This window comes from Miscanthus floridulus, chromosome 9 (genome assembly GCF_019320115.1).
Source record: "Miscanthus floridulus cultivar M001 chromosome 9, ASM1932011v1, whole genome shotgun sequence".
Classification (NCBI taxonomy): Eukaryota; Viridiplantae; Streptophyta; class Magnoliopsida; order Poales; family Poaceae; genus Miscanthus; species Miscanthus floridulus.
The window spans coordinates 6,571,878-6,643,755 of NC_089588.1; the positions used below are offsets into that span (position 1 = coordinate 6,571,878).

The following is a 71,878-nucleotide window of genomic DNA, read 5'->3' on the forward strand; positions in this document are numbered from 1 at the left end:
GTCCTGCAGCAAAATTTCCCTTTCAAAAAATAACCATCTTCTGGAAGTTTAGAGTGCTAGATGCTTGCTGCTGTTAACATGCTGAATGGATGCCAAAAGACAACTTTGAAAGGAACAAAATGACAAATGGATGGTGAATTTTGGTATTTTGTTGACGAAGTTCCGTTCTGTTGACACATGGTGGGAAATTTAGGATAGTATGAAAATACATGCTCGAAGTAATGTCACATCCTTCTGTTCAAATGATCTCTAGGGGAGTGATATTTGTATTGTTTCGTATTCAAAGCAAGTGTGTACATACGTCCTTGTTTGATTACGTGGATCAATCTGGCCTTTATTTAGGATAGTATGAAAATACATGCTCGATGTAATGTCACATCCTTGTATTCAAATGATCTCTAGGGGAGTGATATTTGCATTGTTTCGTATTCAAAGGAAGTGTGTACAGATGTCCTTGTTTGATGACGTGGATCAATCTGTGGCCTTCATGTTCCTTTTATCTTTGTGTCATTGTCGTACACTTTCACTATTTCATGTTATCTATTTTTGTTGCTAAATGTTTGCCTCATGCTTTATCTGAGTTAGACTCCATAGTTTGCACTTGTTATCTTCTTATCTTTAGTTTCTTATTATGCTTGTTTCTGTTGTATCACCCCGATGCGTTAGCACAACTGAAAAGTCACCGTGCACTACTACAGAATGGACTTGTTGTCCCGGGCGGTAACGGCCTTTAGTCCCGGTTACCGCACCGGGACAACGATCCTGGGACTAAAGGTGGAACCTTTAGTCCCGGGTCATCGAGCCGGGACTAAAGAGGGACCTTTAGTCCCGGTTGGTGTTACCAACCGGGACTAAAGGCCCTCCAGCCGAGCAAACCTGGCGCACCCTTTAGTCCCGGTTGGTAACCCCAACCGGGACTAAAGGTTCCTTTTCTTTTTCTTTTTTTTTGTTTAATTTGTTTTCAGTTCAGTTACACATATTTGTTTAATATATAATATGTTTTTATGTACGGATTCTACGCTGCTAATATAAATACACGCACGCATATAATTACATCTAATTCTCATCTCGAGCATTATTATATTCGAATAAAGTATGAAACTATATATATTATAGATATATATGTATATATACAACACTTTCATAATCTTGTTCTCGAAAATAACAATATCAATAAACATTTAATTTACATCATTAGTTCCTTAGATCAAAGTAGAACTCGCCGTTGGAATTTAGCACTTTTTCTAGAAGATATCATGCTATTGACTCTTGAACTGCTTTCAGATGGTCTTTTTGCATGACCCTTCGTTTCAACCATTCAGTCTTGTATTTGAAATAAAAGAAAAGGTATTAATACATATATATATATATTCATTTAAAAATAAATAAAAAAATGATATATACATACTCTGAGGACATCTTCAGGAGTTCTTCTTATGTATGCAGTGATAAATTCACAAACGTAGTATCCACATAAGTTATTACCTGGTTCCTGCCGCAAACACCACTGTACGAGAAGAAGATTATTCTCATCATCTCACACGTAAATTGAAGTACGATATAGTAATTAAACACGTGGGGAAGTATATATAGTACTACTTACTGGTATTTCAACTACATTAAGTGGTGCCTTGTAATCCTTACGGTGTTGCCGAATAAACTCTTTCCAAACCCTGTGCGACCAATAATGTACGATCATTAATAAATTATGGCAAAGTCTATTCAATAATAGTTGTGTGCGAGAGATCGAAATTACCCCTGGATAATGTCTATCATATCTTGGTATTGTGCTCGCTCTTTTCTCAATGAGTCCAAGATTACTAACTGACTTGAGTTTAACTCAATGACAATGAGTATCCAGTGAAACCTGCATTAGTTTATACACACACGTACATGCATATAAGTTGTATTGATATTACATAAAATGTGTAGACTACATTATTATTAACACTTACTCAAAGTTGTACGGGAAAAGTATTGTTATCTTGTCGTGCTGCTTCACGAAGAACTTCATGATATTCGTCTGTGCTTCAGATACCCAGTGGTCCTTGACAATAATATCGGTTTTGAATACGATATAAGGATCAATGAAGCCAACACTGGTGTCTTGTATTCTTTGGAGCTCTGACATCTGGAATCTGTATATAAATATAAGTTACATGTGAGGATAATTATATACACGTACGCATGGAAGTGAGTTTATTAAATAAAAGTAAGAATCACTTACAAACAAAAGGAGCTAATGATTGATTTGTCCAGAGCGTCCAAGTGGAATAGTTGATGCAATTCTTCGAAACTAATATGTAAGATGTCATCGCCACGGAAGTAATGATGGTCTCTAAATCTGACAAAGATCCACTGCTCACCCCTGCCACACGCCTACATGTACCACTTGTTGAGCAAGTACATTTGCGTACCCAATTCATTCAGAACCGCAGGGTTGTACAGACTTTTGCCATATTTATAAGTCTTTCAGATATCAACTTCCAGGTTCTGGATTAGAGCTTTGCCCGTCAATTGATCCAAGGTTAAACCAGTATCTTTAAAAAAGCATTAAGGGCTTGAACTGACACTTCTCCAGAGTTGTCTGGTCGATAGACTTCTATGTTGGAACCATATTCATTAGCAACAACAAGATTTTGCATTGGTTGCTTCTGTTGTCTGAGCTATGGGACATCCTTCCCTGATGCTCTTTTCCTTTTCTTATCTGCATCATGTGACTTCACGAGGGAGCGGTCATAGTCTGATAGTGGCGAAGGCTTACGAAGTTCAATCATCTTTTTCTTGTGAGCATCGACCTTCTGCCTCAGCACATCTCGTGGTATGTAAAAGTACGGCTTCTCCTTAAGCTTCGCTTGACTCTTGTTTTTGATATCTATAAAAAATCTTTTACTTTTTTGTCTTCTTCAGCTGCTATTTGCTCATCAGTCTTTTCAAGAAGTATTTCTTGAGAAATAACTCTTTTTCTCGGGATCTTCTTTGCCGCCGGGACCTTAGACGTCTTTGTAGTGCGTCGTTGTGGAGGGGGTGGGGGCGGTGTTGGAGACCGGCGTGGAGGCGATGAGGCCGGTGTTGGTGGAGACCGGCGTGGAGGCGTTGGAGATCGTTGTGGAGGTGGTGGGGCCAGTGTAGGAGTTGGAGATCGTTGTGGAGGCGATGGGGCCGGTGTAGGAGTTGGCGATCGTCGTGGGGATGAAGTCGTCTCGCCCCCCGCGACACTGTGATGAGATGGGGAATAAATGATTAGGCTAGGCTGGGGGAGACCCTGCTACAAAAACAAGTTGTGTGTCAATTATTTTTGAAGCCAATAGAAAATTAATGGAAAATAATATTTCATTCACTTTCATTCGTACCTAGGGTGAGGTAGGGGAAGCGGTGGCACCCCAGGAATGATGATGAAGCGTTTGCGCCATTGAATAAATGTCTTCTCTGCTTCTCCTAGTGTCTTCTCCCCATCACCGCCTTCAATGTCAAGAGGAACATTGCTGTAACCTTTGAGCACTCTATCGACCGAGACGCTAGCATATCCAGGTTGAATAACTGACCCATGGATTCTTGGTGTCTTCGTTCGGTCTATTGGAGATACAACCCCGACAGCCACCATGATTGATGCATTATTACCATCTGGAATGTGCAGCTCACATGTTGTTAGAGGCTCGGTAATGTCATCAACAGGGAAGCGCAACCCAGTGTCGTCTTGAATAACTGGCAGCTCCGTAGAAGCACAACTGCTTTTCATCTGACCAATGGGGCTAATGGTGACTTTCGGCGTTGATTGCGATTGCATTTGACTCATTGCTAGCTGCACATGCCTCTTGATTTCCTCCTGCATTCTTGCCTCAAGAGATTTTTCTCGTTCACGTGATTCAAGCAATGCTTGTCGTGACTCATCAACAAATTGCTCCAATACACGAATTCGTTCTGCCTCCTCATCCTTCTTTCTCTATCGGCTTCTGTAGGTATCCTTGTCTGCTAGGAATGCGTGTAGCCACGGAACTGCCCCATAGCCTCTTGTTCGACCACCGTGTTCGGGATTCTCTAGGGCATATGTCAATTCATCCTTCTCTCTGTTGGGCTTGAAAACACCACTATCAGCTTCTTCCCTAGCACGAGCTAGTCTCTGTGTTGCTCTCTCAATTTTTTGGCCGAAAATTAGCTTGCCAGTGTCTGGGTCTAGGCTTCCCCCATGAGCGTAGAACCAATTCTTCGCGCGTTGAGGTCAGTTCTTCTCTATTGTTTCAGGTATGCTTCCCTTGGCAGTAATCTCTGCTTCTAGGTTCTGCCACTTGGGAATAGCACTCCTATAACCACCTGATCCCATGCGATGATGGTATTGCTTCTGTCGGGCATTCTGCCGATTCCTCATCACACGTTCCTCACTGTCTTGAGATGTCTTGTATTCTACGAAGGCATCCCAATGGGACTCCAACTTGACAAACGCCTTAGCATTGAAATCCGGCATAGCATTCTTCAAGATAAACTTTTTATACAATGTCTTCTTCCAACTCTGGAACAATGTTGCCATCTTCTTCATTGTCCAATCCCTCACTAGCTCCTTCAAAGCATCATCTGCTTGTAATATGAAATGCTCAGTGATATCTCTCCAAGCTAGGTTCTTGTCATGATCAGATACAAAACTAACATTAGGAGCGGATATCTTCTGCTTCCATTCACGAGCACTAACTGGGATCCTATCCCTTACAATGAACCCACATTGATTGACATATGTCTGAGCATGTGGTCCCAATGGTTTGTCGGTGTCGGTGTCGAATTCTGATATTATGAAACGGCCCTCTAATGGCTTTTTTGGCCCTCGGACTTTCCTACTTTTGTCGGTGGTTGATGTAGATCCAGAGACCGGCTACATGAGTAGAAACACAATGATTAACAACAAATATACGTACGCATGCATCTATAAGAGATGATAGATAATCGAATATATACCTCGCTAGTATTTTCTTGCGCGACAATTTGTTGATCTTCAACCACCGGCATATTCAGGATATCCTCATAATCAGCAAAGTACTGACTCGTGTCATCTACATCCACATTGGTGCCGACGTTGATAATATCCGCCATTATGTCATCACTCAAGTTATCATCCGGAGCAGCCATTTGTATCTTCAAGATAACACATAGATAGAATTATTATGGTACATAACATAAGTACATGTGATAACACATATAGAATTACTAAATCCAATTAAATATAATAACACATAATATTTCATAAGGATAAACAATAATAAGGTATAGGCTTCGGAATCGAATCAAAAACACTTTCGATCCAAAAACATGGAAATAAGTACATATATATATATACACATAGAATGATACAATATATTTTTTCTCTCTCTCAACACATAGAAATAAGTGCATATGTCTATATCTCTAGATATGCATGTGATAACACATAGAATGTCTCTCTAGATACAATTTTCTCCCTCTCTCAACACATGAAAATAAGTACATGTATATATACATATAGAAATAATTAAGTACATATGTATACATATAGAATCTCTCTCTAGATATATATAGAGAGATAGAATATATAATTACTAAATCCAATTAAATAAATCTAACATGAAATTAGATAAACTAGTAATAGATAATACATTTTAATCTAACATATATCAAAAACTATAATAAAAAACTATCTAAAAAACTATCTAAATAAAATACTAATTAAATTTTAATACATTTAAATCTAACATATATTAAAAAACTATCTAAAAAATAACTAAAAAACTAACAATAAACTACTAATTAAAATTTAATACATTTTAATCTAACATACAGCCGAGACTTTGTAAAAAAATCTAAAAAACATGGCCGATCGAGAGCAGCAGATCACGAGAGTTCGACGGAGGGTACGGTGGGCGCGCGGGAAGCGTCGGCGACGGAGGGTGGGGTCGGGTGCGGCGGCGGAGACGGGATGCGGCGCGCGATGCGGGCCGAGAGAATGGCGCGGCCGGGCGGGGGTAGACGACGACAGCGACGCGGCAGAGACGAGCTCGACGACGGCGGATGGCGCGGCCGGGCGGGGCTGAGCGACGGAGGCGAGATCGAAGATGAACAGAACAGACGTTCGATATATATAGGCTGGGACCCTTTAGTCCCGGCTGGTAAGACCAACCAGGACTAAAGGTCCAACCCTTTAGTCCCGGTTGGTCTTACCAGCTGGGACTAAATGTCCTTTAGTCCTGGCTGGTGTTACCAGCCGGGACTAAAGGTATTTTTGGGCAGGCACCGAAATTGCCGCCCACCCTTTAGTCCCGATTCTTGGCCTGGGCCGGGACTGAAGGCCTGAAAATTTTGGCAACCCGCCAGCGTAATTGGAAAGACCTGGGATTTTGATTTTGTTTAATACTAGGTTAATCAATTAATTTCATAGCAACTTCAATACTTTGCAATATTTATTTTAAAAAATACTATTGATTAACTAATTATTTATTATAAATAGGAAAATTTTATAACCTAAAGTTTTTAATTTCTTTTATGAATATAGAATATAAATGTTACTAATACTAAGTATTTTGTTAATGCAAAAATATATTTGTAACTTAAAATTAATAAAACTAATATTATTCGATAGGAAATTTATTATCACATTATTGTAACGTCAATGTTTCAATTTTTTCTCGGTTTTTGACCAAAATTGACAGGAATTTTTTGTTGAACCTATAAAAATAAAGAAAATGTAGTATTTTTTGTTCTACAACTTTTTCAAGTGAAAAAATGCCTATATAAGGATTGTATATATTGATGAGCTTAACAAACTTGGTATTCAAAACTTTTCAATTTGAGACAATCTAGGGTTCCGAAAACTAGTTTGTAGGCGTCGAAATTTAAAAATCACAAATTTGAACCGTCCAAACTTTCTCAAATGGAAAGTTGACCAAAACAACAATTGTAGATCTTTTTGAGTTTAACAAACTTGGTATTCAAAACTTTTCAATTAGAAGTAATTTAGAGTTCATAATACTAGAGTCAAAGTGTTGTTTTTTCATTTGACCAAATTTGACTTGGTCAAACTTGCTCAAATCAGACACTAAATGACCTCAGATGAAAAAACTCTGAATACCAAGTTTGATCATCTCAGCAAGATCTACAATTTTTACATAGCTCATTTTCCCATTTGAGAAATTTTTGTCAAACACTAGTCATAACTTCTTGAATCTCATAGACTTTCTAAAACTATGTCACAAACTTGTGAAATTTGAACTACATTTTGTTCAAACTTTCTCAAATAAAAAAATGGCATATATAAGGATTGTAGATATTGATGAGCTTAACAAACTTGGTATTCAAAACTTTTCAATTTGAGATAATCTAGGGTCCTGAAAACTAGTTTGTAGGCATCGAAATTTAAAAATCACAAATTTGAACAGTCCAAACTTTCTCAAATGGAAAGTTGACCAAAACAACAATTGTAGATCTTTTTGAGTTTAACAAACTTGGTATTCAAAACTTTTCAATTTGAAGTCATTTAGAGTTAATAATGCTAGAGTCAAAGTGTTGTTTTTTATTTGACCAAATTTGACTTGGTCAAACTTGCTCAAATCAGACACTAAATGACCTCAGATGAAAAAACTCTGAATACCAAGTTTGATCATCTCAACAAGATCTACAATTGTTACATAGCTCATTTTCTCATTTGAGAAATTTTTGTCAAACACTAGTCAAAACTTCTTGAATCTCATATAGACTTTCTAAAACTATGTCACACACTTGTGAAATTTGAACTACATTTTGTTCAAGCTTTCTCAAATGAAAAAATGGCCTATATAAGGATTGTATATATTGATGAGCTTAACAAACTTGGTATTCAAAACTTTTCAATTTGAGACAATCTAGGGTCCCGAAAACTAGTTTGTAGGTGTCGAAATTTAAAAATCACAAAGTTGAACCGTCCAAACTTTCTCAAATGGAAAGTTGACCAAAACAACAATTGTAGATCTTTTTGAGTTTAACAAACTTGGTATTCAAAACTTTTCAATTTGAAGTTATTTAGAGTTCAAAAATATTCAAGAAAAGCAGGTCAATTAGCCATAATTATAAAATGCGTAAGAAACTCACATCGCGATCCGGGCACTTGTAGAAAACACGACCCTTGTTGGGTCCCTGTCTCTTGACTCGGTACTCCATCACAATCTTCTGCTTACACTTACCGCAGATAATGAGAGGGAGTTCTGGCCTAAGTCGTTTCGCAACCGAATGAGAGGCCGAGGATCCGGTACCAGTTGTCATCTACTTTCTATACTTATTTTTGCAAACTAGTGTAAATTTCATATTTTCTAAAATGATATATTTAAACAAAACTAGTACGGATTTCACATGTTTCAATAAATAACCATCCGTACTAGTTGACCTTGCTTACGTGATCATCTCGGCCAGTATTTCTCCACCGGACGGCACCGTACTTGGCCAAGGAAGAGCTCCGATTCTACAAAAAAGGGAACACGGTCTTCCACGACCGTTGCCGCTCTCCCTCATAGAATCAAAGTTCCTCCTCGACGTTCGTTACCGCTCGGCAGAGAACATGTTGGCCGAGCTGAACACGGTTCGCAAGTTCAACTAGTATGGATTTTCTATAATTTTCTAACTATTTACTAAGTTTTTCATTTCATGGAAAATTTAATTCTAAAAAAAGGCATGATTTCTAAGTAGTTCATTTCATGGAAAAAATAATTCTAAGTGACCCGCTCGATATCGGTGAGCTCACGGATGTTTAGGTTGCCGAGGATAGTAACATTTGTAGATGACATTTGTAGGTCTGAAGTTATCAAATATCCATTAAATTATAGCTCAAAAACACGTTTCAATAAATAACCATCCGTACTAGTTGACCTTGCTTACGTGATCAACTCGGCGAGCATTTCTCCACCGGACGGCACCGTACTTGGCCAAGGAAGAGCTCCGATTCTACGAGAAAGGGAACACGGTCTTCCACGACCGTTGCCGCTCTCCCTCGTAGAATCAAAGTTCCTCCTCGACGTTCGTTACCGCTCGGCAGAGAACATGTTGGCCGAGCTAAACACGGTTCGCAAGTTCAACTATTACGGATTTTCTATAATTTTCTAACTATTTACTAAGTTTTTCATTTCATGGAAAATTTAATTCTAAAAAAAGGCATGATTTCTAAGTAGTTCATTTCATGGAAAAAATAATTCTAAGTGACCTGCTCGATATCGGTGAGCTCGCGGATGTTTAGGTTGCCGAGGATAGTAACATTTGTAGATGACATTTGTAGGTCTGAAGTTATCAAATATCCATTAAATTATAGCTCAAAAACACGTTTCAATAAATAACCATCTGTACTAGTTGACCTTGCTTACGTGATCAACTCGGCGAGCATTTCTCCACCGGACGGCACCGTACTTGGCCAAGGAAGAGCTCCGATTCTACGAGAAAGGGAACACGGTCTTCCACGACCGTTGCCGCTCTCCCTGGTAGAATCAAAGCTCCTCCTTGACGTCCGTTACCGCTCGGCAGAGAACATGCTCGCCGACCTGAACACGGTCCGCAAGTTCAACTAGTACGGATTTTCTATAATTTTCTAACTATTTTCTAAGTTTTTCATTTCATGAAAAATTTAATTCTAAAAAATAAAAGGCATGATTTCTAAGTATTTCATTTCATGGAAAAAATAATTCTAAGTGACCTGCTCGATATCGGCGAGCTCGTGGGCGTTTAGGTTGCCGAGGATAGTAACATTTGTAGATGACATTTGTAGGTCTGAAGTTATCAAATATCCATCAAATTATAGCTCAAAAACATGTTTCAATAAATAACCATCCGTACTAGTTGACCTTGCTTACGTGATCATCTCGGCGAGCATTTCTCCACTGGACGGCACCGTACTTGGCCAAGGAAGAGCTCCGATTCTACGAGAAAGGGAACACGGTCTTCCACGACCGTTGCCGCTCTCCCTTATAGAATCAAAGCTCCTCGACGTCCGTTACCGCTCGGCAGAGAACATACTTGCCGAGCTGAACACGGTCCGCAAGTTCAACTAGTACGGATTTTCTACAATTTTCTAACAATTTTCTAAGTTTTTCATTTCATGAAAAAATTAATTCTAAGATCACGTAAGCCACCGGGGACGAGGATGGCGCGTGCTCCAACGAGGACGAGCGAGGCGTGATTTTGATGAACTAATTTAACTTTTGTTTATCCAAACATATATGCAAATCATCATGTGATTTTGAGCTAAAAATGACATATAAAATCATAATAAAGTCCAACATATAAAGTTACACATGCATCTACATCGCAAAATGAGATAAGCTACTGATAAAACATAAGAGGATTAAGTTTGTTACCTCCAAAATCGAAGAGCAACACCAATGAAGGGGGAGAGAGCAAGAACAACAGCAAGCTAAAGAACAGAGACAGTGAGTTTGAATGGAATGGCTCGGGCTCGGAGAGGAAGAAATGAGCTGAATTATAGGCCGGGATAATTAGTCCCGGTTAGGGGTCCAAACCGGGACTAAAGATTAATCTTTATTCCCGGGGCATCACCCAAACCGGGACTAAAAACTTTAGTCCCAGTTGGTATTGGTAAACCTTTAGTCCCGGTTGGTAATACCAGCCGGGACTAAAGATCCTTGCCCCGCGGACAACCGTTGGGCAGGGACCTTTAGTCCCGGTTGGTATTACCAACCGGGACTATGCCGAGGCTAATGTTAAATTGGGACATCGTTCTAAAGTCTGTTCTCTAGTAGTGGTAGCGTTAGCACGAGTATACTACTAGTCTTGAAAATGCATTTGTTACCACTACCATGCTGAATTTGACCCAAAAAAATACATAGGCTCTGATGGTTATGTGCTTTTTTTTTGCGCGCGCGCGTGTGGGGATCAATTTGAGGCAAGAGAAGCGCATGCCCCTCATTTGTTCAACCAAGTCTAAAAAGGAACCTCATTTTGCTGCACGCAGGATACGCACGCCATTGTAGTGAACGACAGCCCACTGTGCCTTTAAGCAGCTCAGCCCAGTAATAAACCTCCTAGCCCATGACAATATATGCCCATGAGTCAATAACCCACTATATCCAGGTCTAGCATGATTGCATGAAGTTACTAGGGCCCAGCGGGCCTGGCCCTGCCAACTCGCTCAGCTAACGATAACGTGCTGACTTCATCAGTTTGGACCATCCCGATATAGGCCCAGCTACTTAGGTTCACAAGTTCCCTAAAAAAATAGCTACTTTGGTTCACAAATACTACAATCCTACCACGTTCATATATGCTTTCATAATATATAATTTTATGTACTATATATTAAGATGGTATATATTTTACACGTTTCCTATAATCCAGATGCCTGAAATCAAGGACCAAGAGAGATCAAGAGACGAAGAGAAAGAACATGTATAGTGTTGGTTTCCTGGATGGTTAGATTAAGATCTAATGGACACTGTTCTTGCCTGAAAAAAACTTAAATATCAGGCACCTGAGAAATAGCAGCCCCCTATATTTTAATAAGAAAATGCACGTCAAAATTTCGACCGTGTTGATGTCCTAAACAACTTGTAAACTGTCTAGTGATATTTCTTCATCATGTCAGCTATTCACTTTGAACACAAGTGTCGTGTGTTTGACCTTAGAGGCACCAACAAGTATTTCAACGAAGCTTAGATGGAAAAAAAAAAAGAGTCTCAAGCATCGGTATTTTTACCATGCGCGTGGGCTGTGGCTAGTCTAAGAAAAGCTAGCATCTCCATCGGTTCGAGAAAAGAGATCTCCTTTAACTAAAACCTATCGTATAGAGGAATGAGGTAAAAAAAACTGCTCCATCAGATCCTCTTTTATATATTTTTCTCAACTAGAATCATGTCCGTGCGTTGCACGGAAATGAAATAATGTCACGATAATTTATGTTTTCAATGTTCACAACAATCCATTTTTACACAATTATCGTTGTTGACCAAGTATTCAAGTTTCCATATGAAATTGAAACAATCTTATTTCATAGTACCTTAACAACCGTGTTCATTATACTACTTATTCTACCATATCTTGTCCTGGCTATTTTGAAACGTAATTCTGTTGGAAGTATCGTCCTGCTTTTTAAGATTTTTATAATTTTTAGCATACGTATTTGGTAGTCTTTGTGACCGGATCGTATACGCTTTTTTATCACCGGGCAGCCAGGAACATAGCCGGATAGTATACGTATTTGGTAAGTCTTTGTGACTGGATCATATATATTTTCTGTATCACTAGGTAGATGATTACTTTAGAGTTTTTTTTAGGTGCAGAAGATTCCTCAAATGGAGAGGATCTGTCATTATTTTTTGTCAATCCCCTTTCCCCTTCATCCTGTCACTAACATATCGTGGCCGCACAAGATGGTGGAGTGGCTGGCGTCTCCGCCGTGAGCACGCGGGCCGCTGATAGCGCAAGCCGCAGCGTCGGACATGCGAGCGCGTGGGGCTGCGCGAGCCGCTATGGCGCCGGTGGGTCACCGCTCTGGCCGGCTGCGTCAACGAGCTGTCGTCGAGCAGGGTGAGTGCTCGAGCCGACCGCGACGCCGATCTGCCACTGCTCCGGGGTGGTGCTCGGGCCTGCCTCGCCTCTGAGCCGCTGTCCACCGCGTCGGGGTGACACCGAGAGGGAGGGAGAGTATGGAGAAGAAATGAGATGTGTCATTGATAGGTGGGTCCTATGTAAATAAACAGCCTAATCGTTGGTTGATTTCTGGGCTGATAAGTCCGGCTGGTGCTGGTTTGTTGTGAGAGAAAAACACTGTTGACTGAGTGATAAGCCCTGGCTGAAACTAACAAGCGAACAGGCTAAAAAAGGATGAAGGATTCTCAATCTGCTGCGGCAGTCCTCTCCTATAAGCTTCAATTGGTTTTCTCAATCGCTTATATGAGATTTTTAGAGAAGGAAGATACTCAATTTGATGGAGATGCTCTTAGGTTCACAAGTGACAATGTGACCATGTTCATATATTTTCTTAATATAACAATTTACTATTTAGTATGGTATATTCTATAATAACAAAAATTACAGGTCAAAACAATGTTACTTCAGAGACCATGTCAATGTCCTAATAATAAAGGACATGTATTTAGATTCAGAGTTACTACAGTGGAATTTAACTACACAAACTGCAATTACCATGCGAGCTACCTTGACTAAATTTCTCCGATGATCGCTGGCGGCTACGTGCTTGTTGTTAGTACCATGAACCACATGATCAGCATGAAGCCATGAACCCACCCATGGCGCGACGCCAGCCAGCCACCTCCATGACCTATACAGACCTAGCTAGCTAGCTAGCTCCTATTCCCGAGGCTACCCCTACGGATCTGATCTGGCCGTGGCGGCCGCCCCGCCGTGGGCACGCCATCGCCGCCCAGTCCCAGCTCCGCCGATATTCCCCCGGCAGACGGCCTCGCGTACGACTGCACCACCAGCACCGACGCCGTGGTCTGGAAGTCCCTCGACGAGAGCAGGTCCCCGATGGGCCCCAGCTCCGGGCACTCACTCCACTCCGCCATCCCCGCCGTGAGCGCCGGCAGGCCCGGCACCTTGCCCACCACGAAGAGGTCCTTCCCCAGCGCCTCCACCTCCCTGATCTGCGCCACCATCTCGCTGGCGTTGAACACGCCGCGCTCCCGGTACTCCACGCCCGCGCCGCCGCCGCCGCCGCCGCCGGCGCTGACGCTGTTGGCCCGGTCCAGGAACTCCCGCAGGATCCCGTCGTCGGCCTTGCGCTCCTTGAGCGCGTCGAACTCGGTGCCCGTGAAGCTGCCGCCCTTCTGTGCGAACCGGAGCAGCGTGAGGTCGACGGCCGGGTTGTACACCATGCGGATCGCCAGCGCCGCCACCTCGCGGTCGTCGCGCCCGCCGAAGAAGAGCGCCGCCACGCGGCACCCGGCGCCCGCCACGCCGCCCAGGCCGCGGTCGACGAGGATGCCCACGGTGCAGGGCGAGAAGCGCTGGATGCTCTGGTTCAGCGGCTGGATCGCCGGGTGGAACACCTCCATCCCGCCGTCCACCAACCGGTGCTTGTGGAACGGCAGCAAGATGAGGGCCGAGTGCCGCTCCTCGGCCGCGGACGTCACGTCGTCGTGCATCGTCGTGTACGGCGACACGGCCGCCATGGTGCGCGCCGACACGCCCGCCACGTTCTCCTCGTACGCCATGAAGGCGTGTGCGATGTGCTTGAACTGCAGCTCCACCTGGCTGCGCCGGTGCGCCGAGTGCTCGAACGACGACGACGGCGCCGACGCGTTGATCAGGAGCAGCGCCGACGACCGCCCCGCGAACTCGATCAGGTGCAGCGCCTGCACCGCCACGGGCGACCGGTCCGAGGGCGACGCCACGTCCAGCAGGGTGAGGAGCGCCGGCACGTCGCGGGGCATGTGCACGCACGCCAGCACGTGGAACTCCGCGTCCGGCTGCGGCCACGCGATGGTGCGCCGCTTGTAGAACACCAGCCGCCGTGCGGGCTTCACCACCAGCGCCAGCAGCGGTGTCACCAGCGCCGTGATCAGCGCCGACATGAACACCAGCACCGTGAACGACTGGTCGCTCATGATCCGCTTGTTCCTGCCGATGTTGAGGATGATGAGCTCGATGATCCCCTTGGTGTTGAGCAGCAGGCCGATGGAGGTGCCGTCGAGCAGCGGCATGCCGAACACGGCGGCGACGCCGACGGCGGCCGCCACCTTGAGGATGGCCGCGGCCAGCGCGGCCACCATCAGCAGCACCGCCGCCGGCGTGCTGGTGATCTTGGCGGTGTCCGTGCGGAGCCCGCTCATGGCGAAGAAGAGCGGCAGCAGCGTGCCCACCACGAAGTCCTCCACCTTCTCGACGATGGCGACGCCGACGGGGCCATTGGGCACGGCGAGGCCGAAGACGAAGGCGCCGAATATGGCGTGCGTGCCCCCGGAGTCGGCGACGAGCGCGGCGACGAGGACGCCGACGAGGACCCAGCACTCGTGCGCCTCGCTGACGACCTCGCCCTCGGCGACGCGGCGCGCCAGGCGGACGAGCATGGGGCGGACCACGAGGTAGCTGGCGCTGACGATGAGCACGCCCGACACGAGCGTCCAGAGGCACGGGACAATGCCGTAGCGGACGTGCGCGAGCGCCGTGGCGATGGTGAGCCCGGCCCACGCGAAGGTGTCGTTGATGAGCGACGCCGAGATGGAGAGCTGGCCCACGTCGGTGCCGGCGAGCTTGAGCTCCGCGATGTTGCGCGCGAGCACGGAGAAGGCGGTGGAGCAGAAGGTGGCGCCGAGGAAGACGGGGAAGGAGAGGCGGTTGAGGAACTGCTGTCCGGCCTTGGCGGCCGTCGTCGTTCCGCCGCCGTCCTCGTCCCCGGCGCTGGAGAGCGCGACGTAGCCCGTGACGGCGCCGACGAGGAAGGGCGGGAGCGCGGAGGCGGCGGCGAACCAGAAGCTGCGGAAGCCCGCGCGGAGGACGGTGTGGAGCTCGATCTCGACGCCGATGGTGAAGGTGTAGTAGACGAGGCCGATGAGGGACATGGACTCGAGGATGAAGATGCTGCGGACGGGGAAGGCGATGTCGGAGAAGTGCGGGACGCGGCCCAGCACGGAGGGCCCCAGGAGGAAGCCCCCCAGGATCTCGGCGATGTAGCGCGGGAGGCGGAGCGGCGCCAGCAGCAGCGCCACGGCGCGGGTGGTGGCGGTGACGAGGATGATCTGGAAGAGGAGCAGCGGGAGGGAGAAGTCCAGCGGGTTGTCCCCCGTCCAGATGCCTGTCATGGTGATCTTCCTCGGGTCGAAGCAGAAGAGGTCCGACCGGCCCGCCGACATCGTGTGGTTCCACAGCTCCGCCAGCGGGTCGGCCACCGCCGTCGCCGCCATCCTCCGCCGGCCGTTCGGTGCGCTCGTCGGCCGGTCGATCGATTGTTAGCTCGTCCGTCGATCGCCGCCGGCGATGATGGCTGATGTGATCGACGGTCAGTCACTGGTGGACGTGGACGTACGCGCCGGGGATGGGGGCGAAGCGTGTGTGGGGTGCCGAGTGATCCATGGGAGCGAGGACGGAGCTGCTATTCCTGGCCGGCCGGAACTCTGCTTGCATTGCATTGCATTTGCATGCACTCTTGCATTGGTTTGTGGCTGTGAGCTCGACCTCCACGTGGTGGTATGTAGGGCCTGGATTTTACCACGAATTTTGCAGCTTCATTCATGGATTTGCTAGAGCTGTGGGTATTTATAGCTCTAGATAGAAAACATTTTGCTTATCAGTTAGATTATATTAGATATATTTGAATTACTTTCATTTATTTAATCTACAAACTACGGATTTCACCTGCATCTCCAAAGTGGAGTTGTGGCAAATAGGATGTGACATGGGAAAATCGGCCTCTCATCGTTTTTTTAGATAGTAGAGTAACAATATCAGGCTTTAAGGCTTTTATTAGAGGTGCAGTAAGTTGTGCTTCAACGTGTTGTTGTTTTTTACTCAAACCTTGAGTGATTCAACATTACGTTGTGTTCATTCATTTCTTTTTTTTTTTTTTGAAAAAAAAAACTTACTATATCCTAACATTTTTCTAGTAGACATGTTAAATCAGCATTTTGTAATTTGTATGCGACATTTTGTACCGGCCGGTTGACTATCCAGAGCACACCATTACAAAATTATGGTCCAAGCACTTTTGTTTGTGTTTTATTCTGACCCTACTTTTTTTGTCTTGTATATTGCACTAGCTAGGATCTTCTGTGTTTTCTCAGGAAAAAAAGGTCATTTAGCAGATGGGCTCTTAGGCCAGTTTCAGTGGGGATTTCATGGCCCTGTTACCAATGTATCTATATTTTGGAAATAGTGCAGAAGTCTACTCCCATGAAACTCTTATCATCTCTCTCTTCATCAATATGGTGCCATATCAGCCTATTTAATGTCCATGAAACTCTGATGAAACTCCATTGAGACTGGTCTTAGGTTATATCATCCGATTCTCGCATTTCGAAGCCCAATCAGGATCTGCCTCGTTTTCTTCCTGTCCATATGGGTGGGTGCAAATTAAAGCCTTGTCCAGTTAATCTAAATCGAGGGATCCGAAAAGATTAAGAGGGATTTTGACTTAGATTTGTCAAAATGCACTCGTATTCATCTCAATCCACGTATGTTAGAGTAAATTTGTGTGAAAACTAGTCATTTTTATACCTCAATACATGTGTTTTGGGTGAATACATCCAAACAAGCCCTTAGGCCTTAGGCCTTGCACTACTGGAAACCGGCAATTTTGCCGAGTGCCTGCGGCACTCGGCAAAGCCCGAAATACACTCGGTAAAGGCTTTGCCGAGTGCCGCACTCGGCAAAGAGCAGTCGGCAAAGAACCCGCCGACAAAGGTTTCTTTGCCGAGTGCCACATATCGGGCACTCGGTAAAGCCTTTGTCGAGTGTCACGTCAGCACTCGGCAAAAAAACCGACGTCAAATCTGACGGCCTCTTTGCCGAGTGCCACCTCAGCGGCACTCGGCAAAGAATTTTCCTTTTTTTTGAAAATTCTTTGCCGAGTGCCATACTCTTGCACTCGGCAAAGAAATTTTTTCTTTTAAAAAAAATCTTTGCCGAGTGTCATGGCTCTGGCACTCTGCAAAGCTGGGAAACTGGGTCTCTGGTTCCCAGGTTTGCTGAGTGCCATGGTCATGGCACTTGGCAAAGCCCTCTTTGCCGAGTGTGGCACTCGGCAAAGAGGGGGAAAATGCTATTTTTTGTTTTTTGCTTTCCATCAGCGCAAACAAAGAAATCACATATATATCAACACATAGCATAGGATATATCACATACACATCCATATTCCATCACATACACATCCATAACCCATCACATACACATCCACCATCCATAATACATCACATACAAATCCATTGTCCATAATCCATCATACATTCGCATCATCCATGACAATATCCATCACCATATATATATGTCTCTAGTAGTAGTCCAACATAAGGCTAAGTCTAACTGAAGTTCATGCAACATGAAAAGAAACAAATAAACGGTACCTATTGCCAGCCTCCCCACCCGGAGTGTGAACTACCACCTTGAGGAGGGCCAGTTGTCCACCCGGCCTATGGAGAAGGGCCACCTTGAGGAGTCGGGTTCGAATCCGCTGACTATTGCTGCACAAAGGAGAAGCGAATTCATGAGTATCTACAGGAGGGCCGCACAAGCTAAAGTAATAAACAACCATATATACTCACCGGAGTCCCTATAGAAGGAGGAGCCACAACTGGAGCGAGCAGCGACTGGGGCACGACCACACTTGGCAAGGTCTGAAGGCTCGCCATGAAGCTGAACATGTCCTGCAACCTCTGTGTCTCGGCCGCCCTCTAGGCTTGTACAGCCTCCATCTCTAGCCGATGGGCCTCCGCCTGGGCTGCCTGCTGGGCCTCCAACCTCTGCAAGTCGGCCTGCAACATTCCACCCGCAATGTTTAAACAATGCAAAGGCAAGGTAGATGTGTAAAAGCAATGAACGACGAATAAAATAGTACTAACCTAGAGTTCCGCCATCTGCTACTGTGAGCTCTGCTGCCGAGAGCGTATGGGGAGGGAGGAGCGAGTGCTCCTTGCTCGAATGTCGGCGAGGATGGGAACAGAGGCGGAGTCGACTGTGCTGTCCGCCATCCAGTACCGACCGTGCTGCTTCCCTCCTTCCAGCCTCATCAGGAGGTCTGTGTCCAGGGGCTGGGTGGTCGGATCGAAGTCCTCCCCATGGCGCTCGTGGGCCGCCGAGGTGTACTCGCTAAGCTTGATGTGGACGCTCGCGCTGGTGTACGCCTTGGGCCCATCCACCGGGTTGTAGGTGACTTCCGGGGCCGTTGCCTTGCCCTTGTGTGCCAGGGCATACGCCATGAACTCGTTGCATTCCTGGCCTTGGTGTGCCTGGGACTACGAGGAAAACACAAAGATGATTACAAGTAATGAGAATTGAGTGTTATAATAAATAAATAAAGATAAAAACACAAAGAAGATTACCCATGTCTGGGCGTACGCGCTGAGGCTCCGGTTGCCTTGGTGGTGTGGCGCCCCACCCATCTGCAGGTGGCGGTCTCGATGGATGTTGTGCTTCTCCGTCCACTCCTCCAAGAGCCACCTATCCACAATGGCCTCCCAGCAGAGGCGGTGCCTGGTGCACCAATCAGGACATTGTTGCATGCCATCAAGTTATTGATATGTCAGAAGATGAAATGAAGCCTACCTATTCTTCATGGAAGGAGTCAGTATTAATGTTTCGTACTTACCAAGAGGTACTACTCCTTGGTGAGCGTCCTGGTCCTGGCATCGGCCTTCCTCACCACCTGACCAAGGACATTGGCGCTATAGTTGATGATGCACTAGAGCCGCATCTCGTAGTACAGGTCCGAGAGTCGGGACCTACAGACCTTGTCCTACACTCGTGCCGCCCGATCCTCAAACCCTTCGTCGCACCTGAAGAAGTCCTGCATATAGACATCATGTATCATTTCATTATTTCAATAACGACAAATGAATGCGTAGTATTGACCTATTTAGTGCGATGAAGACTCACCCAGAACTCGGCCTTGATCCGCGCCGCAACGTTGCCGAACTCGCTGTCCTCGGCGATGTAGAAGTGGTCCCACGTCCAGGGCGGCGAAGTCACCGAGGCGTAGGTGACCATGCCAGGGTAGTGCTGCCAAATCAGAAGGCCCAGGGTGCCATTGATGTGCCAGCCCATTTCGGACACAACTTCCCAGTTGCTGCAAGAGTCATTAAGAAGAATTGTGGAGATGCAGTTTGATTTTCAACATGTCATATGAAATAGTAGTGAAATAATACTTACTTGTCGCCGCTGGGTCGAATCACCGGGCGTCGGTGAAGTGGGATCGACCGCACCGGGAGCTGCGAGGGCCCACGCAAGTAGACTCCTGATGAGGTAGAGCCAGAGGCAGTGCTAGTGGAAGCCCCTGGTGTCGCTATCGTCGCCTCCCCGTGGTCCGACGAGTCAGAGGAAGTGCCACCCCCTCCTATGTGCAGGCCCACCGCCTGGTCGTCCTCGTCCACCGACGGGGTGGCAGCCGGCTGCACCCTCGTCCTCGGACGGCCACGGGGGCGGCCGCTCCTCGTCCTCCTCGTCGGCGGCTACAGCAAGGGGTCCTCCTCAACGTAGGGTGGTGAGCGCTCCCTCATGTAGAGGGAGTTGACCCCCCGACGGGCCTGCCTTTCGCCCGACATTTTGTCGAGTGCCTACAATTTCAAAGAGTAAACCAATTAGCACAGTTAAATTACAAGTACTTATAAAGAGATGCAAAATGAACGAAACATAATTGCAATAATAATAATAATAATAATATAGTATTACATGAATTAGAAATATTCTTCACGATTGGCAGCGGCTGGATCATAGGTGTCGTCATCACTATCAATATTGTCGAGTAAATTGGGCTCATCTCCATCGTTGTCATCATTGTCATCGCCTAACTGTAATCGCTCAAGCATTTGTAAGTCCTTAACATTTTGCACCTCTTCTCCGTCGTCCTCATCTCCATCGTCCTGATCAATGTCATTGTCTACTTCCATGCACATCAACGAAAACATGTCTATGTCAAACCTCCCTTCTAGCCCCTCTGGTTGATAGAACTCCCGTGTGTTTGGGTCAAAGTTGTAATCCTCATCGTTTGGGACAGGCAGTTTACCGTGCGGTGATACCAACTGCACAAGGTACCAACCGATAAGATTGGGGTCTTTTTGGCACGCCCATGGGAGATAATAAACTTGCGTGGCCTGTTGAGCCACAATATAGACATCCTCTCCTTGATAGATAGAATCCTGTCGAATTTCGACTTGTCCAATCTCAGGGGATGTTCTCATGACATTAGGATCGAACCAATGGCATTTGAATATGACTTGATTAGGAGCTTTGCGACACTCAAAATTGAGCTCGTATATTTCTTCTACTATGCCGTAGTAGTCGCGCTCATCGGTGCTGGGCGTACGAACTCTAGTATTCGTGGTTTTCTGATTGGGCCGACTCCGCTCATAGTTTCTTGTGTGAAAGCGATAGCCATTCATATCATAAACGGTGAATGACTTGACCTTGTAGGAGAAGCCTTTGGCGAGCCCTTTCAACTTAGCATCCATTTCTGCATCCTTGCGGGCCTGCAAGGTGAGGCCGGATAGATCGTTACATTACTCGCTCGTAGGAGCAAAGTGGGATGTCAAAGATTGAACGAGGTAAATTGGACGGTACCTTCGTATCGAACCAAGATATGAAATTGGGCACACCATCTTTGAGAAGACTATCTTCTTCTTAAGGGGAAGGAGCCCTATTCCCTCTCCAGTATTTTTTCAGAAATTCCCTAAAAACAAGAGATAAGGGGGTTCGATAGATGGAGGATAGTGACAAGGGCGTATGTAACAAGCTCATTGAGAACTTACTGCACATAAGGCTTCACTTCGTCAAGGTTCAACAACACATACAGCATGATAGTGCACCACTCATCATGCCGCAAGGTCTTGGTGCCCGATGCGCTTGCCTTTCCGAGTTGCCCTTTGAAAAGGCTGAGGTTCGATGAACTCTCGTCCATGTTGTAATGAGGGGGACGATTGTGCATGCTGGGAAGGCCATCCTTATAGTATGCTGTTGTGAAGTTTGACACCTCCTCCAGAATGAATGCCTCTGCCATAGAAGCCTCAATTTTGGCTTTATTTCTACACTTTTTTCGAAGAATCTTTAGATATCTCTCAATTGTATAGCACCAACGGCCCTGCACGGGCCCCCCCATTCGTGCCTCGTACCGTAGGTGCAAAATCAGATGCTGCATCACCAGGAAGAAGCTGGGTGGGAAGATCTTCTCCAACTTGCAGAGCAACATAGGTGCCACTTTTTCCAAGTCATCAATCACGCCCCGAGATAACTCCTTAGCACAAAGCTGGTGGAAGAAATAGCTCAACTCTGCCAGCACGCGCCACACATGCTCAGGGATGTATCCCCAGGTCATCGCAGGAAGGAGCCGCTCAATCCATATGTGGTAGTCATGACTCTTCATCCCTAAGACTCGCATAGTTGACAAGTTCACTCCCCTACTCAAATTCACCGTATGCCCATCAGGGAACATTAACGTCTGGATCCACTGTAGTACTTCCTTCCTTTGGTCCTTTTTCAAGACAAAATCGACCGGAGTCCTTCTCCATTTCTTGCCGGGCGCGGGAGGCTTCATCACTTGCTTTGGCCTATCGCACATCGGTGCTAGGTCCAGTCTAGCCTTAACGTTGTCCTTTGACTTATCAGGAATGTCCATGAGTGTTGCAAAAAGCGCCTCGGTGATATTCTTTTCTATGTGCATTACATCAATGTTGTGTGGAACAAGAAGGCCATTGAAATAGGGGAGCCTAGTCAAGCCTGATTTATGAGTCCACTGGTGTTCCTCACCATATCCAATAAAACCACCTTTCTCTTTATCATCTTTGAGAGCCTCTATCTCAGCACGGACCTCGGCACCGGTCATCATCTGAGGTGCAGGGTCGGTGACTTAAACCCCTTTCCTGAAGTTCTTGACATCTCGTCTGAATGGATGGTCAAGAGGGAGGAATTGACGATGTTGGTCAAACGAAGAAAACTTGCCACCCCTCTTCCGCCAAGTGAACCTCACAGCTGTCTTGCATATTGGGCATGGGAACTTTCCGTGAACACACCACGCATAGAATATGCCATACGCCAGGAAGTCATGCAGGGAGTAGTGGTACCACACATGCATTGTGAAGTTCTTCTTTGTAGCTCGGTCGTATGTCAGTACCCCCTTTTCCCAAGCAAGGATCAATTCATCAATGAGAGGCTCCATGAACAAACCCATCTTGTTCCTCGGGTGTCCAGGAATTATCAGTGACAAGAATACATTCTTGGGTTGAAACATGATGTCGGGGGGGGGGGGAGATTGAGGGGGATCACGAACACGGGCCAACAAGTGTACGGGGCCGCCAGCAATCCATAGGGGTTGAACCCATCTGTTGCCAACGCTACACGTACATTCCGAACCTCCTCAGCTTTACCATGATGTATGCCATCGAAATGGGTCCATGCATTGACATCCGATGGGTGTACCATCTTGTCAGCATTGTATCTTTTGCCATGTTTGTGCCATGTCATCTGTTTCGCGGACTCCTCTGTCATGTACAGCCGTTGGATCCTCAGTACGATAGGAAGGTACCGTAGGACCTTTGTGGGGATACCAAGCTGTTCCTTCTTGCCATCACTAGTGTCGACCTCTAGATACCTAGAGGATTTGCACTTTGGACAGTGCATTGCTTTCTCATGATCTTTCCTAAATAGGACGCAACCATTCGGACAAGCATGGATGTGCTCATACGACATCTTAAGGGCACGAAGAAGTTTCTATGACTCGTACAAGTTCTTCGGCAGAATGTGACCCTCCGGAAGTAGGGATCCAACAACTGCCAACATACCATCGAAGTTGTCTCGACTCATGCTACACTGCGACTTGAACGCCATTAGGCGTCCAATGGCATCCAGTTGCGAAATCATTGTCTTTTCGTGAAGGGGCTTCTGTGCCGAAGATAGCATATCGTAGTACGCCTTTGCGGATTCCTCTGGCTCGTCCTCTAATCCTTCACCGAACCGTGCCTCCTAAAAGTCATACATCCAGTCTGCTACCCCCGTATCTCCATCAAAAGCCTTGAGGCGTGGTCTCACCACCTCCTCTCTAATACGATCGGCTTCACCATGGTGGATCCAGCAGGTATAGTTTGGCGTGAATCCATACTTACAAAGATCTTCCCCCACGTTCTTCCTATTCTTTCTTACACGGTTGTCACATTTGTTGCAGGGACACGGCATCTGACTCGACCCTCTAGCAGCCTCGCCAAATGAATGATCCAAGAAAGCATTGGTCTTAGTCATCCATTCTGGGGTCATACTTGCGTGGCCCGTGTACATCCAATCACGGTTCTCCATCCTCTGGCATATAAGCGAGTAATATAACCAGCAATTGCATATGCACGGCGTTCCTACCATCTAATAGGTGAGGATAGGTCCTAATCCCACTCGCGGATGCGTAGATGAGGTCAGTTTCAACGCTCTGCTCCTATCCGAGATAGAATTTCGACAGCACCTCCCCGCTGTTCTCCCGATACACGTCCTGCAAGGGAGAGTATGTATCCGGAGAACAACAGGGAGGTGATGCCGAAAGTCTATCTCGGATCGAAGCGAACCATGGAAACTAACCTCATCTACGCATCTGCGGGCTGTCCAAAATACGTGGACAATCCGAAAGAGATACGGTCGTAGATATGCAAAGATCTGCATACCTCCGACCGTATCTCTTTCGAACGGGAGACGCCTAACTAGGCTACGTGACCATATAAAACATGCATGCAAAGGAGGAGGGGGTTATACCTAGGGTGGCGGTGGAGTCAGGCTAGCGGGGCAGTGGCGTGTCGGGGCAGTGGCGTGGCGATACGGTGCAGGCAGACTAGCAGCGCCGACAAAGACGATCAGGGTCGCCGAGTCCCTCCCACGGGTCCTTCTCCTACATAAAAAGGCAATAGGTTAGAATCCATTGAAAATTTTGGCAGCACCTCCCCTGCACGGGGAGGTTTCCAAAACCTGCAAGAAACGTAGGCGCGATGGCCAACAACCACATATATACCAAACATAGGCACGAAGGCCAACAAACATGTATATACCAAGACAAGCCATGTACTTTAGTTCTCTTTCCATGCAGATGAAAGTATCGAAGTAGTACAACAAAAAGTACTACTACCACTACAACTACTACCAACACTACTACTACTACTAACACTACTACTATCACTACTTACTACTAACAATACTACTAACACTACTAACTACTAACTACTACTACTTACTAACTACTACTAACACTACTAAGTACTACTACTAACTACTACAGGTGTAGAGCATACCTTCACGACGAGAATGGCAGCGACGAGGGTCGACGACGACGGCGAGGACGACCGCAGCGGCGTGAGGGTCAACGGGCCTAGGTCGGCACCTTCCTTCTCCTCTCCTTCTCCTTCTCCTCCTCTCTTCTCCCCTTCTCCTCTCTTCTCCCCTGCCTCCTCCTCCTCTCTTCTGCAGTGGCGCGGTGGCCGGGCCAGGGTGGACGTGGTGGGGTGGCGCGCGATGGCCCGGGCGGGCCAGGGTGGCGCGATGGAGGTGGCTGGGGCGGCGCGGTGGCCGGGCCGGGGTGGCGCGGTGGCCGGGCGGGGGTGGCGCGGTGGGCGGGGCGGCGCGGGGTGGCGCGGTGGCCGGGCCGGGGTGGCGCAGTGGCCGGCGCGGGGAGGCGCGGTGGCCGGCGGCGGCGGCTGAGGGAGAGAGGTGAGAGGGAGAGAGGAATGAGAGAGCGAGACAGAGAGCGCGCCGGCCGGGCGCGGTTGAAGGAAACGGCGGCTTTGCCGAGTGCCAGATCGGCGGCACTCGGCAAAATCAATTTTCTTCGTCGAGTGTCGTGACCTGGCACTCGGCGAAGTTTTAATAAAATTTCTGCAGCTCTTTGCCAAGTGCCAACTGGGCGGCACTCGGCAAAGAATTTACTTTGCCGAGTGCCAACCCTAGGCACTCGGCAAAATATTTTTTTTGTTTTTTACCACCAATTTTTTTTGAAGCTTTAGTACAGTACCACAAACAACATGTTTAAATTTGGGACATTTTCATTGCCTTTTGGCATATTTTTATAGTTTATTTTGTTTTGTTGAATTTTTCCAGAAAATGTAAGTTTGAACTGCAAGTGCATCGAATAATGGATTACATTCGTTCAAAAAAATGTTATCCTTGTTTCTTAGTATAAATTTAGGCTAAATCCAGGAACTGTCTCGAAATTTCGATCAACGTGCTCACAGGGCAACGCCGCCAACCTGCGTGGGAGTGGTTTTTTAATTGTATAAAATGCGAACGAATTCCGAAAATCATGAAACTTGTCGAGTTGTCGCCGTATCGTATGCGTATGCCGTGAAAAAAATTTGAAAAAGTTTCGAGCACATTGTCACGTACGATGTTGTTCCTGGATTTAGCCTAAATTTACACTAAGAAACAAGGATAATATTTTTTGAACGAATGTAATCCATTATTCGATGCACCTGCAGTTCAAACTTACATTTTCTGAAAAAATTCAACAAAATAAAATAAACTATAAAAATATGTCAAAAGGCAATGAAAATGTCCCAAATTTAAACATGTTGTTTGTGGTAGTGTACTAAAGCTTCAAAAAAATTGGTGGCAAAAAACAAAAAAAAAACAATATTTTGCCGAGTGCTTAGGGTTGGCACTCGGCAAAGTAAATTCTTTGCCGAGTGCCAAACGGGGGGCACTCGGCAAAGAGGACGCCGCTGGATGCCGTTAAGCCCTACCAATTTTTGCCGAGTGTCTGCCTTTGCCGAGTGCCAGGCACTCGGCAAAGGCCTCTTTGCCGAGTGTCATATTTTCCGAGTGCGGCGCTTGGCAAAGCAGGTCTTTACCGAGTGCTCGAAATTTGGCACTCGGCAAAGATTTTTGCACTCGGCAAATCATGTGTTTCCCGTAGTGTTGTTAAGATGCACTCGTATTCACCTCAATCATTTGTGTTAGAGTGGATTAGAGTGAAAATTAAACTAAGTTGCACTCCAATCCACTTCTACATATATGGATTGAGGAGAATACAAGTGTAGCCAAACAAACTCTTATAGGGGATTTAATTTCATTCAATCTCCTCCAATTCTCTCGGTGTGGAGATTAACCGAACAAGCCCTATGATGGTAATATATAATTGGTAAATAACCTGCTATGTGTGGGTTCAAAAATATAATATATCTAGTACCTTAGTAGTAGTTGCAGTAGATAGATCTATCTACGCGGTATTATAGTGTAAAAATCATCGGCTTGTTGTTACCATCTCATATCTTATCTTTGCCCAACTGCTAATTCCTATGTTATTTTACAGGGGTGGATCTAGCATCAGGGCAAGGTGGGTTCCAGCGGAGCCTCTTTTGAGCCTCCACTACAAATTGGTATCTATGAACCATAACAAAGAAATACATAAAAGACAATGGAAAAGCCACTTATAACTTATTTCTCAAGATCCGCCACTATTTATCGGCCTGATGTTATATTCACTCCTTTCTACCAGAGATTCTTATGGGATTTTACTATCGGACGCACAACATTGCATTAATAGATTTGTCGATTCCATGACCAAAGAAACATGCATGGTTCTCATATAATTGGGTAAGGACAGGGATCGCGAGTTCGCGACCCCATCCCCGCGCAGCGACTGATGCAGCCGTGCGGCGATTGAGCCTCTCGCGACCAACTGCATGCGGCGACTGAGCCTCAGTTCATGCGACCGACCAGCAGCGACTGAAGCCCCACTGTACCTTGCACGTAAAACAAAACAAATATTTTCTTTGAATTGGGGTAACTTTTGAATTGTGTATTCGTTTTTAATTTCGTCTACACCGATACGTTTTACGTGACGAGACGAATAAAACTAGGCCTCACTTGTCTATGTTTCAAAGAATTTTATTTTAGTAGCAAAAATGTGCTATGAGATGAGATTTATGAAAAGAGTTACTACAATGTAATAGTAAACTTGTTACTCCAAAAATATATTAAAGTTTTTACATTGTATGCACAAGCTCGGGGCGCCAAAAAATCAAAAGAAGTTACTACTATATAAACCTAAAGTTGCTACTCCAAAAATATACTAAAGTTATTACATAGTATACACAAACTGGGGGATCAAAAAATATCAAAAGGAGTTACTACCATGTAATACTATAGTTGTATAACTTGGGGGCAAATTATTGCAACAAACCAAAAAATAGAAGTTGTTGCACAAGCAGGGAGCAAATTCTTTTGTGGCAACTTATGTGTGCAATGGCTACACTTTTGTGATAACTTATATATTGTAGGTGAGGCAACTAATCTGCAGGATTTAGGAAGACATTTGAACACCGAAAACTGAAACTAAAAAAAAAACTTGACTGAAAACTGAAACTAAAAAAAAGGAAAAAAAAGACTAAAAACCTTAAAATAGAAACTAAAAATACAGCAATCAAAATGATAAATGAAATATAAATGAAATTGACAACCACAAAAAAACTAAAATTGGAAGCGAGATGCACGTGCAAGCAGGCCACGTCGCGTACGCATGCAAGCAGGCCAGGCCGCGCCAAATAGCTTTTGCGATTGGGTAAACCAGCTAGCTTAATCGTATTCAGTTCATGCTGTGCTTGTGGGCTTCACATGGGCTGCTTGCCTGATTGTCTGCTATTACACTCTCGGCCCATATGTATGGACGGAATACCGATGTGGGCCTTCTCCAGTGACGAAGAGCCGCTTGGGCTCTTGGGTCTTGGCCTTCTCGTGGAACGCGACGCTTGCCCTGCGCTCCACCTCCACCTCCACCTCCACCGCTCGCCGCAGCTTATTCACTGACGCCAGCGTCACCTGCTCCGCTTCCCCATCGGCGGTCTGCTGCGCCCTCCCAGTCCCAGTCCCAGTCCCAGGCACGCGGGTGCGGCCGTGGCCGGCGGTGAGGCGAGGCTGTTCGTTCGCGGTGCGTTCTCTTCTGGCCCTCTCTGCTTTCCGCCCGCTGTATTTTTTCGGAAATGCTGCTGCAGATAGCGGACGCCTGCGTGTTAACTGCCCCTCTGTTTCCGTCGATTCAGGCGGCCTTGCTTGATCTCTGCGAGGATCCGACTCCACTGGTGCTTCTGGATTTCTCAAGCTTGTTTCGTTCGAGGGTAAGCGACGGGGGTATCCCACGTCTACGCTCATGTGTCTGCACTTATATGCAACCTCCGTTCCTCTACCACGCAATCAGTTCGTCACCAAGTCCTAGCGCGCCATTTACTTTGTTGTGGTGCTGCGTAGCATTACACTAGGAAGAGAGGGAGGGGATCCGTGTAGGCGACTATGCAGCTAACAAAGAGGAAAGGGGAACCGAGAAGTGTTCCCAATCTGCCAATCCCTTTTTGCGCAAAGTTGGATGCTCTCAGGATAGAAGGCATGGGTTGTGATCGAATACCCCTTTATTCGGCTCTTAGCAGTATGGGCGAATTTCATTAAGCATCTATTTTAGTTTCTCAAAAGCCACAGATGATAAGGAATGGCAGCTCAACTACTTGTCCTGGAAGGAAAAGCAGATGGCTACTTAAGTAAGAAGCATTTTGAGTGGTATGGTGTACGATTCACAGCTTGTTCCAAGTAAGAAGACGCCAAATTATATAGTAGGTCGCTAGACCGACCTAATCCAACATACCTGCTACCGAAAACAACATCATTCCTCTGTCATCTCCCTAATATGCCGATTCAGTTGTCACTGTCCTAAATAGATATCATGTGTGGCTGTTATAATTCTGGCTTTTTAAAGGAACTTCTCTTACTACAAGAAAATGATACCACTGTTGTCTTGTAGACCTGCACATAGACTTTGTTCAGTAAAAAGATGATAAATATCTATATGACCTACAGCCTGTGAATTCAAGGTTCCTCTCATGACTCTTGACGCCCGCACACCCCTTGCTCAGTTGCTGCATGTTTTCAAGCCTCAAACAAATGGGCACCAGGATATTCTTTTTGAAAGTTGCTAGTATTGTTGTTCTCTACTTGTATCCACAAAAGCTTGACTTTCTCCTCCAAAACTTATTTCACATTAACACCAGCTCTAACGAAAAGTGGGCACAATCACAAGTTGGCAAACCGTCTAACATGGAGTAAAGTATCTTAAGATAGTGACATCGTTGAAACTGAATTTTCGTCTCTCTTTTTTTTAATCATTTTCGTTTTGAAGCAGACAAGTCCTTCTCTGTCCTCCGTCACATGCTTTATGATGCCCCTACATATTCTTCATACTTACTATTCTCAAGAACTCTGTTCCGACGACCTCTTTTCCTCACTTTCCCCTTCTCCCTCAAGAAGGCTGTCTCCAGTTCATCACCCTCCTATTCCTTCGTACACAGGCCATCATCAGACAAGAGGGAGAATCAGCAGGGAGTGACAAGAAGATGCTGAAGAAACTGCTGCCAAAGACTAAAAGCAAGAAGAAGGAGTCTGCCTCCTCTGCCATACCCACGCTGGATCGGCTCCATGAGGTCTTTCATCCCCTTTATACCTAATTCATTGTTTATCTTCCCCGTTCCTGGTTTTAACTGTTGCTGCGCTTGTGATCCTTCAATAGTGATATATCAGCTGCAGTACTATTATTTTGTTCAAAAGCGGCAGTACTATTACATATTACTCCTTTTCTGCCAAGATAGGACTGGATTCGAGGGTGCAGTTCATGGAGGTTTAATATGTTCTGATCAAGAATACTTTTTTTTTTTAAGTGGAAACTGGTCACCTCTAAAATATAAAGAGTTCTTATTTCTTAGAATGGGCTCTCTCCCCCCTTCTTAAGAGTATGCCAGAAGAACTCTCTTGTTTTTCCTTCTATTTGTACTCTTTTGCTTTTAACACAACATTGTGGAAGTATATGTTAAAACCAATGTCATAAAACAGTCTATCCATCTTCAGCTGACTGCTGTAACGTAATCATGTGTATTTCTGAATTGAATGGATTTCCATAAGATAAGAGTGGAATAAAACAAGAGATGATTCGGAGTCCTCATGTTGAAAAAGAGAGAGGAAGAGGTCCTTCTTGGCATAAGCTGCCAGCCTGTCCTGAATGCTTGACCTTTAGGCAGGATGGTCAGTTAAATTCGATATGGTCAGCCCTTCAATTCTATTGTTCAGCACTCATCTATTTTTTAAGGACACAATAAAGTATAGCATTCGATGCTGACATTGTGGATTATTTGTTCTGTGATCATGCCCCTCGGTCTACATCATCAGCTATTGCCAACAGATCAGCAATTTATATCTGCAGTACCTAGATATTAACTTGCTACCTTAGATTTACCTTTCACATTGGTGTGTTTTTTGTACCGTTCATGTGTGCAGACTCTAGAAATGCTGGAGAAGAAAGAGCGTTTCCTACAGAAGAAATGTTCTGCTGAAATCGAAAAGGCTAAGGATTATACAAAATTGAAGAACAAGAATGGTAATGAACGTTGCTCCAGAGCAAACACATCTGCTATTTTTATGTTTTGTTACAATCTTATGATAATTCGTCATTCTTAATTGTTAAATATGCAAATTTTGCTTGCTTATCATTAATCTTTGAAAATTTTGCCACCAAAAGGCTTATCTAGGTACAGATTAGTGATATTGAATGTCTAGACAACATTATAGATTATATTGTGTTCTCACTGTGCTTGGAACATAGAAGGATTCTTCCTAAGCTTGTGATGCTTTTCATCTTTTATTTTATAGCTCTTTAGCTTTTTTTCCCCTCTCGAACAATAGCTCTTAAGCTTGTATGTGAAATTCCTTCTCTGTTTGTTTCAGCTGCTATTCAGTGTCTAAAGAAAAAGAAACTGTACGAGACACAAATTGAGCAGCTATCAAATTTTCAGTTGCGAGTTCATGACCAGGTAAAGGAAAAAACATATGCACACAATGTCGAACTTGATTCACGCATCCCGGGGCTTGTAAAAATGGTGCGATAAATTGATTGTAAGTTGTTTATGTAGATCATAATGCTTGAAAGCGCCAAGGCAACTACCGACACAGTTGATGCTTTGCGCTCCGGATCATCTGCTGTCAAAGCTATTCAACAATCAGTGTAAGGTTCCATCTGCCCTACGATGGCTTATACTAACACGTAACATCTGAAGATGTTGCCGTTCTCTACATTTTCTTTTATAATGCAATGAAAACCCCCATTCTTGATTAAATATTTCCTGCCCTTCTGTTGTTGGGCTTGTGCACCTTCTGAATCTAACACAACTCATGTATTGATAGCTCTCATGTAGACTATTACTACTATATTAATATTAATTAAAATTGCATTAACCGCCACTTGGGCAAACTGTTTGTGGCAATTCTTCTTGTGCAGGAATATTGACGACATTGAGAGCGCCATTGAAGAGGCGAATGAACAGACAGAGAACATGCGGGAGATACAGCAGGCGCTCGCGACGCCAGTTGGCGCTTCTGCTGATTTCGACGAGGTACTGTATGACTTCCCCTCCCTTTAAACTGGGTACAAGCTCATAGCATCCAGAGTTCCAGACCCCAGTCATCAACTTGAAGTGCACCCACTGTATGCATAGTCGATCCCGGCCTGCATGGAACCCATTTATTTCTCTCTAACTAGTTTCCGGACAAAAACAAAACAGGACGAGCTGGAAGCGGAGCTGGAGGAGCTGGAGGAGGAAGATATCGAGGACGAGCTGCCTGAGCCGCCGGCGAGGCAGTCCGTGGCACCCGTGGAACAGTCGGCGAGAGCGAAAGCGGAAGCGGCGCCCGCTCCTAAACAGGGCAGTGATCTGAGCGAGCTGACCAGACTTCAGGCAGAGATGGCGCTCTAGCTGTAGGCATAGACTGACGACATCTGTAGAGGCTGGCAGCATCGCGAGCTCGGTCGTTTCGCACTCACCGGTACAGATGTTTTGCTGTAAATTCACGCTGTTGTAGAAGACACGAGCCCTGCTTTGCAGGTAGCAGCGTTGTGGTGGGCGTGTTTGAGCTGGCTGAAGTTTGTTTCCCTGGACGGCGGCCTGGGACATGCCCATGGGCTGCAGGCGGCCGTGTTTGTTACCCTGGACGCCTTGGAGGCCTGGGCTGCGCGGTGCTTAAAGCACCCTCAAGCCTGCAGCACGGGAAACAAAACGGTTTCGTTTCTCGCGGGCTCGGCCGCGTGCAATCCCTCCGCTGGCTCCCGCTGTCCATTTCCGTTGGCGGCCTTTGGCTTTGGTGGGCTCACATGCCAAGTGAAATTTCCGTCTCTCTTTTTATACCACCGCCGCGCCGCTAGGGTTTGCTCTCCCTCACTCGCTCTCAGTCCTCTCCACCACTCTCTCCACTCCCCGTTTCCCTCCTCGTCTCGAGCTCTTGGTGGTTGGTGGTGGTGGCTGCGAGGTCGTAGGCGGCTCTGGCTCTCGAGCGCGGTGCTTCTCCCTCGTCTGACTGGCCGGTGGTGACGTGGTCCGAGGCTTTCTTCTTCTTCCTCGCCGCCGGTTTGCTGCTCCCTTAAGACTGCTGTTGGTGGCCGTGTTTGTTTCCATGGACGTTGCAGGCGAGTGTGGTGGACGGTGCTTGGCTGCCGTCTGCTCGTCGTCGTCTTTTCCGCTTCTTCTTCCCTGCCTCCGACCCTCGTCTTCAGATCCCCTTCTCGACGCTCAAAGCAAGGTGAAATCTCGGCCTTTCTCCTTTTGTTGCGCTCTGGGCTTAATGCGGTGCTCGCTTTACTATCTGTTTCGTTGGATTTTGGGCTGCCTCGAAGCAAAATGATGAAAATGGCTACATCTGTGACTGCTTGTACACAATCCATGACTTCTGGTGCTAGATCTGTGATTCTAATGTGTCAATTCCTGAGCTAGGGTTTACTGTAGCACCATAGCTGAGATTGTGTACTATTGGTGCTCATTGTTCATACATGTTGTTGTAGCACCATCTTGCCGATGATTCTGGCTCCTCGATTTTTACTACATGTGTAATGTTCGATTTACCACTGCAGCTTAGATGAGGTGTTGTCCTAAGGTTTTGTGCATATTTTCTATGATGTTTTCGGTGCTTTTGGATTTACATATGAGTCGACGATGTATGCTCCTATCCTTTTGGAGGCATGTGGCAACATATGCAGCCAAGGATAATGGGTCTGTGTCCACTTGTTATGTTATGCTGAACATGCAACACTTTTAGAGGTCAATATTGCAAACCCAGAAACATGATGTTTCAATTCAATACTTGTTGTAGATGGATGCTGATGCTAGCAGATCCCACCTGGCCTCTCAGGCTGCTGCACTTGTTGTTGTGATTGTAGGTTACCTATCATCTAGGCTTAAGAGGAAGAGGTATGAGGAGGAACCAACAGTGTATGGTCCCTAGACTAGAGGCAGATGAACACAGACAAAAGAACTTGCAACTCATATATAACTCAACTGACTCTGGGTGCCTGACAATGCTTAGGATGACTAGAGCTCCTTTTTTACCAACTATGCAAACTATTTAGACAAAGAGGGCTGCTTCAAGATACTTTAAACTCATCTGTGGAGGAACAAGTGTCCATGTTCCTCCATGTAGTTGGGCATAATCAAAGGTTTAGGGTGGTACATCAGAACTTTAGGAGGTCCATTGAGACTGTTAGCATACATTTCTATCGGGTGCTCTATATATGATGTTTTGTACATGATGATGCACTGATGTTGTGGTGCATCCTATGGGCTTGTGAACTTTGTGCATCATTTGATGGCCTAGGGGCTGTCTAATTCTAGACATGTGTTAGTAACTATAATGCATGGCAATGTTTACTTCATATGCTCTGTGATGATTTATTCTCATTATTGGTAACTGTAATGTTGGTTCCTTCTTTTTTTTTCACTAGATTTGCTGAATCATTTGCTTGACTTTTTGTTGGTTGTTTTTAGCCAGTGAGGATCAAGTACCTATGTACATGAGGTGGCACTCTTCTTTGTGGTTGTAGTTGGTTTGTATCTTTGTTTATCTTTTGTTGTTACTTTGGTACTTGATTTTCTGCTGATATTTTAGTTTTCCCATTCTTGCTGTTACTTTCTTTTAGCTTTTGTCATTCGTGCCATCTATGATTGTATACTCACATTGTTTTACTTTTAACATTTGAGGCCACAACATTTTATTTGCCTATCATGTCATTCTTTTGCCATTTACTGATTTAGGCCTGTGATGAACATACAACTATATTATATAAGATGGCACTAGAGAACCCACTGTTTTTGTTCCTTGATTTGTTCTTCTAACTTCGGGCTCATATGTGAGAAAGGTCCAGGGAAACAAACACGTCCTACAGTTCATCTAATTTGCCGATGGTTTGTGTATTGTGGTTCTAAGTTGAACTCTTGTAATTCATGTTAGATTCGTATTTATGGGGTGACTGAACATGTTTAGTAAGCCTGTGTGTCATCTATGATAATGTAATGTGTTGCTTAATGCTAAAATTGTGCTATCAGTTCTCTTTTTGTTCATTTCTTACTTGGAATGCTTCCTAGCTAACAACAGTGCATGAAATGTTGTCCAGACAAACAAACACCATTCCCAGCTAGTAGTTGGGAGTTAGTTGGGCTATCAACTCAGCTGTCCAGGGAAACGAGTGTGATGAGATCACTGAGAATATGAATGGCTGTTGTCCTCGCGCCGGTGTTCGATGATGCCAGGCCGTGGATGAACGAAGATGTTCCAGACCAGTGACGGCCTAACCCTCTAGATGCAGGGGAAGCGGTCAATGCCGCCGGCCGAGCTGGCAACGCCCGTGGACATCTGTCCCGAACCGGGAGAGATGCTTTGACTTTGCCGGCTGCCGCCCTGGCCCCGGATCTTGTTCCATTATTCAAAGCTCCGCCGTATCCAGCAGGTGACACTGACACGTGTAATCCTTGGACCGTGTGCATGGAGCCGGTTAGCCGAGACCGAAGGGAACAGGCACCGGGCAGGCATATACGGACGGGACGGTAGAGGAGATGCCAGTGAAGCTACGGATGCATCTTTCAGCAAAATTCGCTTCCAAGAGATGCTAGTAGCAGATGCGATCGTGTGTGCATCTATCCCAATAACATCATCATTAAATTATGCATGTGATAGATGCATCGCTCCTAGTCGAAGTCGTTCATTTCGATGCATCGCTCCTAGTCGAAGTCGTTCATTTCGATGGTCTTTTGGCTGTGGCTTATCATAAATGATCGTAAATTTTTAGTCGGAATAGTATTTTTCTCTCACACAGATCAGCCAGCAGTACTTCTTCACGAACCAGCAACGAAACAAACCAGCCAACCGAACAGGCTATATATACAACTACTCTCTCCGTTCTAAATTATAATTCATTTGACTTTTTAATCCTAAGTTTGACTGCTCGTCTTATTTAAAAAATTTGTGCAAACATAATCAAATTTAAGTTATTCTTGAAGAAAATTTGTTATTAAGCAAGCCACAACAAAAAGTGATATTTTACACAAATTTTTAAATAAGATGAGTGATCAAATTTGAGGTAAAAAAAAGTCAAATGAACTGTAATTTAGAACGGATTTCATCTTCATCTAAACACGTCGCGGCATACGCGTTATTCTACTGTATAAAGTTGCCATCATGTTCTAAAAACACTTGAAAATAATTTTGTGAGCGTATTTTGGTCATTTTTTTAATTAATAATAATTATTTAAAAAGAGGACCGAACCTTTGGTGACCTGGATAAAAAGTTTGACGTGTAGCAAGAAGAGGTCGGTACGATGGACGGCCAGTATTCAACACAGTATCGATCACTGACAAGTGGGGCATGTTCCTAGCCCACCGCGACTGACATGTTGGTCCCACACGGCAGCCAGAGCTGGAACGGTGTACAATTCCGCTACGCTCACTCCCGAACGCAACGGAACGGGGACCCCACTCTCTTGCTTGTTTTGTTTCCCTCTTTGCCCCGGAGGCTCGGAGGCACCACCAGAGCATTCGTCGTCCTCCCCCGCCTCGCCGCCACCACCGCCGTCCTCTCCCCGCCTTCCCCTCCTCCTCCTCCTCCTCCCCCTCGCATGGCGACAGCCCCTCGTCCCTAGCCCTAGATCCAGCCATCCCTCGCTCACGAACAACCAACCCCTCCCTCCCTCCCTCCCCATCTCCGCCCGTGCCCCCCATGGACGCGGGGAATGGCTGCAGCGCGCGGGCGCTGTCGGCGTACGTGATCGGCGGCATCGTGCTGGGTGCCTCGGTGCTCGCGCTCCACCTCGCGGGCGGGCCCGCCGCCATCCCGCCCCTGCCCCTGCCGCCGCCCCTCGGCGCGCTCCGCCGCCGCGCCCGCCGCCCCGTGCGCGTCTACATGGACGGGTGCTTCGACATGATGCACTACGGCCACTGCAACGCGCTGCGCCAGGCGCGCGCGCTCGGGGACGAGCTCGTCGTCGGCGTCATCAGCGACGACGAGATCAAGGCCAACAAGGGACCACCCGTCACGCCGCTCCACGAGAGGTCCTGTCCCCTGTGTCGATGGTCTTTTTTCCGTTTCATTCTCATCTTTTTTATTAATAATATCTGATCTCATGATGTGACGCGAAACGTAATTCTAGACTTGTAGCATACGGTTGTGTTAGCACAGGTTACTGGGAGTGACGTTTTATTTCCCGTAGCTACCTGCCCATGACCTCACTTTTAGCAGTAATTCATCAGTTGAGTGCTATTTGGGAATTTCATATTCCTCCTGGGGAATCCATTGTTTGTTCTTGCTGGCCTATAAGAGTTACTGTGCAGTGGTCTGCTCCAAATTCTTTGATCTCAACCGGGTTCAAAAACAATTCTTGCATGAATCCAATTCTGCAATCTACACATAAAGAGAACAGTCCAGAGGGTTTTATTTATGTGTTCTTTTTTGTAGTTATTAGTTTAATTTCATCCACAAATTGAGTGAAGGCCTTTAGGGCATAGCACCAGAGTGTTTTATTTATGTGTTTCTGTTGTCAACCGGATTCAGCCTGTTCGCTTATTGGTTTCAGCCAGGGCTTATCAGCCAGCCAACGGTGTTTTTCTCTCACAACAAACCAGCACCAGCCGGGCTTATCAGCCCAGAAACCAACCAGCGAACAGGCTGAATATAAAGGGGCAGGTTACTTTGTTGTTTGACACATTCTGCATATGCAAATAATCCTCGAATGGTTGTTTTTATATTTCATCTGAACTTTATATTGTGTTATTCCTTTACGTGTGACCTGGCTGTACAGAGATTTATGCCTGTGCTTCTCTGTGTCAGGGAGTTACTCCCTAACTTATATATGTTGTTTAGCACAATATGAAAGTTGAGTTTTATTTATGTTTTCTTTGGTAGTTATTAGTAATAGGTTTCTTTGGTAGTTATTAGTAATAGGTTCATCCGAAAATTGAGTTAAGACCTTAAGGGTAATAGCACTAGTGTTTATGTTGTCGCTTTCATAAAGGAGGCAGGTTACTTTGTTTGACACTTTCTGCATATTATGCAAATCATCCTCGAATGATCGTTTATTTTATTTCGTCTCAACTTTTATATTGTGTCATTCCTTTACGTGTGACCTGGCTGTACAGAATTTTATGCCTCTGTTTCTCTGTGTCAAGAAGTATCAAGTCTGTTACTCCCTGACTCCTATAGTCCTATATGTTGTTTAGCAAGATTCTGATAATTTTTTTTCTGATAATACAGAATGATAATGGTCCGTGCTGTGAAATGGGTAGATGATATCATTCCAGATGCACCTTATGCCATAACTGAAGAATTCATGAACAAGCTATTCAATGAGTACAACATAGACTACATTATCCATGGTGATGATCCTTGTTTGCTACCAGATGGTACTGATGCATATGCTCTTGCCAAAAAGGCTGGTCGATACAAGCAGATTAAGAGAACCGAGGGAGTGTCGACAACAGATATTGTTGGTACTAATTTCGCTTTAGTTTTTCTTTTCAGCTTTCGATTTTAAAAGTCTGCTTTGCTGATGATCATATTGAATTTTGAAATGGGGATTATTTAGGTACTAGTTTTCAGTTGCTAGTTATTTTTTGTTCAAATATCATAGCCGCCCTTTGATGTTGCAATTAATTCTAGATCTACTAAAAACTTCTTTTGGCAACTACTGTACTGTTCAAAAGATTTCCTCAGCTGATTTGTTCATTAGGAAACCATTGTGAACCAAGTATCATCTTAAGAAATGTTTAAGGGATGACCATTCCACTATTGTTCTTGTTCCCAAGACTGCACGCACAATGAAGCTTCTGCTGTACCCATTTCTAGTTTAGAGCTTCAAGTTATTCAACTTCTTGGGGACAGTGAATTATTCATTTCTAGGGAATACAATTTATATGGTGATGAAAATGCTTTATTCTCATGCTGACTGAGTATTGCTTCATGATAGGACGGATGCTTCTTTGTGTTAGAGAGAGATCATCTGATGCCCATAATCACTCTTCACTACAAAGGCAGTTCAGTAGCGGACATGGTCAGAAAGTTGATGATACTGGATCTGGAACTGGAACAAGAGTATCTCATTTTCTTCCCACATCTAGGCGAATAGTTCAGTTCTCAAATAGCAGGGTATGACTTCTGCTGATCTGCAGCTTCACATACAATAATATATCACTTCTTGGACTGTTCACAGACATTTTGAGACCAATTCTTGGATCGTCACTGACTATAGACATTCCCAATGCAGGGTCCAGGTCCAGATTCTCGGATAGTTTACATAGATGGCGCTTTTGATCTGTTCCATGCTGGACATGTCGAGGTAAATGTGAATTCCTTTCCACATGCCCACCCACCTGAAAATGGGGAAAGAAAGAAAGAAATCCTCACATCTGTGTCAGCTAAGTCTGTTTAGGACACAAATGCCCCTGCTGGCTGTACTTCTGTTTTTGCAAGGAGAAAACTAAAATTAACCCTGCATGATTCATATATTCTTCTGTTTATAGTTTCTTTCCATGTAGATATTACGACTTGCTCGAGAACTTGGAGATTTCTTGCTTGTGGGGATTCACACAGATCAGACCATAAGGTAATATGATGATTGCATCTCTATTCTCCTCTATGCTTAAGTTAGTTCAGTTCTGCAGTAGTCCTTGTTTATAGTCAGAGTTCATTTCTGTTGAAGCATTATATCTGTAATGCATAACATTCAGCCTACTTTTCTTTTGGTGTTTACTATTTTTTGGCAGTTCAACTCGAGGACGACACCGCCCAATCATGAATCTCCACGAGCGAAGTTTGAATGTTTTGGCTTGTCGTTATGTTGATGAGGTGATCATTGGTGCTCCATGGGACGTTTCAAAAGACATGGTGAGTTATCTGTTATCCTCTCACCATGGAACCAACTAATTTAGTTATAGAACGCATGATGAAATGTTTGTAGTTGGCTGGTTGCTCCTTGTACACAGCACTCTTAAGTCTTAACACAATAGACAATACATTGACCGTAAGATCTGTAACATGGAATTTACGCTATGCCATTGAAAATCCTAGTCCAGATTATCTTAGTATAGATAAAAATAAGGCTGGCATGCTCTTATCCATGGATTGATACAGAAGAAATAAGCCTTGCATGGTATGCTCACATCCATATTTTAGTTTGGATATAAGCTAGGTCTGAGGCTTTGAGATTTTCTTAACTGAGCCTCAGACATATTTAAATAGTTGGTTGACTTCTAAATCAGATTTCAAATAGGTGTAGACCCATTAGCGCTACCTGTTCCATTTTGGATGCTATTTACATTAGACAGAAATGACCAGAGAGTAGAGACTGGACCCAATTTTGATAGAAGCAGGAATCAAGTTCTTACAATCGTCTTAATCTCAAATACTCATAACCTGAATAAGATGTAAAAAGAAAAGGACCAGGGCCCATACCCGTGGCCTAAGAAAATGAAAAAAATGGCTCCGTTGGCTACAAGCCCCCTCAGCAGGCACTGTAGCAGCAGCAGCTGAACAGGCCCATTAAAATTTGAATAGCCGGGAAATATAGAGATGGCACCTGCACAAAACAATATACCTTGCAGAGTGATTATGGGCAATATTATTGCTACTTCACTACAAAAGAAGAGCCAAAAAATGGAGTTAATAAAGAGCAAGTCCTATAGGTTTTCCACTATTTTGTTCCTCATCTCTCCAACTGAGGACCTTGGTCTTCATCTGAGAAACTGAGCAGCTCGTAAAACACCATGGGGTGTGCTTGCTTCTGATTACTTCGGCTGTTTTGGCTGTGCTGGCTGCGCTGCACAGCAAAATTGCTCGCTGCCTACAGGTGCTGCACGTACTAGTTATCTACCAGGCTGCAGTATGCACTGTTCTGGCTGCAGCAGCCAACAACTGCTGCAGCCAGCACAGCGGATCAGGTTCATGGTTAGTAGGTCTCTGCAAAGCTATCAGTGACTTAGTTTCTGTCCCAGCCAAATGTTCCCTTAGTATATTGCCATCAGTGTCCTCAGTTTAGCCACACTGGTTGCATAAAGCACCAATTAGGAGGCGTATAAAAAGGGCGTACCCAGTGCAGAGAGCTCCCGCTCTGTGCGGAGTCTGGGGAAGGGTGTCAGTGGCAAGCCTTACCCTCGCCTGTGCAATGCGAGGAGACCGCGACTCGAACCCGGGACCTTCCGGTCACAGGCGGTAAGACTCTACCGCTTGCACCAGGCCCGCCCTTCAATTAGGAGGCGTATGCTATTTAGATATTTTAAGGTTAATAATTGAGCCCTCTTGTATTGATAGAGGCCAGGTTAATGACTATGTGATGCAAATTATTGTTATGACCAGTATGTTTGTGTCCTGAACTCTCCAGCTTCCTTTTGTCGTGTGCAGATTACCACATTCAATATTTCGTTAGTTGTTCATGGAACTATTGCTGAAAACATGGACTTTACAGAGGTAATTGAGTTTTATTTATAAGAACCATTTCTCTACTTTATCAACACACAAATGTTGCAACATTGATAACTGATTGTTCCTAATGCATTTTTTAGGATGATTCAAACCCATATGCTGTCCCAAAGGCTATGGGCATTTACCGTCGGCTGGAGAGTCCCTTGGATATCACTACAAGTACTATCATCAGGAGGATTGTTGCTAACCACGAAGCTTACCAGGTAATTACTGCGATCAGATGGTTATGAGTCCTTTGTATGCAGTATGCAGCATGTTGTACAGTACATATTCACAGTTACGACGCATCAGTCGATTTTGTCGTCTACATATCAATGATGTGCATATGGGAGCTGTTGTTTGCTGATATTGTGCTGATGCATTACTGCTTGAGCAAAGGCAGCCTTGCATGTCAGCATGTGTCATTAAATAATGTCTGTTTTCTTGGGACCAATCTTGGCAATGTGTTCTTTGGTGTGGGGCTGTTGTCGTTTCATTTATTCTGGTCCATGGATCTGGTGCTGTCTGTATTCACTTTTGCTGTGTCCATGTGCCATTTTGCAGAAGCGGAATGAGAAGAAGGAAGCCAGTGAGAAGAAGTACTACGAGAGTAAAAGCTTTGTCAACGGGGAGTGAAGTTACGAGTAGCAGAACTTGCATGAAGAATGTTGCCTAGATCATTTTAGATCCCAGCCTTTAGCAACGGCAACAGTTGGTTGATCTACAGCTGTACCTTTTTCTTCAGTATCTTTGATGTTCCGCTGACATAGCTTAGGAAGCATCAGGCGCGACATTGAGGAATGAGTCTAGGAGCATTTCCATCATTCCCCCAGTGTCTCGCCAATTTTCCACCGCTGTATTGTATATGCGCCTTCCAGCTGTTGTTTCCAGCTGAGTTGCATTTGAGATCTATAGGCTTTCCGCCCCCCCCCCCCCCCCCCCCATGAAATTGTGCGCTACAGTATGAAAACCCTGAATGTTAGCGTGATTAACTATTTGCTGCTGGTGTTTCTTTCCCATCTGCACTGTAATGCGCATCTTATGGCACTGGCAGCAGTCCTTTTCTTGAAAATCAGGTTGGGTTCCTTACGCTGTGTTGTTGAACTGAATGAACATATGGACTGTTCGTTGTCGGCGATGGCAAAAGCGACCGATGGTACACCTGGTTGGCTGGCTGGCTGGATGGATGGATGAACCGAACGTGGGTTGGTGACACGTTGGGATCTGATGATACGATACGGATCTGTGAATTAACTGAATTCTGACAAATGGTTGCTGCCAATCTGCTGGGCCTGCTGCTTGCTTGCTACGCGTTGTCGCGGATGGAAAGAGATGTGCTACCTGTGATCTGCATCCAGCAGGCAAGGGGCACACATCTGGTGCTGGGGCTGCCTGTGCTTGCTCTCTTGCGAGCAACCTTTACTGTGTCTGGTCCACTGGCTGATTGGCTTGCCAACAAACGTTGGTTTCGCTTTGATCTTGGATTAGGACACTTGTCGTCTCCTGGTTTCTGGGTGCTGTTCATCGTCTGACTGACTCATGCGTGGCTACGGTTGGTTACATGTTTTTTTTGACGTTGTACGGTTGGTTAGATGTGCTCCATTGTTTCTTCTGTTTGGGTAATCGTTTGTCGTTTCCCTTGGGAAGGTACAGGATGCAATTCGTAAGAAAACTTGCAGCTTTGCACCTTACTTTTCCGTGCTATCTACGTGTACAATATGTCACGAAGCCAATTCTGAAACTGTTCGTGTCATCTTCGACAGTTCACATCCGTATGCATCCTTGATTTGCTCTCAGATGAACAAAAGGCCACAATTAGTGGTACTAATGGACAGAAGAGTAGAAGGGGGAGAGATTTTCGTGATGGATTGATGGATGCTGGGACATTACGATTCAAGGTGTGGGACAAGACGAAGGCCCCACTGCTAGCTCTGACGCGTCACCGATCCTCTCACACGTCGGCATGAGAACGTGTTTGTTGTGTGTGATTTTGACATGAGATTTACCTTTTGTGGTTGCTGGTGGGCCAGGCTCTGCACATGATATAAGATCCTCAACCATGCATTAACAAATTTTTTTCTTCATTTCCTGTGCCTCCTAAATTGTTTTCCCAATAATTCAACTATTATTTTGCCAATGCTAAATTGTTTTTCTCGTGGGCTCGGGCTATCCAAGCTAAATAGGATATCTTGCATGCCCTTCTACCTGAATTTTGTCTTCGGTGTGGGTGTCCACTTCAAGGAAGTAAAAGGTGTTCAATTTTCTACATTCACTCCTTCAAAATGTCATTGAACGTGCTTTCAGAGTTACGAAGCAAAAGTGACGTACACAGAGGCTATGCTAAGTTTTTCTACTCGTACTCAGAAGCATATATCATTCTTGTTTGGATGACGTTGCACAATTTTATTCGTGATACTAAGTTACATGATAAGGAGTTTGGTAGATGTGATGTTGATGAGGAGTATCTACCAAAAGCACCATGTGCAACGGCACAAACACATGGAGATGAGAGTCTATAGGGGCGGAGAATGATGAGGATACCACCATGAATACCATTCGCAGACTGATGATTTAGTTAGTGTGAGAGAAAGATAGCTATGCTGTCGTAGATTTAGTGAACAACTTAGGGTTTTACATTAGAGTGACACAGTTGCTTGGCTTCAGCCACCTGACGCATGCGCTTGGCCTCAAGTGAGGGTTGTTCCACCTTATATAGGGGGTGTTTGGTTTCCTGGACTAAATTTTAGTCCATGTCACATCAGACGTTCGGATGCTATTTAGGAGAACTAAATATGAGTTAATTATAAAACTAATTACACAGATGGAGACTAATTTATGAGACGAATTTATTAAGCCTAATTAATCCACCATTAGCACATATTTACTGTAGCACAACATTGTCAAATCACGGACTAATTAGGCTTAAAAAATTCGTCTCGCAAATTAGCCACAATCTGTGCAATTAGTTATTTTTTCGTCTATATTTAATACTTCATGCATGTGTCCAAACATCCGATGGGACAGGGACTAAAATTTTCCTATAGGAACCAAACACCCCCATATTATGCTCCACCTGTCCATCGTCAATAATTTTTGACGTGAGACTAAACCTAACATATTTCACCGAGCAGCTAGAATGACTGTATCGAGGATCACACCCTTTTTACTCACCTTCTCTACTCTTTCCCAGCATTCATAGATAAAGTGGTTGCTATGGCATGCTCACCAAAGATGAGGAATGAAAAACACTAGCAATCTGACCACTCACATATTTTAGGTGTCTAATTTTTGTGGTTATTCAGGCAACGTGTATTTTTTTTTCATTTTTAGCTATAGAAAATGTAAATTATTTAAGTTGTCCTATTAACTGTAATAGTTGATTGTTTGTTTTTTTTTGCTGTTTCGATAACAGTCAATCAAAGGTTCTGTGCCTGACGCTTGCATGTGCTATGCTTTGCCCATCATGCGTGCTAGGTGCGGGACCGAACTGATGAACATATGAGGAAAAACACAAACAGAGGAGTTCAGCTTTTGTCCTGTCGTAGCTGAGCGTGCGTGCCCCTGGATGAAAAATATCGAGTTCGTTTGTCATGTAATCCGTGCTTTTTAGCTTATTTTTTTAATTAAAATAATATTTTTTTTTTCACAACAAATCAGTCGGAACAATGTTTCAGTTTATTTTTTCAGCGAATCGAACGCGGCCAAACAGACGAGTTCAGTTGATGTTCATGTCAAGAACATGAAGCAGCCGTGTTCATCCTCGAACTACTTGAGTACAACCACGCTAATGACATGGCATGACATGACAACAAGGTGAGTTTTGCAGATCGATGCGTGGCCTAATAATGTGATGAGCCTGCATGCACGGGGCTCTCCTGTCTCTGATCAACTGCTGAGACCTTCAATTCGCAACTGTCACTGCGTTGCCGGGTGCAGGACTGCAGGGTGTAGGCCATTGGTTACCTGCGCATGCCGCCTCAGCCTCAACTTTGCTTGCTCTTGTCACACAGACTTGACACTACTGCGGCAGCAGATATCATTGCAGTAAGTACCGCACTGCTAGGGGCCTTGTGTTTAATAAGCAGCTGGCAGTTATAATGGGCAGCCAGCCAGCCAGCGGCAGATTAACGAACACATACAGTGATACATAAAGCTAGGCTACGTTAGTTTAAACTTATCAGCCGTACCGTTTCAACGAAATAACAATATTTTTCTCTCGTAACAAATTAATATTAGCATTAACATCAACCGTTTTTTTTTTCAAGTCAGCGAACAGAACCCTAGCGATCTTGCGCTGGCCTTTGGAAGTTTGGATCGACTAAAAAAATTAAAGGAAAGTTGATCCTCCTCGCTTGAAGAAAGAAATGTTGACAGATGCATGCTAAAGCCCCGTTTAGTTCCGAAAATTTTTGGCTTTCGGCTACTGTAGTACTTTCGTTTGTATTTGACAAAAATTATCCAATTATGGACTATTTAGGCTTAAAAGATTCGTCTCACGATTTCTCGGTCAACTGTGTAGTTAGTTTTTTTTTTCGTCTATATTTAGTACTCCATGCATGTGCCGCAAGATTCGATGTGACGGGGAATCTTGAAAATTTTTAGTTTTTGGGTTGTAACTAAACGGGGCCTAACTGTATTCTACAGGGCCTGCATGATGCAGTGCAACAGCAACTGTAACTGCAAGACATGCACGCAGGATGCAGCAGCTTTGTTCTCAAATTCGGCGCGGATGGTGCGTGCGTGCGTGGTAGCTTTTGCTAATTCCAAGGTAGCAGTAGCAGAAGATCTTCGTCTGCTGCTGGTGTATCTCGCCCACCCGCTGCGTGCCGCCTGCCTGTCCACCTCCTTTTCCTTTGCTTTCCTTTCCTCCTCCATGGCTCCATGGGCACGCAGCCGCACGCATGCAGCAGCGGCAACCACGGAGCAGAGCAGAGCAGAGCATCACATGCAGCTCATTGCTCCCATGCATGGGGCTCATGGCCACACAGGCCACCCACGGGCCTCCCCCCATGTGCCATCACAGCAGGTTCACACGCTTTGCCTCCAGGCTAGGCCTGGCCGCTGCTGTCGCCGTGGACGAGACGACGACGACGACGAGGGAGCTCAGTGTGACAGTGTCCAGCTGCAGAGCTGCTGTGCCGCTTCTGCACCTTTTTAGCTGCCATGCCACTGCCAGGCACGTAGGGCATGTTTGGTTGGAGGTTTGGCATCTTGCCTAGCAAAAACTGATGTCTGAAAGTTGTCTAAAAAGTTAATATTTTTTTCTTAGCCAAGCAAATATAAAAAAAGATATGTTTGTCGGTGCCATGGACCTGAGAAGCTATATGATAATTAAATAATATAAGGATAATATAACTTTAACACTTATGATTAAATAATATAAGGATAAATAAAAGTTTTAAATAAGAAATAAGATATATAAATAATCATAATCTAGATTGCAAAATAAACTTTAATTTGATGAACAATAAAAATCTTTTCCACGCATTGGTGAACATTAATAAGGTTATATATTTTTTTCAACTTGCACGTTATTTGTGGGCACTAAAAAATAGGACAGAAGTTAACTATTAGTACAAAATATGCACAGTAGCTAATTAACTTGAATTAACTTTGATGCTTTACACAGCCCGGCAGGTTTGCTTGTGTCAGGCGCTCGTTTTTGGAGGCCTGAGACTGCCCTCCGATGCCTGGACCAGGCAGGTGGCCAGGTCTGCATCCAAATGAATCTCAGGCAAGACACAGGCAGCCATCCACCCAGACAGATGGACTCAGGCACCATCCAAACATCCCCGTACTCCGTACGCAGGCAGGCCGAGGCAGGCGAAGCACCCGTGCACAGTTTGCACATGCGTCCATGGCAGCATGGCCAAATCGCGGGACGCCCACGCCACTGCTCTACCCTACCATCGTTTTCGGCTTGCTCGTGTGGTTCTTTCTCCTATTTCTTCACACACATGCATCAGGATTTTTTTTTTGTATGAGTGGTATATATTTAATGAAGGACACTACTTAATAATGTTTTTCTGTTAAAAGATACTATTTTATTGTGGTAAAATATTTTCTAAGAGTAGATAGACTGTGAGAGAGAAGTTAAAAGTGACCATTATACCCCTGACTATTATACCACAAACTTAATAGTTATCTTAAAAAATTCATAACTTTTGCATATGGAGTTGGATGAAGGTGGGTTGAGTTCTATATAAAAAGTGTAGAGCCTAATAAGATGTACAACTTTGTAAACCCTTTGTCCTTGAATAAATTAGTTTCTAGAGTGGCCTTAAGTAATTTTTTTTTGCGTTCAACCAATTTATAGAAAATAGCATAAATATCTATGAGACAAAATAAATATATTATGAAAATCTTTTATGATGTATCTAATCTAATGATATTAATTTCTTAACACTTTTTCCTATAAATCCGATCAGTTTAAAATATTTGACTTAAGATAAATTTAGGAATTTATTTTTTTCCCACCAAAGATGAATCGAATTTAATTATTCATGAGCAATGAAATTACAAAAGTTTAATTTAGAAATTGGTTTATAGTTGACAATTTTTTTTTGAAATTATTTGCAGCGAATATGTTTTTTTAGTGGCATTTGCAGTGAATACGTAATACATCGGCCGATACCGATGTGGCCGGTTAGTCGATAGGCCCAACCCAATTATCCCCTGCGTGTGCGTCGCCTGCCCTGTTGCTCCTGGGCTCGGCATCGGCCCTGACACTACCACACCGCAGCCACGCCCGCCGGCCGGCGACGAGCCTCCGTGCCGGCTGAGAGAAACAGACGAGCAGAGCTAGAAATGTCAGCTCAGAGAAACAGGGCTCCGACCCACCCGTGCGATGGCTCGCTGGCACCGCGCGTCCCTCACCACCTCCACACCGCCACCGCGCTCGCGGCCGCGGTGCAGGGCCTCATCGACGCGTCCCCGCCGTGGGCCGAGTTGCAGACCCTCCACGCGTAGCTCCTCGCGTCGGGCCTCACCGGTAGCGCCGACCTCTCTGTCAAACTCCTCGTGCCGCACCATCGGTGCAGCTCCCTCCACAACACCCGCGTCGCGTTCGACGGAATGCCGAACCCGACCTGCGCCGCGCACAACTACCTCGTTGCGGGATACTTCCGAGGGGGCGGCCCGCGGAGGCGCTCGGGGTCGTGCAGCGGCTCGCGGCGTCCACGGGGCGGCTAGACGTCTTCGCGCTGTTCATGGCGCTGAAGCTATCCGCGGCGCTGGCTCTGCCCGACGTCGTCGCTAGGGAGGTCCACGCGCGCGTGCTGAGGTGCGTTGCACAGTCCGACGAGATCCTATTCGCGGCCCTGGTGGACACCTACGTGAAGAGCGGGTCGCTTGGGTACGCGCGCCGGGTGCACGGTGCGATGCCCGTGCGGAGCGTGGTGTGCTCCACGACGCTGATCGTCGGGTGCATGAATGAAGGGCTGTTTGAGGACGTCGAGGCAATATTCGAGGAGATGGAGGGGAAGGACGACGTGGTGTATAACGCCATGGTGGAGGGGTACAACAAGACGGAGGAGACGGTGGAGGGCTCGCTTGAGGTGTTCAAGATGATGCAGCGAGCAGGGTTCTGGCCCACGGTATCGACATTCGTGAGCGTGCTTGGGGCCTGCTCACTCTTGTCGTCGCCAGAGCTCGACGAGCAGGTGCATTGCCAGGGGATGAAGAGCGGCCTAGTCTTTGACATCAAAGTTGGAAGCGCTCTGGTCAACATGTATGCCAAGTGTGGCCGGGTGGAAGACAGCCATAGGATCTTCAACCAGATGCCAGAGATGAATGTGATCACCTGGACTTCGATGATCGATGGGTATGGGAAGAACGGCCTCTCTGACGAGGCCCTCTAGCTGTTCGGCAAAATGCAAGAGCGGCGAGATGTGAGGCCGAACCACACCACCTTCTTGAGCATTATGTCAGCGTGCGCACATGCTGGGCTGCTGTCTCAGGGCCAGGAGGCTTTCCAGAGCATGCAGAGTGAGTACTTGCCGCGACCACGGATGGAACACTATGCATGCATGGTGGACTTGCTGGGTTGATTCGAAAGCGTGCGTCAGGCCTATGACTTCGTCCGAGGTATACCGGTGAGGCCAAACTCTGATGTGTGGGCCACGTTGCTCAGGGCGGCTACACTGCACGGGGATATGGACATGGCCAACATTGCGTCGAGGGAGGTCTTCGAGCTGAGCCGCAAGGGGAGACCGGGTGCCTACATGGCATTCTCCAACACACTTTGCGGTATCCGGGAAGTGGGACGGCGTGCAGCGACGGAGCCAACGGTGGGGCTGAGGGGGCTCTAGCCCCCCTACCGATCTTGGGCACGTGGAGCCCCCCTAAGCCCTCCCTTAAAATTTTATGCATATATGTATTAGGTAGAAGGGGCTAAGGTTAAGAGAAGATAAAAAAGTCTTTATTATTTTGTTTAGCCCCTCCTAATTTTTTTCTGGCTTTGTCCTTGACGGCGTGCACGATGTTAGGGAGATGATGAAACAACGAGGCGTGCTGAAAAACACTGCCTGCAGCTGGGTTGGCTATGAGAACCCGCTGCTTGTCGACTGAGGTACAGGTAGAGTTTTTGCCTACCCATACCATGTAAAATTTCTCATGTAACATTTTAACATCAATCTATTGGAGAACAATTCATTTTTGCAATTCATATGATATAGAATCTATAACAAGTGTCATGCTGTGGGCTTACAACTGAGAAGTAACTTCTTTGTATTCTAATAATCAGTAATTAGCGTTCCAGAAAAACCAGATAGATCTGTTTGTTAATTTAGTATCCTAATTTCTCTTCCCTAATTGTGTTGGTTATAATCATATCATATTCATACATCATGATCTCAATGAAATTAGTGAAGAAATTATTTTTATGCTGGATCATGTTGCTGCATTGTGCAGGCTATGCCAGTTGATATATAGGATATATACTCATATAGACTAATGATTGTGTATAAGTTTTCTTCTCAAAATGACGTGACATTTCCATCAGTTTAATCCTGGTTTGCTGCAAACTGAATTTTCTTAAGCACTGTTTTTGTAGGTTTTATTGCCTGGAAAGCATTACTTTAGAGGATCATATCTGCAAAAAAAATTAGGTATAAAATCTCCATGCCGCTCACCAGTCATCATTTGAATTTTGAGAAGTATTAGTTTTTAGGTCTAAAATCGCTGTGCTGCAGATCATCAGATTTATTGAATTTGTGCAGATTAGGAAGAATGCGGTTAAGGAAAAAAAAATAAAACTATACTTATACTAATTCGTTGTGCTAATTATAAGGAATCCAGAATTGCAACACTCTAGTTTCGTTTTTCTAAATTCATTTCATTATCAATTTTGTTTGTTTGTACTAATTCCAGGAACGGTCATGGTTGATATAGTTATGAGTGAACGCGGACACAAGGCACCAGAGAACCAGAACAGTCCCTTTGAAAGAAAAAGAGAGAACCAGAACAACATTTATGAAGCATGGCAAGTTGTCTGGTTCTAATTATTGGAGTATATTTAAATTTCATTTATCGAATGCTTCAATCGATTGGCACACTGACAATCAAGGTCATTGGACTGTCTTTTCTGGATTACAAAAGTCGACAAGCTTCATATATGGAGTACTCAGTGTTAGCCTATCCGCACTCGTCGACCTCTATTTCCACCTTTTAAAAGAAATATTTTATTCTAGTCATCGAAATTCTCTACTCTATACGCATTTCTTCCGCACCCGTGTTATCTCTATCCTATACTATATACCAACTACTCCATATTTTATTCTCCTCTCTCCCCCTTTCTCTCTCTCCCCAACTCTCAAACTCTCTGCTACAGTATTTAGCATGGCTCTTTCGCGTGCGCGGTCTGTGGTGGTTTCCTGTGCAGCCGATACGCTCCCGGGGCGTTTGCAGGCGCGCGGTACGCTACCGCTGGGTACTGACCGCTTTAGCGCTGCGCGGTGCGGACAGCCTTAGGCAGCGAGAGAAGGGGAGACTGAGCAGCCAGCGCTTCAAAGTATGGCTTCCACTACAGTTTGAGAAACCCCATGTGCTTTATTTCTTTTTCTCTGCACAAGCTTGCACCTGCGTCCTAATTTCTTATTGCTTCCATCTCCTGCATTTTATATAGCACTTATTATTTTCTATTGCTTGCATTTTATCTGTTTGTAGCATCCTGTGATCATGTGTGGGAGAGAAATTTGACACATCCTTTTTACAACCTACTCCGTATGTGACAGGTGTTATTGCACTGTTCTTGCTGCTGTCCGCCTTCATTGAGGGTGCTGCTCCATGCCCACGTCCAACTGCCCGCCCTCGATTAACTGTAGCCATTGAGGCCGCTGTGTCGCACTCCCACCAAAGCCTGCGGCGCCCACAACATCAATAGTACTCAACCATCAGTAGGTTCAGGCTCGAATCGTCTTTCTTTTTTTGAACGTAATAGCTAGAATGGTGGACACATGTTGTCCAATTGTTTCCTCATAGAGGACAATGCAAATATGTTGATCGCAATGGTGGATGCTGTCGACGAAATCTGGTCTACAGTGGTATACCCACGGTAATAGATGATTGGTGGATGTGCGCGTAATAGAAACCAGATGATGACACAAGACGCAGAGACAACGATTTAGACAGATTCGGACCGTCTGATCGACATAATACCCTACGTCATGTATCTTTATTGGATTGTATTGAATATGAGACGTCTTATATAGTCTGGGGGTAGGGTTACAAGTCGGTTAGATCTAGATCTATTCGGATATATAGTACGTATTTACAAGGAATACGATATCTATCATATCCGAACAGATCCTTCTCTATCTTTGAGATTCCTTCCTAAAATCGTGTGACGCATGCCGATCGGTGTCTTGCATCACACACCTTCTTCTTATGGGCTAGACCACCCCCTGGTGCTGTGGCCTATGTCCATTGCCGTGGGTATCTGGGGTTATACCCCCACAGCTAGTCCTCGAGCGCCTTGTATCCGTCGAGCAACGCCGTCTTGAGCAAGTCCGAGCAGTTTGTCATGAAGCCGATTAGTTTAACCGGTGATCCGAGCGGTGAAAATTGAAGCCGACCAGTTTAATTGGTACGCAGATATCGGATTTAGCCAAATAAGGCTTGTCAGAAGGATATAAGGGGCTCAAGATAAAAATTTAAAAATTCTCCACCTTAGGCGAAGTGTAGCCACTAGACTCCATTTACGAGGAATCATCCATGACTTAGTCAAATAAGGAGGGTAAATCAAGAAAATAGCACCACATTCACCGCTAGGTGAAGTGCAGCCACTTAGTCCCCGAGCCTGCTGAAAGATAAAGAATGAATCTTGTAGCAGGGTCAAAGAAAATAAATCTGAAAGCTTGCTACGTCATCTGATACGTGCGTATCAAGACCCAGATGTGCTGCCCAAGATCAGCACCCTGATCCAAATAGCATGGTGCGAGTTGATAGCACAACGATGAGACGTAGCAAGATCCGACCGCCAAGAGAATTTCCGGCTTAGCTGAAAACCAGTTATAAGGAATAACAGTACATTCATCGCAAGGTGAAGTGTACACACTTAGTCCCCGAGCCTGCTGTAAGATAGAGAAACATCTTGTAGCAGGATCAAAGAATTAAGTGTGAAGGACGAAGTCCCCGTGCTTAGCACTGGGTAGCTACGATAGATGTACTTTTCAAGGCTCCTAACGTGCCGCCCAGGATCAACACCCTGATCTGGATAGCATGGAGCACCTTGATAACACATATGATATGCAGCGTCGGCAAAATGTAGTGAGCCAAAAGGCAAATCGACAGTCGAGATGTAGCAAAATCCGATTGCCCGAGGAGTCTTCAGCTTAGGTGGCAACGCTTGCACGAAGAATCCTAACACCGAAGAGTCCCCAGCCTAGCAGGCGGACCCCTAGCATCACTGACGATGAAGGAACGGACAATCCGACCAGTTGGTTGGCGAAGAATCCAGCACCGAGTAGCCCAAACAATTGGTCGGCGGTGAAGTGACGTTGAGTAGATGTGAATGCCAAATAGTCCGATCAACTGGTCGGCAACGAAGGCATAAACCTACGGTCCAACCAGTTGATCGGTTATCTACACGATAATCCTGCAATACAAATAAGTAGGACGGATAACATAATATATGAACGTAATGATGAAGAAAGCAGAGCGGAGTTTATTAGGAACGATATATCGATGTATTTTATATCTTGCAGAGCAGTTTATGTTTATTTGGAGTTTGTTCATATTTATAAAGAGAATGAAATTCCTGTGCTTAGCACTAGACATTGGAGTAAAATTTGTAGAGTGCTTAGCACTATACTGTGGTGAACATTGGAGAACATGGCGAACATTAGAGAACAATGGCGAAATATGGAGATCGTGGCGAAATATGGAGACCGTGGTGACATATGGAGACCGTGGTGAATTATGGAGACCGTGGCGAAATATGGAGACCGTGGCGAGATATGGAGATCGTGGCGAAATATGGAGACCGTGGTGAGATTTGGAGACCGTGGCGAGATTTGGAGACCGTGGCGAAATATTGAGACCGTGGCAAAATATGGAGATCGTGGCAAAATTTGGAGACCGACGCGGCTTGATTATGACTCAGACGGCTCGCTTAGTAGCTCGCTTGGCGACTCGGGCGGCTTGGCGGCTCGAGTGGCTTGGCGGCACGGTGGCTCGGCGGCTCGAGTGGCTCGGTGGCATGGTGGCTCGAGTGGCTCGGCGGCACGCCGGCACGGCGGTTATGCAGAGTCATAGGCAAACGGGCGTAATCGGAGCCTGGCGAAGTCAATTCACGTGGGGAGGCGAAGCCCTTGAGCGTGTCCGACCGAGACGAGGGCGTAGTCCGATTTGAATGGCGATAGTATACATTATCTTAAAGATGTTTAGCATGAAGAAATAAGTAATTTGAGAAAAAATTATGAAAAACAAATGGAAAAAGCACAGGGCCGCCGCTGCCGTTGACAATTATCAAGGTAGACAAAGTTATATATATGTTAGAATATTCAATGGAAAAATCATGACTTAGCTCGTTTGGATTGATGACGTTGGAGTCACGTTTCGTGAGTGTAGATCGGTAGCAAGGGAATTTATTTCTTGCATGCATGCTCGTGGCTGTATGTAGATGCAGTCAAAATACCGTGATGGTTTGTTTACTTATCTTGCATGTAGATAATATGTCGTCCTTTGCTTGTTGACGTTGATCTTAGTGAAAATTACAATGTGTCGTCGTGAGTTGCTTCGTAATATCGAGTCGATAGCGAGGACCACACGAGCCGTCGATGAGGGCTAACGAGCGCCGCCGAAGGATGATGACGAGTCAATGTCGGTTGATGCAGCCGAATTCTTGAAGTTGACCTGCATGCTGTTAGCTTGCCGCATGTAGGCGTCTCCTTGATTGGTGCCGACGAAGCGTTGCGTTAGACCTCCGGAGAACTCTGGCGTTTGAATCGTAGAAACAGGACTTCACGCTTACGAAGAGGATGCGCCTCGGAGCTTTGAGTTGAGATCTCCGTCTCACGGAGCCGAGTCATCGCCGCAGATAGTGATGATGATGGAAAATTCCCATCTGGTTCTCCCTAAGCGTAGCTGACGATGAAGCGACAGACAATCCGACCAGTTGGTTGGTGAATTGAGCGCCGAGTAGAAGTGAACACCGAATAGTCTGATCAACTGGTCGGATATTGCATTATGGAACATCTTAAACACGGAGATATTAAATATGGAGACATTTAATTATGGACAATAATCGGAGAAATAATAATTGGAGGAGCATGGCGAAAACTCAGAGAAAATAATTGGAGAAAGCTGTATTAAATGCAGATATAGTAGATGTACTTAGCTTTAGTCAAAATGTTTGATCGGCGGCGTATGACGTTATCTGGTCGGCGTCGACAAAATTGCTCGACCCTCGAGCTTTCCGGCCTATCGTCATGACGACGGTCGCGGTCGTTATAACGCTATTCTTCGTGGCGATCATTGTGACCCGGTAGGTGGTCGGAATGAGTAGTCGGAGCAGCTCGCTTGGCGGCTCAGTTGATAGGCTCCATCGTAGTCGAACTCGGCAAGCGGAGTCGGAATTGGTTCTGCCGAACGCAGATAAGCAGCCGAGAAAACCATCTTGTACGTGCACGTTCCTCTCTGATTAATTGGTGTGTATACGTTCCTCTCTGATTGCTTGCTCACGTCAACATGGTGTGCGTGCAGTACTTGATGACAAGTAGTCCATGCACGTTCAGGATTCCAGAGAGTTTGTTATCGGCTAGCTTGGAGGCGAAACGCATCTCGAGACGATGGGCTCAGGCTGTTGGAGAGTGTCGCTGAAGGGTGACGACGAGTCGACGACGTGGGTTGTGACGCACTGACGACAAGTGTTGCTGACGAAGGTCGTGACATGCCGACGATGTGGTCGCCGCAGGACGATTGATGGGATCCATGCTATCGGCGAAGGGTGCGATTAGGTTGCTGCCAATAATGGTCGTGTAGACAAAGAGATATCCAAAAATACAAAAATATTTGATTGAATAAAGACATGACTTAGCTTGTTCGATTGGAGTAAAATGGCAGGCATCGGATCATCCAAGCAGCAAGGAAATTAGTCCGTGCTTACACTGTCGTATGTGTATATATGCATATGTGCATGCAAGTCTCAAGATCTTTGCTATCTCTATACTTATCTTGCATGGTTGTATAGATCGCGCGGTGCCGCATCCAGCGCTCAGTTCTGGCGTGTAGACCTTCTCGATCTGATCTCCCTGTTCATATGATCGTTGACCTAGGCATCCAGTGGCGGCGGCAACCTGGAAACAAGCTTGATCGTTTACAGATTGATTCGTCTTGTGGCCCTAGCTTCTTGACGTAGATCCTGGCAAAGATCCAGTGAGCAGGACAGAGCTCGTAGCAGGAGGTAGGATCGTGCTCGGCTTGGTGCACCGTGACATGCTGCCGGGGGCTGCTCTTGAGACGTCGACTCTCGTCACAGATCACCAAACAACATCACCGCATCACCCATTGCAGACCGCCGACGGACGCCGTCACGAGAACCCAAGATGTCGTTTGTTGATGAAGAAAACCCCATCCTGTTCGCCATGGATTTCAGCACGCACATCCCCTACCTAGTGTACTACTGTCGACGAAATCTGGTCGGCAGTCTACCGAGAGGTATACCCACTGCCGGGGACCAATACTAGGTTACTCGAAGAGGAGGAGCTAAGTACCATCAACATTGATACATCCGAACAGTTAAGAGCGCAACTACAGCTCCGACCAACCCCCAGGTGCGCAAGCTCCGCCTCACTCGACCTTTGAGGCTACGTGCTCCACCTCGCTCGACCTATGAGGGCTAGCTCTGTCTCGCCCAACCTCTGAGGCTGCAGGCTCCACCTCGCCCGACCTTTGGGTCTGCGCTCTGCCTCGCTCGATCCTTGGGTCTACGCCCTGCCTCGCCCTCTAGGGGAGGACTCCGTCTCGCCCGAACCCGAGGCCACGGGCTCCGACTCGTCCAATCCTTGGGTCTGCGCTCCGCCTCACCCGGCCTCTAGGGGAGGACTCCGTCTCGCCCGACCCCGAGGCCACGGGCTTCGCCTTGCCCGACGAAGACCCATACCACCGCCAACCACTCCAGGTCCTAGCGAATGGGCCTGGGTCAAAGCTCTGACACCAGGGAGATGATCGGCACTCCCCGATGTAACCTGTGGCCGTGATGGGCCATACCTAGGGATTTACATCAGGAACAGCGTCGGGCGTACCGGTGCTGTTCTGCCTAACCCTCGTACAAGCACTGATAGGTGCGTCAGTTCACCATGACGTCCGTCAGGATGGAGTGGGGCGCCACGACTGGGAGACGACGCCTACGCATGGACCAGTGATGGATAGGGCCACGACGTGGAGCTGTCTCTATTGACGTCTACATAGTCAGCGGGACCCGCGTGAAGGAAAAGGACCCGACGACCCAGGAGGACCTCTTCTCCTTCTCATTCTCCCCTTTTCCCTCGACTGTAACCAATGCTTTTCCTTAGCCTATAAAAGGGAAAGCATGATGTTCCATGAAGGGGACTCCATCTGGACTTGACTCGAATGCATCGAAACACATCACACCGATTCGGGCTCGAACCCCAAACCGATTAGAGCACACAAGCACACAGCCGGGAGGCGACCGAGTTCTTGGCCCACATTCGTTCCTCTCACCAGAGACTTGGGACCTATCCCTCTCTCGACCGTTTGTAACCCCTACTACGGACTTTTAGTGCTAGTAACATGAGCAGCAGCAACAAACTTGACGTAGGGACATTTTGCCCAATCCAGTATAAACCTCGTGTCCTCTTAGCACACCATCCGAGCTAGACGCGTAATATTAGAAATTTACTTTTTGGTGGTAACTCGAAACATCGACAGTTAGCGCGCCAGGTAGAGGCCTTTTGCGCATCTCAACGTCCACACCAGGCCTCGGATAGCTAGTCACAACCTCAGCTCGGTCCCTGGCGTGCACGTGCGTTTTGGGGACCTGGACTTTATCGTCACGATGGAGGGAGAGTTGGCGATGGCTCCCGCCGCTGTCTGACCTCTTCACTCCACCGGCCTCGACACAATTGCCGAGGCGCTTAAGGAGCTGCAGCTCCGCGCACCAGAGGCCCGTGCCCCCAAAAGCGACCAGCTCCTCAACTTCGACTACGGGAGGCTAGAGCGCCAGCTCGGCGTCTTCTTGGGACCCCGACCATCCTGGGAGGACCTATGCCACCTCACCTTCTCGTTCGCCAACGTCATGGCATGGCTTGCTGGAGGGGAGCCGCTCTCTCTAGAATACCTCATCCAGAGCGCCCTGACAACGCTCCCGTCCGGTCTCCGCAACACCACAAAGACTGATGGCCACCTTGTGGCCAACACATGCCTCCATCCCTCGTGAACGATGAGTTCATGGGGATGACCGAATATGTCGCGAAGTCTTTCCATGACCTCCTCGTGGGAGAATCAGAGTCGCCCTCTAGCTCTCACTCCAACAGGGGGAGTCATCACCCCTCTCGTGAGTGTTTCATGGTAGGTACCCCCATGGAACACATCGAAAGCATCCACGAAGAGGAGGCTACCCCAATGAACAACCTCGATGACAAGGTCGAGGGGGAGATAGGGGCCCTAGCCCGCCTACGGATGGAGCAGCTGAAGGCTCGACACCTAGAGCTCGAGGAAGCACGACTCTAGCTCGAGCAGGAACACACAGAGCTTGATTGGGAGATTGAGCACCACAGAGATTGTTGGCGCGCGCACCATGGCCCGCGACGTGAACCGGAGGATCATCATGGACGATGAATCCCTCCCACACTCCGCCCGGGCGAACCAGAACATCGCTGCTGCGGCGGCCTTGCTCTGTGGGCTTCTGGGGCTCATGACGCCCAAGGATTATCAGGCCCACCACGAGATTCGCACACTACTTGAGCGTGCGGCGGCGTAGCAGGCTGAGAGCTCACTGTCTCGCTGATGCGAGCTCGATGTTAGCCAGTGCACGCCCTCGGAGTGACCCGACAAGGATGCGTTAGTCCACCAGGCACCACAAGGTGGCAGGCAGCGCACCGCGGTCCCAATGCATGAGCGTCTCGGCCACAACCGTGACGCATGTGACACCCTCGATGCCCATAGATGTGCCCATGATGATCCGAGAGAGGGAGCTAGCCGTGGCTATCACCCTCGTCGTGGCAGACACTACGACAGCAGCGAGGACTGAAGCCCGAGCCCTGACCTATCAGGGCCTTAGGCCATCGGCTGACATATCCTCAACGCTGCCTTCCCACCAAGGTATCGATCACCAACCAACAACCCGAAATACTCTAGGGAAATAAACCCCGGACCGTGGCTCAAGGATTATCAGCATGCCTGCCAAGCCAGTGGAGTGGATAATGATGATTTCATTATTCGCAACCTTCCATTGTTCCTTGCCAATTTGGCACGAACATGGTTGGAACACCTTCCGCCCAAAAGAATCCAAAGTTGGGCAGACCTGAACGAGATCTTTGTGGGGAACTTCTAGGGCATTTACAAGCACCTTGAGAACCCATGTGATCTCAAGAACTGTCAATAGAAGGCCAGAGGAACCCTTCGTGCATACATCTAGCGCTTCTCCCGATAGTGCAACAAGCTGCCTAACCTCACCGACGTCGACGTTATAGGAGCTTTCCTATCAGGACCACCTGCGAGTCCTTGGTTCATAAGCTAGGACGTAAGGGCCCATGAACCACCAAGGAGCTCCTCGACATCGCCACCAGCCATGCCTTGAGCGAGGAGGTGGTTGGAGCGATCTTCGACCACCTAAAAGGCAAGGCAAAGCGAGACGGGGACGCCGGTGAAGGCGCCTCCAACCGTCCGATTAAGAAGAAGAAAAAGCAATGGCGTAAGGGCTCGCTTGTGGCCACCGCCGACCGCAAGGGGGGCCAGAAGCCCATGGAGGGTACTCCGAACCACTTTGAGAAGCTGCTCGAAGGGCCATGCCCAAACCATTCCTTCCCCATCAAGCATCTATACAAGGACTATGGCCTCATGAAGCAGTTCTTGTCCGGAGGCTTCAACTAGGGGGAGCACGAGAAGGACCCCAAGCCATCCATGGGTGACGCCGAGGGGATGGACGGTGGCTTTCCGATGCTGGATGGCTGCCTCATGATCTTCAGAGGGTCAGCGGCCTATGACTCCAAGCATCGCCAGAAGCTCACGTGCAGCGAGGTCTATACGGCCGAGTCGGCCATGCCTACCTTCCTCTGGTGGTCAGGGTCCGCCATAACCTTTGATTGGACCAACCACCCAGAGAGCATCCCTCAACCGGGGAGGTATCTGCTCGTGGTCGACCCGATCATCGACACGAAGTGGCTCTCCAAGGTACTGATGGACAGAGGCAGCGACCTCAACATCATGTATGCCAAGACGCTCGACGCCATGGGCATCAGCCGATCCTACATCCGACCGATCGGAGTGCCTTTCCACAGCACTGTGCCTGAAAAGTGGGCCTTAACACTTGGGCAGATCGATCTGCCTGTTACCTTCATGGATCCATCCAATTATAGAATGGAGACCCTCACCTTCGAGGTGGTTGGGTTCCATGGAACCTACCATGCCATCCTAGGATGTCCATGCTACACGAAGTTCATGGCTGTCCCCAACTACACCTACCTAAAGCTGAAGATACCGGGCCCAGGTAGGGTCGTCACCGTTGGCACCTCATTTCAGCATGCCTACGAGTGCGAGGTCGAATGCTGCGATCACAGCGCGGGAATTGTCGCCTCCAAGGAGCTTGCGGCCATCAGGAAGGAGGTCACCAAAGAAACACCCGACCACCAGTGGTTGGTCGGGTCTTTTGAGCCGGTGGAGGACGCTAAGGAGGTCCTCATGGACCCCAGCAGCTCCAAAAGCAAAGTGGTGCGCATTGTCACTGTGCTTTCCTCCGAATAGGAAAGCGCGCTCATCGACTTCCTCCGTGCCAACAAAGACATCTTTGCGTGGAGACCCTCGGACATGCCAGGCATTCCTAGAGAGGTCGCCGAGCATACCTTGAAGATCAAGCTAGGCTCTAAGCTGGTGAAGCAACGCCTGCGTCGCTTCAACAAGGGGAAATGAAGAGCCATCGGCGAGGAGATCGTGAAACTTTTGTCGGCTAGGTTCATCTAGGAGGTGTACCACTCTGAGTGGTTAGCCAATCCCGTTCTTATACGAAAGAAGAGTGGGAAATAGAGAATGTGTGTTGACTACACGGGTCTCAACAAAGCATGTCCGAAGGATCCATTTCCTTTGTCATGCATAGACCAAGTAGTCAACTCTACCTCAAGGTGCGAAACCCTTTGCTTCCTTGATACGTACTCTGGGTACCCTCAAATCACAATGAAAGAGTCTGACCAGCTCGCGATATCTTTCATCATCCCCTTCGGATCGTTCTGCTATGTCACAATGCCATTCGGTCTGAAGAACGCTAGGGCTATGTACCAGCGTTGTATGCTCAAGTGTTTTGGAGACCTCATCGGGCAAACCGTTGAGGCCTACATGGACGATATCATGGTCAAGTCCAAATGGGCTGACCAGGTCATAGCCGACCTTGAGTAGACCTTTACAAAACTCCGAGCAAACGACATTAAGCTCAACCCCGAGAAGTGCATTTTTAGGGTTCCGAGGGGTATGCTGCTAGGTTTTATTGTCTCCGAGCACGGCATCAAAGTCAATCCAAAGAAGATCTCGGCCATCATAGGGATGAGTCTGATTCAGAACATAAAGGGGGTACAACAAGTTATGGGGTGCCTCGCCGCGCTTAGCCGTTTCATCTCGTGCCTCGGCGAACGAGGCCTCCCCCTCTATTGGCTTATGAAGAAGGCCAACCATTTCGAAGAGACGCCTAAGGCCTAGGAGGTGCTTGACACGGTCAAGCAGCTTCTGCCAAAGGCCCCGATCTAGGTTCCTCTGACCAATGGAGAACCGCTTTTGCTCTACATTGCGGCCACCACGTAGGTGGTCAGCGTTGCTTTGGTGGTGGAGCAAGAAGAAGAAGGGCACACCCTCAAAGTATAGCGCCCAGTGTACTTCATTAGCGAGGTCCTGTCTGAATCCAAGACCCGCTACCCCTAAATCCAGAAGCTCCTATATGCCATCCTCATTGCCAAGACGAAGCTGTGCCACTACTTCGAGTCACATCCGGTGATGGTCGTGACGTCGTCCCCCCTCGGTGAGGTCATCCAAAACCACGATGCCACAGAAAGGATCGTGAAGTGGGCACTCAAGCTGATGGGTCAAGGCATTGCGTATGCCCCCCGAACGACCATCAAGTCCCAAGTGCTTGCTTATTTTGTTGCAGAGTGGACTAAGGTCCAAATGCCACCAGCGGTCATCGACCAAGAGTACTAGATGATATACTTTGATGGATCGCTGATGAAGAAAGGCGTGAAAGGATCAAGATGCCCAAGAGGGGGGGGGGTGAATTGGGCTAATTCTAAATTTTCTTGCAATAATTAAATCCTACGGTTAGCCCAATTAACCCCTTGTGCCTAGAAAAGTGTTTCTATTAAACTAACGCACAACGGACTTGCAACCTATGTTCCAAATTTACTCTAGCATGGCAATTCTGTGAATGTAAAGACAAGTATTGAATTGCTCAAAGTAAATGCTCAAAGTAAATGCTCAAAGTAAATAGAGAGAGACGAACACGATGATGTTTTGCTGAGGTATCGGAGAGTCGCCACTCCCCACTAGTCCTTGTTGGAGCACCCGTGCAAGGGTGTAGCTCCCCCTTGATCCGTGCAAGGATCAACTACTCTCTACGGGTTGATTCTTCGACACTCTGTTGCGGCGAATCACCCAAAACCGCTCACAACTTGAGTTGGGTCACCCACAAGCTCCGCCGGGTGATCACCAAGCTCCCAATCACCACTAAACCGTCTAGGTGATGGCGATCACCAAGAGTAACAAGCACAAACTCTCACTTGACCACTCGATGCCTAATGAGAACGGTGGATGCACACTTTGCTACTCTTGATTCACTAATGAGGCTACTCTCTTGAATTCACAAATCTCAATCACCTCACTAGGACCTCGCTCTTCTTGGCACTCACAAACGTGTTTCTCAGCTATTGGAATGAGCAAAGGTAACTCCACACATGAGTGGAGCATCTATTTATAAGGCAGCCTGAAAAATGAACCGTTATGAGCTTCTGCGGGGTGACCGGACGCTCCGGTCATGTTGACCGGATGCTTTGGTCAGTTCAACCCACAAACCAGTGATAAAGTGTTGACCAAACACTAGCAGGGTCCGATCACCACTGACCGGACGCGTCCGGTCGCATTAAACCCTCACTGGATGCTTACTGTACTCGACCGAACGCTGAACCCTCAGGGTCCGGTCAGTACTGACCAGACGCGTCCGGTCGTAGATTCCCTTCTCTGGAACCTTACTGGAGTCGACCGGACGCTGCCTCTCAGCGTCCGGTCACTTGACCACTCCAGCGTCCGGTCGCACCGAACGCAGTCTCTTGATCAAATGAACTGACCGAACCCTGTGGCCAGCGTCCGGTCGCACCGGAGCCAGCGTCCGGTCAGCATTTGACCCTCCATTCACTTCCAACTCTCGAACATATGTGAATGAAGTTTGCTCCAATGGATCTTAGGCATATTGAGGAGCTACCTAGTGCTAGTTTTAACAAGTGTGCACCACACCTGACTCACTAGACTCATCTAGGTCAAGCTACCCATCCATACCCCCCTTAATAGTATGGCCAAAGGAAAAACAAAGTCCTAAACTACTCTAAGTGTCACTCCAACTCCAATCGACACTTAGAACTAGTCATCCTTAACCTTGTCGTCCATCCTTTGAAAACCGAAATGATTTCCATCATAGGGGCATGACAACCTTGATTGCCCAATTGATCTCCATTACCATGACCTAACTTAATTGCCTCTGCAAAACACACATTAGTCATAGTAATCTTGTATTGTCATTAATCACCGAAACCCAACTGGGGGCCTAGATGCTTTCAATCTCCCCCTTTTTGGTGATTGATGACAATACCACCTCGAGTATGTGAAAGAGTGAGGTTTTTGACGGGCTTGGTTCATATAAGCTTTTGTCGATAAGAACAAAAGTGTTAGTCAAGCTTATATGACCCAAGCCAACACAATGTACTCAAAGGATATGAATTAAGCATGAGTACAAGTAACAACGCTCATTTGCATCGGAGTATAAACGCGGAAGCAAAGGCAAATGAGCATAACACAAGTGATATGACATATAAATAATGTAAAGTAGAGAGCACACATGTCATATATCACAATCACGTAGATATCACTATCACATAGATATAATAATATGCATGAAAGTAACACACGAATGCATAATAGTAATAGTGTATCACACAAATAAAACTCCAAATGTATATAATAGACTAGACTAATAGATAACTAGGCTCCCCATAAAAGTTGCTCCCCTTGAGTCTACATACTCGAACCCTCTCCCCTTTTGGCGTCAAACACCAAAACCTAAGGGTCGGTCGGTGGGGCTGCAGCGGATGAGCCAGGCGCTGAGGTATGCGGAGCAAGCTGAAACTGGGCGCCATCATCATCTGACCCTGAGCTCTGGACTGACTGACCCTCTATGGATGGAAGCGTCGCTGAAGCGGTCTAGGTCTGAGCTGGGGCAGGTGCTACCTATGAAGCTGCTAGTATATCTGTCGTAGGATCTGAAGATGCGACAGAAGAAGGTAGCCTCTGAGTAGTCATGACAACTGGAGCTGCTGTAGAAGGACCGGCGGCATGCATATGTGGCGGTGTAGGCATGCCTGTCAACTCGCTGAAAGATGCTCCAAGACTCCTAGAGACTGACGTGTCAGGCACAAAAAGCGAGGATGACTGCTCCGGTGTGAAGCCTGTCTGAAGTGGTGTGAAACACAGGGCTAACACTGGCGAGGATAACCACTGGGACACCTATACTGTGGGAGAGGCAAATGGAGCTAGAGGCTGTCCCTGACTCTGAAGCCCACTGGGCTGTACTGCTGGAGTCATCGTGGTGGTGGTAGGCTGAGCAAGCTGGGGCGAAAACTGTGGCTATGGGGCCCTAAGTGCTGTTACTACATGCTGCATAAATCCCATAAGCTGCTACTGCATGAGTAACTGCTGCTGATGCATCTACTGCTGCTGCTGCTGAAGGAGCTGCTGCTGCCGCTGGAACTCGTCCTGATGAGCCTGAAACTGTGCAAAGTTGGCAGCGGTCTCCTAAGCCTGTCGTGCCTGATCCTGCTGCATCCGCTCAGGAATAGCAATCAAAGCGGGGTCCGTCTGCGGTGCAGGTGGAGCTGAGTTGGAACTACCGGCCTCTGCATCATGTCTACATGGAGGCATATGAGGAATCGGTAGATAGTCGTCATCCAAGCTATCACTAGACTCTGTCACCTCCTGCTGTGCCTCAAGCTGCTCCTCCTCAGTAGCGGCTATGCCTCTGCTGATCTCGTCCTGCTGAGCTGCTGACTCTGGAACATCTAGATGATGGCTGGGCTGAGTGGGTGCCTGTGGTGTGCTGTGCCTGATCCTCTATGCCATGTTATAAGCTGGAAACTCTGTGGTGGCACCTTTGTACTCGGCAACCATCTCTGGGGTCCTGACTTGCACAGACTTAAGCATCAGGAATGTGATCTAGTTTGCATAAGGAAGCTGCCTGCGACCCTTGAAGCCCTCAGCTATAGTATCCTCCATCTCTAATAGAAGGAGGTCCCAAATGTCGAACATGGTCTGCTGCATTAGGGCATTAAGGAGCCAGAGCTGTAGGCGAGTCAGACCCTCTCTGTATCCCAACCTGGGAAGTAGTGTCCTCCTGATGATAGCCTCTAGCACATGAGCTATAGGAGTAAGGTCACTGGGGTTCCTCCTCGACCCCTCACCAAAGAGCTCCTTGAAGCAATGTCGCACAAGATCAGTAGGGGGCACTAAACCTCCATGAGGACGCCTGGGAGGCTCCTGCTGTCCATATCATACCGCATGTAACCTGACAGGCTACTCCTGTAGCCTCAGTATCTCCCAGGCCCTGAAACTCATCACCCTGTAGTCTCTGCCGTTGAATGCAAAGTGTATGAAGTTATGCTGCGGGTCAACGTAGAGCAAAGCATAAAACTACCGAACCCAAGATGGTACATACAAGGTAGTTCGGCTAATCAGATCTGTTAGCCCCGACAAATATGACAAGTAGGGGCGAATATGCTCTCTGGCTGCTGCCACAATAGACTCTATACTGCATACCTGCTGAGATCTGAACACTGCCTCACTATTGAGATAAGCATTGTAGAAATCCTCCTGGAGCGGTGTATAGAAACCCTCTGCTGCTCTCTCATCCCTCCTCAGAGGGAACCACACCTCAAACTCAACAAACCTCAGCTGCCGAACCTGCCTGGCCATGGTGGCCCTCAAGTCAAGATGTACCACTGGAGGCGGACCCTGTGGTCTAGGCGGTGGGTGTGAACCCCTGTGCTGTGTAGCTGGCCTTGGTGGAACTGTAGCACTGGTACGACCAGAGCGGCATAGCTGGGGTGCCTGCTCGGTCTCCTCGGCCTGTTGGCCCTCCTGAGTCTCCTGAGCTAGCTGAGTCTCTACTGGTGGGGGCTGCTGCTGTGGCGCCTGCTGGGACTCCCCCTGAAGTCGAGGCTCCTCAATAGCCAGTCGACGTCCTGCCATCATGACAGTCCTAGGTGGACCACCATGACGACGCTTAGCCTCCTCAACTGCTGCCCTCTATGCTGGTGTGAGCTGCGGATCTACAATGACAACACCACTGTGCGCACCGCCTCTCTCGGCACGCTCTGCGGCCTCAGCGACTGCTGCTGCTCTCGCTGTCTCTGCGTCGGGGTACTTGCGCTTCTTAGATGTAACCTGCTTCGTTGCCTTGCCTTTGGTTCCTGCGGGCAAGCAAGGCGGGGGCCTCCGATCGTCATCTCCTGGACCACCACCAACGTTCTTGGTGCGAGCCATCTGATCTGACAAGAGAGAAACTGCCGCTGATAAGACCAACTATCAAACTGACACTCCCGAGGCTTGGCCTCGATCCGTACTCGCGAGCTTGACTCCGAGTTAACTGACAACTGCCACAAGAACCTCAACGGCACTGACTCGCTACACGATGGAATAGATGGATATACAAATAAATACAATATATCTAATAGATGCGAAAACCCTAGGAAGCAAGCAATGTAGGTATGAAATTGAGGCGACGGGCTCTCTACCTGACGAACCGGCGATCCAAGAGAAGAAGAGACGTGTCACGCGGGGGAAACCTCAGAACCGACTAGGGTTAGGGTTTTGAGCGGTGAATGAATTGACAGCCCTAGATGTGATTTGAAATTAGTGTTATGAAATTTGATCTAGGTTATGGACAAAACAATGTGGTTGAGGGCATTGCCTTACCGAAAACACAGTCGACCAAAGGAGAGCAATGGCTTGGGGAGACGCTGATAGCCGTCGGTGAGGACAGGAGCACGCACCAGCTCTGGAAGAGGTGGCGACGCAGGAGTGGTCAGGCTATGGAGCTTGGCTTGGTGACTCGGTGGCGTGGAGCGGATGCGGCTGCAAGGTCGGGTGCTCGGCGCAACGCGGGAGGAGGCATGGGACAGCGACGGTGGAGACGGCGGCATGGGCAGAGGCGAGCACGGCAAGCTCTTCGGCGATTTGGGACTTGTGGCGGCTAGGGTTAAGGAAGTCGACGGGATGGATCCAGAGCAACACGGTTATTCAGTTAAAAAGGTTCCCCAATGCAACAGATAAGGAAACGTGAGAAGAGATCTGATGCCGCACGAGATCCACCGATCGGACGCTCCAGTGGTAGCGACCGGACGCTACCACCCAGCGTCCTGTCGATTCCAGAGAGGTCCAATTCCTCTGGAATCATGATTGGACATGTCCGGTGGTCCATGACTGGACGCAGGCAGGGTCCTGTCAGTTGCCTTGAATTCCATGTAGATCGACCGGACGCTGGAATCCTTCCTGACCGGATGCACAAACGCGGAGTCTGGTCACACCTTTAGCTTCTGTTCACCTCCTGTGAACTGACCGGACGCTGGACTGCAGAGTCCGGTGCAGCGTCCGGTCACTCTTTTCCAGCAAATCTTCAATGTTCCTCCGCGCTGCCTGTTCCCAATCAAGTCCCAACATGAATAAGATCCAAATAAACACCAATTATGACTGATGTGAGTGACCTCTCTCAAACCCTCATATTTTTCAAAATATTTTGCCTTAGGCTATAATTCTTTTTAAGAAAATAGGCAATAAGAGGGCAAATGGAACAAAATGATAAAACAACATCCATGCACATACAATACTTTGTAAGTAAATCTAGTTGCTTGTCAAGTTTGATCCAAGGTTAAGCTTCTTCATACGCTTTTCGGCGGTTATCTTAACCATGTTAGACAAGCCCTATATGCATTGCCAAAAATTAAACATGTTGTATATTACAATGAATGCAAGGGACAACACAAGCTCAATTTTTAGTGAAGTTACTAAAATCAAGTACATTGAGCTCATTCCGCAATCTATAAAATGTAGCCTCATCTAGCGGTTTAGTGAAGATATCCGCTAATTAATCTTCGGTTCTTACACCTTCTAGTGATATATCATTTTTAGCAACATGATCTCTTAGAAAGTGATGGCGGATATCTATGTGCTTGGTGCGAGAGTGTTGAACCGGATTATTTGCAAGTTTTACCGCACTTTCATTGTCGCACAAAAGAGGTACCTTTTCTAAAACTACACCATAGTCTAGCAAAGTTTGTTTCATGTATAATATTTGTGCACAACAAGCACCCGCGGCAATGTATTCCGCTTCGGCGGTGGACAAAGCCACACTATTTTGTTTCTTGGAGGACCAAGACACAAGTGATCTACCAAGCAAATGGCACCCTTCGAATGTGCTTTTTCTATCAACTTTGCATCCGGCGTAGTCCAAATTGGAATAGCCAATTAATTCAAATATAGCTTCTTTGGGATACCAAAGGCCAATGCTTGGTGTGTGTTTAAGATACCTAAGGATTCTTTTTACGGCAATTAAATGTGTTTCCTTAGGATTAGCTTGAAATCTAGCACACATACACACACTAAACATGATGTCGGGCCTAGATGCGGTTAAATATAACAAGCTACCAATCATAGAACGGTAGAGAGTTTGATCAACCGGGTTACCTCCCTCATCTAGATCGAGATGTCCATTGGTAGGCATTGGTGTCTTGATTGGCTTACATTCATTCATCTTGAATCTCTTGAGAAGATCTTTTGTGTATTTCTCTTGAGAGATAAAGATGCCTTCTTTCATTTGCTTGACTTGAAAACCAAGAAAGAATGTAAGCTCACCAATCATTGACATCTCGAACTCCTTCGACATCAATTCACCAAATTCTTTGCATGAGTCTTCATTTGATGATCCAAAGATGATATCATCAACATATACTTGACAAATGAAGATATGCCCATCAAGCTTCTTGGTGAATAGTATGGTGTCGACCTTCCTAATGGTGAAGCCCTTCTCAATGAGGAAGTCCTGAAGGCGCTCATACCAAGCTCTTAGGGCTTGCTTAAGCCCATATAGTGCCTTGGACAACCTATAAACATGATTAGGATATCTAGAGTCTTCAAACCCGGGAGGTTGATCAACATAGACTAGTTCATTAATAAAGCCATTTAAAAATGCACTTTTCACATCCATTTGATATAGTTTCATTTCATGATGTGATGCATATGCAAGTAGGATACGGATGGCTTCTAATCTTGCAACCGGTGCAAAGGTCTCCCCAAAATCTAAACCTTCAACTTGGGAGAACCCCTTTGCAACTAGTCTTGCCTTGTTCCTCACAACAACACCTTGATCATCTTGCTTGTTGTGGAACACCCACTTTGTTCCAATGACTCTTGCACCTTTTGGTCGCTCTTCAAGAGTCTAAACTTCATTGCGAGTGAAGTTGTTCAACTCTTCATGCATGGCATTGATCCAATCTGGATCTTGAAGGGCTTCTTCTACCTTGGTAGGCTCATAGCTAGAGACAAAAGAGTGATGAGCAATAAATGAAGTAAGTTTTTGAGATCGAGTCATTACACCCTTTGATGGACTCCCTATGATGAGATCTTGTGGATGATCTTATAGGAGAGGTGTATTTCTTCTATTGACCACTTGAGGAGGAGGTTGTGGAGCATCAACATCTTGTGCTTGTACCACCATTTGTTCATGGGAGATATGAGTATCTTCATTTTCTACTCTCCCATCTTTTTCACCATCTTGTGGCACACTTAATAAAGAAGGTTGATCAATGACTTGTACATCATCTTCATCATCTTTTGGCTTGATGTCTCCCACCGGAATGTTCTTCATAGCCTCCCTCAATGGTTCATCACCTACATCATCAAGATTCTCATGTGCTCCTTAGGAGCCGTTAGATTCCTCAAATTCCACATCATATGTTTCTTCAACCAAGCCGATGGCATGATTAAATACTCTATATGCTTTGGACTTTGATGAGTAACCAACAAGAAAACCAATATCACAATGTCTTTGGAACTTCCCTAGGTGTTGCCGCTTCTTGTAGATGTAGCATTTACAACCAAACACCCTAAAGAAGGAGACGTCCGGCTTCTTCCCATTGAGCAACTCATAAGGTGTCTTACCAAGGAACTTTTGAAGGAATAGGCGGTTTGATGCATAGCATACGGCATTGATTGCTTCCGCCCATAGAGCTTTGGGGGTGTTGTACTCATATAGCATTGTCCTTGCAAGAGTGATCAAAGTCCGGTTCTTCCTCTCAACTACACCATTTTGTTGACGAGTATAAGTTGCGGAGACTTCATGCTTGATCCCAACTTCATCACAATAAGCTTTAATGTTTGTGTTGTTAAATTCTTTTCCATTGTCACTTCTTATCTTCTTGAGCTTCACTTCAAATTCATTTTGAGCTCTCTTGGCAAACTTCTTGAAGCAAGATGCAACTTTGGATTTGTCATGAAGGAAGAATATCCATGTATACCTTGAATAGTCATCAACAAACACAAGACAATAGAGATTCCCTCCCAAACTCTTGTATGTTGTTGGTCCAAATAAATCCATGTGTAGGAGTTATAGCACTCTTGTGGTTGACATGAAAGCTTTGGTTGGATGAGTATTTGCAACTTGCTTGCCGGCTTGACATGCACTACAAAGCTTGTCCTTTTCAAACTTCACATCCTTCAACCCTCTCACCAAATCATTCTTCATAAGTTTCTTGAGTGAGCTCATCCCAACATGAGCAAATCTTCTATGCCATAGCCACCCAAGTGTTGTTTTGGTGAATAGGCAAGTCTTCAAATTTGCATCTTTAGAGGTGAAGTCCACTAGATATAAGTTGTTGTATCTAAATCCATTGAATATCACTTGATTATCATCTACCTTGGATACAACAACGTCCTTCTCGGTAAACAAGCATTGGAAGCCAAGATCACACAATTGTCCAATGGATAGCAAGTTGAAGCTCAATGAGGCAACATATAGCACATTGGAGATGGAATGATCATTTGATATTGCCACTTTGCCCAATCCTTTAACCTTGCCCTTTGAATTATCTCCAAATGTTATTTTCTCTTGTCCATCTACCTCTTCATCTAGTGAGGTGAACATACGAGGATCACCGGTCATATGTTGAGTGCAACCACTATCAATAACCCAATGACTTCTACCGGTCTTATAGTTCACCTACATACAAGATATTCAAGCTTTAGGAATCCAAACTTGTTGAGGGCCCTTCACCTTATCAACAAGTGACTTAGCCACCCAAATCTTCTTAGGCCTATTCTTGTTAGGGGGACCTAAGAACATGACTTTCATCTTTCCACTAGAGTCCTTTCTAAGCATGTAGTGAGCATTAAAGGCAAAGAGTCTAGCATGCTTGGGCAAGGGTTGTGGCGGTGGAGTTTGGCACTCATGAGCAAAGTGGCCTTCTTGTCCACACTCAAAACATCTCTTTGGCTTTGGCTTTGGCT

The 71,878-nt window shown here is 46.5% G+C and overlaps 3 protein-coding genes and 1 pseudogene across 3 annotated transcripts; 3 read left to right on the top strand and 1 right to left on the bottom strand.

Moving 5' to 3' along the window:
* Positions 1–13,056: 13,056 nt before the first annotated feature.
* LOC136481253 (cation/H(+) antiporter 15-like) lies at positions 13,057–16,142 on the bottom strand. Its single transcript, XM_066478608.1, has one exon. It carries the CDS (start codon positions 15,849–15,851, stop codon positions 13,290–13,292), a length of 2,562 nt encoding a protein of 853 aa, XP_066334705.1. The 5' UTR covers positions 15,852–16,142; the 3' UTR covers positions 13,057–13,289.
* A 12,266-nt stretch (positions 16,143–28,408) lies between these two features.
* On the top strand, positions 28,409–32,556 carry LOC136483347 (vacuolar protein sorting-associated protein 32 homolog 2-like). Its single transcript, XM_066480371.1, has 8 exons — positions 28,409–28,534; positions 28,647–28,721; positions 29,940–30,071; positions 30,919–31,018; positions 31,366–31,451; positions 31,551–31,642; positions 31,916–32,030; positions 32,199–32,556. The coding sequence occupies exons 3-8, from the start codon at positions 29,985–29,987 to the stop codon at positions 32,388–32,390; spliced, it is 672 nt and encodes a 223-aa protein (XP_066336468.1). The 5' UTR covers positions 28,409–28,534; positions 28,647–28,721; positions 29,940–29,984; the 3' UTR covers positions 32,391–32,556.
* Positions 32,557–36,246: 3,690 nt separating this feature from the next.
* Positions 36,247–42,329, top strand: LOC136483348 (ethanolamine-phosphate cytidylyltransferase-like). Its single transcript, XM_066480372.1, has 9 exons — positions 36,247–37,005; positions 38,204–38,439; positions 38,916–39,094; positions 39,213–39,284; positions 39,484–39,551; positions 39,712–39,832; positions 41,345–41,410; positions 41,506–41,628; positions 41,969–42,329. The coding sequence occupies exons 1-9, from the start codon at positions 36,674–36,676 to the stop codon at positions 42,038–42,040; spliced, it is 1,269 nt and encodes a 422-aa protein (XP_066336469.1). The 5' UTR covers positions 36,247–36,673; the 3' UTR covers positions 42,041–42,329.
* A 5,882-nt stretch (positions 42,330–48,211) lies between these two features.
* LOC136482286 (pentatricopeptide repeat-containing protein At1g28690, mitochondrial-like) lies at positions 48,212–49,972 on the top strand (annotated as a pseudogene).
* The last annotated feature ends 21,906 nt before the right edge of the window (positions 49,973–71,878 follow it).

What these genes read in the sequence shown, in the direction of transcription:
- LOC136483347 (XM_066480371.1), top strand. Translation starts at nt 29,985, where the DNA reads ATGCTGAAGAAACTGCTGCCAAAGACTAAAAGCAAGAAGAAGGAGTCT. An exon ending in AAAATTGAAGAACAAGAATG is followed by an intron (nt 31,019 to 31,365) that starts GTAATGAACGTT and finishes TGTTTGTTTCAG; the next exon opens with CTGCTATTCAGTGTCTAAAG. An exon ending in CTTCTGCTGATTTCGACGAG is followed by an intron (nt 32,031 to 32,198) that starts GTACTGTATGAC and finishes AAAACAAAACAG; the next exon opens with GACGAGCTGGAAGCGGAGCT.
- LOC136481253 (XM_066478608.1), bottom strand. Translation starts at nt 15,851, where the DNA reads ATGGCGGCGACGGCGGTGGCCGACCCGCTGGCGGAGCTGTGGAACCAC.
- LOC136483348 (XM_066480372.1), top strand. Translation starts at nt 36,674, where the DNA reads ATGGACGCGGGGAATGGCTGCAGCGCGCGGGCGCTGTCGGCGTACGTG. An exon ending in GTCGACAACAGATATTGTTG is followed by an intron (nt 38,440 to 38,915) that starts GTACTAATTTCG and finishes GCTTCATGATAG; the next exon opens with GACGGATGCTTCTTTGTGTT. An exon ending in TCCATGCTGGACATGTCGAG is followed by an intron (nt 39,285 to 39,483) that starts GTAAATGTGAAT and finishes CTTTCCATGTAG; the next exon opens with ATATTACGACTTGCTCGAGA.